We start from the raw sequence: 72,089 nt of genomic DNA on the forward strand, positions 1-72,089 counted from the left end.
TATATAGTTATATATATACATAAGTTTTGGTTTCTATGCATATATATAGTTATATATATACATACATGTGTTTTTGAGTTTTCATGTTTATAAATATGAAATCACATGTTTCATATTTATTATTGTGTTTTAGAAAACATTGCATAGAATATGCAATTTTGTGAAAATATTGTTTTCTTAGTTTTTGGACTTAACAATAATCATATACATATTTTATTAAGTCTACAAAATCATTGTGCAAAGTTTCAAAACATGGTTTAGCCAAAATATCAAAATTCACATGTTTACATTTTCGTGTTTTGGACTATTTTTGCAAAATGATGATTTTTCACAAATGGGAAATGCAATTTGGAAAATTTTTTTTGTAACATGTTCATTTACATGTTCGCGGTCGACCGCCGCTTGTCCAGAGCAGTAGTTTGGTTTTTTTGTTGCTCGCGGTCAACCGCAGCGGTCGACCGCCGCACTGTCAACTCAGTTTCAACGGCTATTTTTAGAGCCGTTGCAGAATGGTTTTTTGGTCTTTTTCTTGTCTTTCTCTTACCTTTGGGGTTTCATATAAATACCCCCCTTACCTCAGTTTTATAAGACAAGCAAGAAATGTTTTAAAGAATTTTAATCAAGGGTTTAAGTTGGTTTAAGTGTGTTTATAAGCTTTTAAGCATTTGAGTGTTTTCGGTTCGGTGAATCAGTTTTACAAGAGCTTGAGGAGATTATCAATTGTATTTTGGGCATTCAATCCATCTCCATCTCTTGTTATCAATTGAGAAGTTTTCTAAACTCAAACTCTAGCTTTACATTTATATACTTGTTTGATTATCATTGTTCTTAAGCTAGATTTTATATTTGAGTTTAGTTGATTTGATTTTATTTACTCATTGTTACACCCACCCACTTTGAGCTTATTGTATTTGCATACATAGTATATTAGGGTTGTTGAGAGTTGTAACATTGAGTGTGGGCTTTTATTGTGTTCTCATCCATATTAGAGAACAATTTATATTTGTTACATTGTGAGATTGTTAGGTTTTCGGTGAGCTAGAAACCGAGTGTGTTGTGAAGTTTTCGGTGAACTAGAAAACCGATTGTGAGGAGTGACGTTGATCGGTGAGCGTTGAAAACCGATACTGTAAGGTGTAAACGTTATTCGGGAGTGGGGAGCGGAGACATAGGACGGAAGGTCCGAACTCCGTGATCATATTGCTTGTTTGAGTTTGTCTTTGGCGTATTTGTTTTTGCATTTATCTTATATCGCCATTTGTGCATTGCTCATTTATTTTATCCACTATCTTATTTAGATTTTTGTTTCCCCTTGTGTTAGTTTATATATATCCTTGCATATATATTTTATCATATAGGATATATCTCATTTTGTGTTAGTTTATATATATCCTTGCATATATATTTTATCATATAGGATATATCTCATTGTTCATATTGTTTATCCTAGCTCATATATCTTGTGGTATTTCATACTTGCTAGGATAACTTGTTAATTAATTTTAATTGGCATAAAATCAGATTAGATTAGCATAAGACCCTAATCACCCCCCCCCTCTAGGGTCTAACAATTGATATCAGAGCTTGGTGCTCTTTTATTTAAGGTCTAATCGCCTTAAGTTAAAGATCCAAGTTAGCTTATTGTGCTAATCTAATTTTGAGCTTCATTTGCATCTTGCTTGCATATTTTTACAAATTATGGATATGAATGATGCATCTTGTTTTGGCTATGATTCTAGTATTGCTCCTAAATTCAATGTTTTCCCTTATGCTCAATGGTGCTTTAGATTCAAAATATTTGTTCAATCTAAAAATATCGATTTATGGGAAATCAATGATTGTGCTTATATTGTGCCCACATTGGAGAAATCTAAGTGGAGCAAACATGATAAAAAGATGTTTATTATGAACAAGCTTATGTTAGAATTTTTATTAAATGCATTTAATTCATTTATGTCTAACAAGCTTGATTCTTTTGATAGCGCTCATACATTATGGAAATTCATAGAAGCGCATCAAGGAGACTTGGAGATGATTCGACAAGCTTTGTAGGATCCCGCTTCAAGTTCTAAAGGAGCTTCATGCACACGAGTACTAGGCGATAGCCCTAGTGAGGTTTGCGAGTTCGAATCTATTAATGATTTACCTAATGATGAACTTCCTTGTGCTAGTGAAAAATTATTGCATGCCTTTAACAAATTACAAAATGATTTCATTAATTTACAAAGCAAGCATGAAAATTTGAAATCCGATCATGAGTCTTTAACTTCTAAGTTTGATATTATTTCTAATGAAAATATGATCCTTAAAAAAAACAATGAAAAATTAAAATCGGATCATGATTCTTCACTTTCAAACTTTGCCAAGTTAACTCATGAAAAAGATAATGCCATGTTAGAAGTAAAGAACATACAAAATGATACTGCTTCTTTTATAAATAACTATTTATGTTCTACTTCTAAAAGTGCATATGTGCCTAAAAATAAAGACTTGAATCTTATGAAAAAATGCATTTCATCTTTAGATTCAACTTTGAAAAAATGCTTTGATAATCATAAGAAGCTTATGGATATGTATGCCAAGTCTAAATCATCATCTACTTATCATGCACACATATATAGCAAAGTTTATAAGTGTTCAATTTGCGACCGTAAAGGCCATCTAGCTAAATTTTGCTATGATGCACACAAACATAAAAATGTCAATGCTCCTTGTGCATCTCATGTAGCTTCTTCATCACATGTACACACACATGCACCCATTGTTCATCATAAGCATGCTCATGTGTATAGATGTGATCATTGTGGTCGTTTTGGTCATTTGGCCGAATATTGTTTTAATTTGAAAAAGAAATCTCATTTGCCAAATGCTTCTAGTAGACCACATGCTTTTAAATGTGATGTTTGTGGTAGGTTTGGACATCTTGCTAAATTTTGTTTTGATATACAAAAAGCTTCTAAGTTGTAATATGTTCCAAATAGACCATTGTTTAAGAATGTTTCTCATTTGCAAAATAATTTTAAAAGAAAATCTTTATTTGCAAATGATTCCCGTGCACGAGCTAATGGTTCACAAAAACAAATGAATCTCTTTCATTGCACGTATTGCAATCGGAAGGGTCATTTGAACGATTATTGCTTTGACCGTGTTAGTGCACCATATATGCCTAAGAGGGTTCATAACCTTAGGGCTTTGAGCTTTAATGATAGGGGTCATGTCCCTAAATCTTTTGGTACCAAGAGTTCTTGGTTACCAAAACAAATTTAATTTTTAAACCAAGAATTTTAGTGCTCTTAATTTTTTCTTTTCTTGGTTTTGAAAATTATGTCTTAAAATCTTTTGGTTATGAAAACAAATTTTCTTTGATCAAATTTTTTTTGTTTTCATGATTATTAGTTTTGATTTTTGATGAGAGGTTTGTGTTTATATAACCCTCCGGATTTATTGGGTGTTTTTTCCCAAATCTTATTTACCAGATGCTAAAATATTTATATGGGTTGATACTAGCTCAATAGCTAGATATAATTGCCTCTCTTGAGTTTTGAAAATCAATGATGATTTTGTTTTATGTTCTTATATGATTTACTTGCGATTTATGATTTCATTGGTTGATTTGTTTTCATTTGAAAACTTTTTACATGATTCTCATGTCTTCCTTCTTGTGATTTCATAAATCTTTTTTATACATGGTTTTTATGTTTTTTCATATGAGACAATATGTTCATCTTGACATATTTATATATGTTCTCATTATCGCTTGAATGTGAGTGATTTTTAGCATATTTTTTAAGCTTGCTCACATGTTTGCCATGATCTTTTATTGCTTATATTCTATATGATTTTTTGATTGGGGGAGCAATCCCTATACATATTTGATACTCACCTATGCTTATTGATAGGGGGAGCTTTCGCTCTCTTCATTCTTTTGTCCCCTTTTTGATGTTGTCAAAGGGGGAGAAATATTGTGAGTATATTCTCTCTTGTTTATATGCATGCATGTGAATTTTAAATTATATATTCATTTCTTTCATGCATATATCTCTTTTTGTAAATTATTTATCATCATCAAAAAGGGGAAGATTGTTGGCCTTCTTGTTTTGATGATGTTTAACAAATAATTTACCGCTAATGTTGTTTGTCTAGTATTTGTGTTTTCTTATTTATTATAGACAAACAACGTAGTTGGAGAATGGATGGAATAGAGCTTCAATGATCATATCAAATGGAGGTTGGCGGAAATGTGGAGTGAAGCAATTCTATTCAAAGTTAAAGATCAAGTTCAAGCTTCATCCGCGAGATTACCAAGTCAAGCTTATTGAAGATCAAGATCATAGCTTGTGTAATTAATTTAGGTTTTATATTATGTGTGTTAAGTACGTTAAGCTCAATATCTATACACACACATTTATTGGTTTCTTTATATACATATATGTGTTTTTGAGTTTTCATGTTTATAAATATGAAATCACATGTTTCATATTTACTATTGTGTTTTGGTATTTATTGCATAGAATATGCAATTTTGTGAAAATATTATTTTCTTAGTTTTTGGACTTAACAATAATCATATACATATTTTATTAAGTCTATATAATCATTGTGCAAAGTTTCAAAACATGGTTTAGCCTAAATGTCAAAATTCACATGTTTACATTTTTGTGTTTTGGACTATTTTTACAAAATGATTATTTTTCACAAATGGGAAATACAATTTGGAAAATTCTTTTTGTAACATGTTCATTTACATGTTTATATACATTTCCCAAAGTTTCATCATTTTTGGACTTTATTTCTTATTTTTAATATATTTTCCAAAAGTCTCAAATCTGCTTTCAAAACTATTTTTCTGTAGTATCAGATCGCGGTCGACCGCCACGATCGACCGCCATGAGTTCAGAAACTCAGGTTAGGTTTTTATGGCTCCCCCCCCCCCCCCCCCCCCCCCCGTAGCAAGTCCAGAGACTTTCGCGGTCGACCGTCGCTTGTCCAGAGCCATGTCCAGAGCAATAGTTTGGTTTTTTTTGTTGCTCACGGTCGACCGCAGCGGTCGATCGCCGCACTGTCAACTCAGTTTCAACGGCTATTTTTAGAGCCGTTGCAGAATGGTTTTTTGATCTTTTTCTTGTCTTTCTCTTACCTTTGGGGTTTCATATAAATACCCCCCTTACCTCAGTTTTATAAGACAAGCAAGAAATGTTTTAAAGAGTTTTAATCAAGGGTTAAGTTGGTTTAAATGTGTTTATAAGCTTTTAAGCATTTGAGTGTTTTTGGTTTGGTGAATCAGTTTTACAAGAGCTTGAGGAGATTATCAATTGTATTTTGGGCATTCAATCCATCTCCATCTCTTGTTATCAATTGAGAAGTTTTCTAAACTCAAACTCTAGCTTTACATTTATATACTTGTTTGATTATCATCGTTCTTAAGCTAGATTTTATATTTGAGTTTAGTTGATTTGATTTTATCTCATTGTTACAAACACCCAATTGAGCTTATTGTATTTGCATACATAGTATATTAGGGTTGTGAGAGATTGTGACATTGAGTTATGCTTAATTGAGTTCTCTTCTATTGTAAAGAATAAATTTATATTTGTTACATAGTGTGTTGTTGTGAAGTTTTCGGTGAACTAGAAAACCGAATGTGAGGAGTGAACGTTGATCGATGAGCGTTGAAAACCGACACTGTTAGGTGTAAACGTTATTCGGGTGAACGTAGAAAACCCGGTTGTGATAGTGGATTTCTCCCTGGGAGTGGGGGAGTGGAGACGTAGGACGGAAGGTCCGAACTCCGTGATCATATTGCTTGTTTGAGTTTGTCTTTGGCGTATTTGTTTTTGCATTTATCTTATATCGTCATTTGTGCATTGCTCATTTATTTCATCCACTATCTTATTTAGATTTTTGTTTCCCCTTGTGTTAGTTTATATATATCCTTGCCTATATATTATATCATATAGGATATATCTCATTGTTCATATTGTTTATCCTAGCTCATATATCTTGTGGTATTTCATACTTACTAGGATAACTTGTTAATTAATTTTAATTGGCTCCTAGCTCATATATCTTGTGGTATTTCATACTTACTAGGATAACTTGTTAATTAATTTTAATTGGCATAAAATCAGATTAGATTAGCATAAGCCCCTAATCCCCCCCCCCCCTCTAGGGTCTAACAGAAGATACGAAAATGCCCTTCCCTTTGTCAGACACTGATGTTATAGCATGAACTTGAAAAGACTCCGGTGATTTAACAACTGGCGCAGTCACCTGTTCTGACCATTAAGATTCAAGAACAATGTCACCTTGAGCTTTCAAAGCATTAAGATGCTTGCCAATTACATCCACACCTAATTGACCCACACCAATAGGGGTGATATCTAAAATAACCTCTATAGTGAAGGAATCAATCTGAGAGGTATAAGCAAACCACTGATTTTGGAATACAGTCTGCCGCTTTTACTTTGACAAGAATGCGAACATCTTGACCATTTATCTTTTCTTTTATATTTTTGCACCCCCTGACCCACTCTCCAAAAGAGTTAATAATCTTCTCAAGAATATCCAAAGACCAGAAATGAAAAGGAAGATTTTTAATTTTGATCCACTGATAGAAAGCAGAATCACCTATTTTCATACCAACGTTTTCAGACCATGGCACAAACCAACCCTTAAACTTCTCAAAATCATGCAATTTCACATCTGAAGCTTTTTATAATTGGAAAATAGATGGAAATTCCACCAGAAATCTGTTGTCCTAGACAGGGATAACCTTACCAGACCATAGCTGTCAATTAAAAACCCATGATAACTTAACTTTAATCAAATCAAGTGTAGGGGACCCCTCTGTGATTGTAAGGATGGCAAAAGATGCAAGAACCTTAGCATTGTTGCAAAGAGTAGAAGAATGAGAAAGGTCATACTTCTTTTGCAAAGGACGAAGATGGGATCTGCAATTCTTGGTAATATGTCCCTCTTCATGGCATTTGAAACAAATATACACACCTTTTGGACAAAATCTGGAAGAATGTCGATCATCTCCACAGTTGAAGCGCCTCCTTGGTTGCTTAGGATCCATATAGAATGCAGGATAAGGATGACGAAGCAGATTGTCATCCATAGTGCGACCTTTTCTTCTACGGGTAACAGTTGTCCACCCTTGTTCTGAAGGACCAGAAAACCCTAGATGTTTTGCGGAGGAAAAACATGGCCTTTTTTTGCTGGATGATGTTTGTCGAAGAGAGAGTTGAAAGGGCGTGGAAAATGTGTATTTGGACGTGGCTTATGCATCGAACCTTGATTGTCGAAGAGAGAGTTGAAAGGGCGTGGAAAATGTGTATTTGGACGTGGCTTATGCATCGAACCTTGAGCAGATGTGTTGGAACTAGGGAGAGGCTGATCTTTGAACAACTTGGAAATAACATAGCCTTTCTCGATATCATGAATAACATGGCGGCGAGGTGAAGAGGCAAGAACGCCAGCAAAAGATGGATGACGTACCTGAGCTGCATCGAACTTTGTAGCTGCTAAACCCTCCTTCATGGACGCCCTCTGTGCCTCCTGCCCCAACTGCGGCGGTCCTGTTTCTCTCGGAGATATGTCTTTTGATGAGTATCATCTTAGACTTGAAAATGCTAGGAAGTACTGAGAGAAGAGATATGTAATACTAATTAAACATTTTCTCAATAATTCATCCATTTAATTCCAATGCTTGTTCTTCTTAATTAATAAGTTTTTTAGTGCATGAAAACTAGGAAGTACGGTAAAGAATAAAGATCATAGTTTATTTGTGATATGTCCTTGCAATTTGTGGATGGTTTGTCGTTCGCAAAAACATGAACTGCGCTATATGCAAGAATATATATTTTTCTCATATATTTAGCTTTAAATTGAGATTTGTACGGGAGTTACCAGTTTGAGTAATTTTAGACGAATGCTAATTAGCTTAAAAAGTTTTGTACTGATTTGGTACCATAATAGTCAAATATGTGAGATCCTTGTGAATTAAAAACATCCTTATTGTTATTCTAATAGCAGTACAAAATGTATAGTCTAATAATTTTATGCTCTAACAAATCCTACAAGTTGAGCATATATCCTTTTAATAGGCTGAAGTACTTATTCTATTTTTAGCAGTAATACATTTGTCCACTAAAATTTGATTTCAGCATGTGTTCAGTGAGAAACGAATATGGATTGCTCTGGTATCATCTCAAATCCCTTCTGCTGCAATGGACCTTTAAAGTTACAATAACGTTTGATAATTATAATTCTCTACTCTATTGGTTTTAACTCTCTTATCACAGATCGTCAGAATATCAGGTATTGCTGCAAAGTATGTCGAAAAGACCATAGTATCATCATTAGATCTCAGAGTTAGCGAATTCAACATCCTACCCACGATACAATCTGAGATCGACAAGTCAATGGTGATCGAGCTCGCGATGGTTGCAATGGAGGAGCTCATTAGTATGGCTCAACTTGGTGAGCCATTATGGACTCAAGGTTTGAATAATGCTACTGAGATATTAAATGAGGAGGAGTATGCACGGAGTTTCCCGAAAGGTGTCGGGCCAAAACAGTAATAATTCTAAGTGTTTGAGGGTTCTATTAGTAAAAAGAGCCTTTATAAATATCCAAAACCCTATTCCTTTGATTCCCGTCAACCTCCTCTTCTTTTTCCTATCCCTGTTCCGCCGCACAAAAAAAAAAGAAAGAAAGGTAAATCAGCGAGAGAAGAAAGAACGAGAGAACTAATTACTTGTTTTCCATCGGCATTGTCGAGCGCTCTTCTCCTAAGATCATGACTATGTCTTAGGCTTCTAAAGGTAATAGTGCAGCACTTGTTTCTTTTAACACCTATAGAATTTATATCATCTTAAATGATAAATTATTTAACATTGATGGTTGTAGGTCCTAGTTGATTTTGGAGATGATTAGGTTAAAAAAATATTGGATTTTGATGCATAGAAATGAAAGTTGATGTTTTCATTTTGAAGTGTGATCGAGGACGACATGAACACTATTAGATCAAATTTTAGGTATAGGAATATATAAGATTAGAACCATGGATCACATAGTCTCTTTAGTTTTGTTGTCTTAAAGGTAAAAGACTTAGTCTGGGTAGTTTAAGGTATGACTAGTGTATGCATTTCATGAAAAATATTATTTGATTACTTATGCTTGTGATGAATATGTTATGAGTTGATTTAATAAATATTAATACGATGAATATTTTGTACTAAACATATTTATTTTTGGTAATGTTAGATTGAGATGGCTCATGGCAAGAGAGGTTCTAGTGTTGCAGCGAGGCGCTCTTCTCCTAGACTTGAGACTAATGCAGGGGTTACGCTTCCTTCAAGTATACCCTAATCGAGTAGGCGTCCCCAGACTAGGGTTGGTGAAAATGATGATGCAGGTTGACAAAACATTGAGACCCCTAATGTTACAAATAAGGCTCCTGATGGGAATGTCAGGGGAAGATCAGGACCCGGAACTCGTGGGGGTATGGCTACCCGTATTGCTAGGACTACGAGAGGGATTACTGGAGCCCAGTGGGGTGTTGAAGGACTCGCCAGTTTTATTGAAATGCAGAGTGGTTTCATGGAGAGGCAAATGGAGATCCTTGAAAAGCAGTCAGAGGCAACTGAGAAGCTGAATGCAGAGTGGTTTCATGGAGAGGCAAATGGAGATCCTTGAAAAGCAGTCAGAGGCAACTGAGAAGCTGAGTGAAGCACCAAAAGAAGACTAAACCTATTAGCAGTGACTTTGAAAAGTTTAAGAAGATGTCTCCACCATCTTTTCAGGGAGGTTCTGATCCAACGTTGGCACAGGAATGGCTGAAGAAAATGGAGAAGTACTTCAGAGATTTGGGATGTTCAGAGGAACAAAAAGTTATTTATGCTACATTTATGCTAGAGGGAGAGGCAGAGATATGGTGGGAAACTAAGGAGGCTAGTTTATCACTTGAGGGGGAGGATGTTCCTTGGAGCAGATTTGTTAAATTATTTAGGGAGAAATATTTTCCCTTGTATGTTCGATCTCGCAAGAAGAGGGAGCTTATGGAATTGCAGCAGGATGACATGACAGTGGAAGAATATGAAGCTAAGTTTAATGAGTTATCTTGATATGCACCTGAGCTAGTTGCAGAAGAATTTGATAAGATAGAGATGTTTGAGAATGGACTGAGGCCAGAAATTCATCAAAAGGTTATAATAGTTATGTAAAAGACTTTTGAGGTGGCAGTGGAGTGAGCAAAAAGGGCTGAAAAAGCAAGTAAAGGAGAAAAGATTGCAGATGAACCAAACAAAAGCTAGGACCAGAAGAAGCGGAACAGGGATGAGAATAATCAGAAAGATAAGTTAGCTTTTAAGCCTTTTAAGAAGCCAGCATTTCGAGGATCAGGAGTTCCAGTACAGAGATCGGGCTAATTTGTGCAGAGAACAGGTCCTCCTATTCAGAGGCATGATGGACAATGTTATAGATGTGGTAATAATCACAAAGGCCGTTATTGTCCTTTATTTTGAGGCTGCTATGAGTGTGGCAGGCAGGGACATATTGCGAAGGACTGTCCAATAAAGAAGGGACCCAAGACTGATGATCAGAAAGTGAAGTCTATACCTGGTGATGGTCAGAAATCTAAGGCACAAGGGAGAGTATTTGCTTTGACGAAGCAGGATGCTCTCGCATCTAACTCTGTTGTTACAAGTGCACTCGTTATTTCCTCTCACCTCGCACATGTGTTGTTTGATTCTGGTTCTTCTCATTCATTTATATCTTATAGCTTTGCTAGTAAGTTGGATAGAACTCCAGAATTCTTAGAATATGAACTATCAGTTTCCACCCCATCCGGCGATTGTATGATTACTAATCACATCTTTAAGGGATGCGAGGTCGTAGTGGGAGATCGAACCATGCCTACGAATCTTGTGTTACTTGACATTCATGATTTTGATGTTATTTTTGGTATGGATTGGCTCTCTACTTATCATGCATGCAGACTTCTAAGAAAAGGTTGTCGTGGTTATCTTGCTAGTGTAGTTTGTACCGATAAGAAGGAAGTCATTTTGGATGAAATTCCAATTGTTCGAGAATACCCTGATGTTTTTCCTGAAGACTTGCCACGGCTACCACCTGACAGGGAGATTGAGTTCGCTATTGATTTAATTCCAGGAACAGGGCTGATCTCAAAAGCACCTTATCGCATGGCACCAGTAGAGATGAGGGAGTTGAAGACTCAATTGCAGGAGTTTTTAGATAAGGGCTTCCTCAGGCCGAGTGTATCTCCTTGGGGTGCTCCAGTACTTTTTGTGAAGAAGAAAGATCGGAGTATGAGACTTTGTATAGATTACCGAGAATTGAATAGGGTGACTATGAAGAACAAATATCCTTTGCCTCGGATTGATGATTTATTTGATCAGTTAAAGGGCTCCCAAGTGTTCTCAAAGATTAACCTTCGGTCTGGTTATCACCAGCTCAAGATTAAGCCTGAAGATGTATCGAAAACTGCATTTAGAACAAGATATGGACACTATGAATTCTTGGTGGTGCCATTTGGATTAACAAATGCTCCAGCTGCTTTTATGGACTTGATGAATAGGGTGTCAGGTCTTATCTTGACCAGTTTGTAGTTGTTTTTATTGATGACATTTTGGTCTACTCTAGAAACCGGGAGGAACATGAAGAACACTTAAGAACTATTTTGCAATTACTTTTGGAACACAAATTATATGCAAATTTGAAGAAGTGTGAATTCTGGTTGAAGAGTGTCTCATTTTTGGGGCATGTTATTTCTAAAGAAGGGGTGTCAGTTGATCCTTCAAAGATAGAGGCAATTATTGATTGGAAGAGACCTAGCACCATGACCAAGATACGAAGCTTCCTGGGATTGGCTAGTTACTATAGAAGATTTATTGAGGGATTTTCCCGTATCGCAGCACCTTTGACTCGATTGACTCAGAAAGGGGTCAAGTTTCACTGGACAGAGAAGTGTGAACAGAACTACCAGGAGTTGAAGGATTAATTAGTGTCTGCACCTATACTCACGATTCCTTCTAGATCAGGTGGATTTGTGATATACAGTGATGCTTCTCATATTGGCCTTGGTTGTGTTCTTATGCAGAATGGGAAAGTAGTAGCATATGCATCCAGACAACTTAAACCTTATGAAAAGAACTACCCAACAAATGATTTAGAGTTACCTGCTGTTATCTTTGCATTGAAGATTTGGCGGCACTATTTGTACGGGGAGACTTGTGACATCTACACAGATTATAAGAGCCTTAAATACATCTTCACACTTAAGGAGTTAAATATGAGACAAAGGCGATGGTTGGAGTTAATGAAGGATTATGATCTTAAAATTCATTATCATCCCGGCAAGACGAATGTGGTAGCTGATGCTTTCAGTAGGAAGTCTAATGCTAGTATTGCCACTTTGATCACAAGTCAGAAGCATATGCTGGAGGACTTGAGGAGACTTGATATTGATATTCGACCCACTTTGATCACAAGTCAGAAGCATATGCTGGAGGACTTGAGGAGACTTGATATTGATATTCGACTTCAAGGATCTGGAGTGATGTTTGCTCATCTTAAAATTCAGCCTGCTTTGATTGACAGGCTTGTGGCTGCACAAGATGTTTGCTCATCTTAAAATTCAGCCTGCTTTGATTGACAGGCTTGTGGCTGCACAAAGTGATGATCCGGTTCTTGTAAAAATTAAAACAGATGTGGAACAGGGACTTCAACATGATTTTGTAGTTCATGATGGAGCTTTGAGATTTAAAAACCGCTTATGTGTACATAATAATCCGGAGTTAAAGAAAGAAGTCCTAGAGGAGGCGCACTGTTCGGCGTTTACAATTCATCCTGGATCAACGAAGATGTATAGAGATTTGCAAGAAATATTTTGGTGGAATGACATGAAGCGGAATATTGCAGAGTTTGTGTCCAGGTGTTTGGTGTGCTAACAAGTCAAGATTGAACATCAGAAGCCTGGCGGACTACTTCAGCCTCTTCCAATTCCCGTGTGGAAGTGGGAGGAGGTAACAATGGATTTTGTGACTGGTTTTCCTAGGAGTCAGAGTGGTAATGACACTATATGGGTGATTGTTGATCGGCTTACTAAATCGGCTCATTTCTTGCCTTGTAAAATTACTCATTCTCTTGAGAAGCTTGCCGAATTATATGTTAAGGAGATTGTGAGATTGTATGGGATACCAGTGACTATTATATCAGATAGAGAATCGAGATTTTGTTCTAGATTTTGGCAAGGTCTGAATAATGCCTTGGGAACACAATTGGGTTTTAGCACATCTTATCATCCGCAGACGGACGGGCAATCGGAGAGGACTATTCATACATTGAAGGATATGCTTTGTGCTTGTGTTTTGGATTTGAAGGGTAGATGGGAAAAATATTTACCTTTGGTGGAGTTTGCATATAACAATAGCTATCACTCCAGTATTGATATGTCCCCTTATGAAGCATTGTATGGTAGGAGATGTAGATCACCTATTTGTTAGGATCAAGTAGGAGAAAGAAGGTTGCTCGGTCCTAAGATAGTGCAGATTACTACTGAGAAGATTCAACAGATACGTGAGAGGCTTCGTATAGCTCAAAGCAGGCAAAAGATCTATGCCAATAATAGAAGAAGAAAGTTGGAGTTTGAAGTCGGCGGTCATATTTTTCTTAGAGTATCACCTACTAAGGGAGTGATGAGATTTGGAAGAAAGGGCAAGTTGAGTCTGAGATATATTGGACCTTTTGAGATTTTGGAGAGGGTTGGAGCTGTAGCATACAAAATTGCATTGCCTCCAGAGTTGGCTAAAATTCATAATGTTTTCCATGTATCAATTCTGAGGAAGTGTGTACTTGATCCGAGTGACGCATTGAATTATGAGCCTCTTGGGATCAGGAAAGATTTGATATATTCAGAGTATCCAGTTAGAATTTTGGACCGGAAGATGCAAGCCTTGAGGTCAAGAATTGTTAACCTAGTGAAGGTTTTATGGAAAAATCATTCAACTGAAGAAGCTATCTAGGAGCACGAAGATGAGATGAAGGACAAATATCCTAATTTATTTGAAGACTCAGGTATGTCCAAGTTTTAAGGACAAAACTTCTGTTAAGAGGGGTTTTTGTTTGAGGGTTCTATTAGTAAAAAGAGCCTTTATAAATATCCAAAACCCTATTCCTTTGATTCCCATTAGCCTCCTCTTCTTTTTCCTGTCCCTGTTCCGCCGCACAAAAATAAGAAAGAAAGGTAAATCAGCGAGAGAAGAAAGAACGAGAGAACTAATTACTTGTTTTCCATCGGCGTTGTCGAGCGCTCTTCTCCTAAGATCATGACTATGTCTTAGGTTTCTATAGGTAATAGTGCAACACTTGTTTCTTTTAACACCTATAGAATTTATATCATCTTAAATGATAAATTATTTAACATTGATGGTTGTATGCAGGTAACTTATAGAATATATAATATTAATTATTTGGATTTTAGATGGAAGCTACTGGTTCTTTTGTCTTTTTGTAGCAAGCAAAAACAGAAAATAGTTTGTTTGGATTTTAGATGGAAGCTACTGGTTCTTTTGTCTTTTTGTAGCAAGCAAAAACAGAAAATAGTTTGCTAAATTTTAGTAATATATTATGATCTTTTGAATAGGCTTAGTATGTTTAATGTATTTTAATAGGAGGATCGTATTGAAGGCTATTTGAATTTAATCTTTAGGAAATTCTAGAGGCACTATCGAAACGTCGAGAATTGGATTGGATTGTCTATCAAAATAAGGTAAGTGGTGAATTTATGCATTGTGTGCTGTGTATTTTTTATATAATTATATCAAGTATACTTGGATTTGTTCCTGACGGATTATATCCTTCGTATGATTACTTATATATAATTTGTTGATTGGTTTGATTTTGTGATGCTCATGGATATTTTGGTATAAGCCTATGCTTATTTTCTTTATCAATTGTTATGTCTTTTCATATAGTGGTAGGTTGAGATGCATATGTGTTTGATTTATTTCACTATTGGTTGGCCTTTGGCATTTTTGTATAATGTGATTAGCTTTACGAACTTTGTTTATTGTTAAAGCATATGCATCTCAAGTCAATATACCGATTTATGTCAGATATAAGCAAGTTATTAAAACAGGGCTCAATGTGCCTCTATAAGGTTTCTATTTTAGCGCTAAGAGCCCAAGTTTGGGTCTCATCGTCCCTACCACGGGCTTTATAATAGTGGGGTTTGCCAAGTCAACTGGAGTATCGAAGTGTTGACCACATTGAGACGTGACCTGCTTATTTCCATTGCATGTATATATTTTAAATGTGTTGCATTATAGATTTTACTATTTTAGTATTTCGCATTATCAAGTCAATTTATTTTAGTTTTGCAAAACCAGTGTTTAATGTATAAATTTATCCACTTGTTGAGTTGTGAACTCATTGTGTTGTTTTTATTCTTTTTAGAGAAACGAGATTAGGTGGATTTGAGGATTTGCCAAATTCATAAAACGGAGCAAGGAATAAAATTTCAGGATTGTTATTATCTTTTAGGTGAAGGTTAAATAAAGTCTTGATGTTTAGTCGATGAATTGAGAGTCGTGTAATTACGAGATTTCTTTCCTTTAGGTCGAGTTTTATTTTAACTTGAGGAATATTTGTTCATATCAAGTTAATTGGATTAATGTTGATTTTTGGGATTATAGAGAATATTAACTTGAGGAATATTTGTTCATATCAAGTTAATTGGATTAATGTTGATTTTTGGGATTATAGAGAATATTTATTGTTGGTTTTAGTTCAATGAAGAGGTTAATTGGATTAATGTTGATTTTTGGGATTATAGAGAATATTTATTGTTGGTTTTAGTTCAATGAAGACATTATTTTGATGGTTTTTTAATAAATGCATATTTTGGAGGATTCATCACAGGTTTAGTCCGGCTCCAATGTTCTTTTTAGGTTTGGAATTTGGGGTCGTGACAAAAACAGTTAGGGCTGAAGTCAGAGGCCTCGAGAGAGACGGCAGTGGTGACCATGGATCATGCTAATCTTGTGGAAATACTTATGGATGTGGTAAGTACATATGAGATTCTCTTTACTTCTTAAAATCATGACAGTCTAGTAATATTTGGACAGTATTATATAAACTAAAAGTATTTTCTATGGTATCTGTAGAATCAATGGTCCACAATTTTCTCAGGCATAGTTTCAAGGGCTATTACTCTGGAAATTCTATCAACTGGAGTAGCAGGGAACTGTGATGGAGCACTGCAAATGGTAATTACATCTTGATTTGTTCTTCTTATTTTCTCTAAGAGTCTTTTGTTTACTAACTTTTTAGTAAATAGTTTTTCTGTGCAAAAAAGATTGGTATTTAATTATGTTGAACGTATTATAATTTGATGTTCCCATACCATATCAGTACTCTTCTATCAATGGTAATCCTCAGATTATGACCAGTTCTGTGGTAGCTGTCGAAGTCGTTTATCAATCCTTAGCTACCTGACAATAATTTCACAGTTATTGCTTTTTCTTTTGATATTGAAATACTTAAAGCTATAGAGCAGCTCCAACCGTGATGGATAACTGCAAAGTAGAGTCGGACTTACCTCTAACCGAGTGGCAATTTTTGCAGCTGAGCTGCAAAAATGGAATTGAGGCTATAAATTTAGAGATTTCTCTCCAAATTCGCAGCCAACTCTATATTACTATTCCCCAAAAAAAAGTGAATCTTACCCCTCAATCTCTTTAACAACATTGAATTATTCCAATTGTGTCCTATTATTTTTTTGTTACTTACTTAAAATCTTTATATATATATTAATATATTAAATTTTTTAATATAAATAATATCATTAGAAATGTCTCGTCGATACCTTCAAAATGAGACTAATATCGAAGTATAAAATTGCAAAAGAAGTAATTAGAAATGATAATACATTAAAAATTAAACGAAAATAAAATACATTAACTTAAAATTTCGAGGAACTTTAATAAAAAAAAAAGTTACATCACTTCATTGCCGTGTCTCTCCCACAAATGTTCAATTAATACATTTCGAAGTGCGAAGTTTGTCTTTGAATTTCTTATGTCGGGCTAGGAATTGTCGGAACACATCGTTCATCCCTATGTCTTCAACATTTGAAATTGATGGTGGAGTAGAAACGACAATATCTTCTTGCTCATCACATTCATCCTCAATAATCATGTTGTGCATTATTATGCAAGTGGTCATGATATCATGCAAAGTTCGTTTATCCCAAAACCGTGCAGGGCCCTTGATTATAACAAATCTTGACTGGAGAACACCAAACGCTTGCTCCACATCTTTTCGACAAGCTTCTTACATCATTGCAAAATATTATTTCTTTTTATCTTCGGATTTGGAAATGGTTTGAACAAGGGTTGGCCATTTCGGGTATATGCCATCAGCTAAATAATAACCGACATCATAATTCTTTCCTTGAATTGTATAATGAGCAGGAGGAGTAATATCTTATGTTAGGTTGTCAAACAAATTAGATGCTTGTAATACATTAATATCGTTATTAGAACCTGGTAAGCTAAAGAATGCATGTCATATCCATAGGTCATACGATGCTACTTCCTCAAGAATAATGGTTGGGCCTCTGTGACATCCTGAGTATTATCCCGCCCATGCTATTAGACAGTTTTTTCATTCCCAATGCATACAGTCTAGACTTCCCAACAGTCTTGGGAAACCTCACTCTTCGTCTTTTTTTAACAGTCTTGCAACATCGTTGGTATTAGGGGATCTAAGATATTCATCTCCATACACTTCTACAATTGCTCTGCAAAATTTCTTCAAACATTCAATTACAGTTGACTCACCAATCCTTACATATTCGTCAGTACTATCTGCCAGTGCACCATATGCCAACATGCGAAATGCTGCAGTTACTTTTTGTAAAGTAGATAGTACAAGCCGGTCGACACAATCCACCTTCTGTACGAAATAGTTATTGTGCTCTCATACATCGTCGACGATACGAAGGAAAAGACTCCTTTGCATTCGAAATCTTCTACGGAATAAATTTACACCGTATGTGGGATTATCAGAAAAATAGTCATTGTAGAGTCGAGAATTACCTTCTTCCCTCCCACGGTTGATTACCAAATGACCAGGAGAGCCGATACGTTTTGGCCTCTCTTCCTCTTTAGAGAAATAAGTCATTATTTCATTGTTAGAGGCATATAGACGAGCTAAGATTTCATCCTCCTCCTCCCATTGTTTCATATCCTCCTCCCATTGTTCAACGTAATGAGAAAATGTTTCGTCATCAGAAGAAGAAGAAGAAGAAGGTAGGTGTGATGGTCCAGCTCCATACATTGTTGAAGAGGGGATTTGGAGAAATGAATTATAGATTGGTGATGAGTTGTTAATAGGTGTATGTTGTGTTATTATATAATGTTTCTACCCACATTGGATTCTTTCCCGCATCGTTTTCTACCCACATTGGATTCTCCCACTAGCATTAGTTTTCTACCCACATTGGATTCTTCCACCCGCATCGTTTTCTACCCATATTGGATTCTCCAACTAGCATTGGTTTTCTACCCATATTAGATTCTCCCACCCGCATCATTTTCTACCCACATTACATCCTCCCACTAGCATTGGTTTTCTACCCACATTGGATTCTCTCACCCGCATCGTTTTCTACCCACATTGGATTCTCCCACCAGCATTGGATTCTCCATAATTTTTTCACTATAAATACCATCGTTTTCTACCCACATTGGATTCTCCCACCAGCATTGGATTCTCCATAATTTTTTCACTATAAATACTAGCGGATCCCTCATTCCTCCATCACAACTCTTCTCATTCCTCTTCCATAGCTCTTCTCAACAACTCTTCATCCTTCTCTTATGGCATCAAGTCGCGGAAAATCATTCTTATAAGAAGAAGATCAAATTTTATGCGCTACATGGCTTGAAATATCTCAGGATCTAGTTTTAGGTTCCAATCAAAAGAAAGACAAGCTATGGGAGTGAACTTCAGCTCTATTTCGCGAAAGGATTTCCAACGTTTGCACCGAACATAGGAGTCCGAAGTCTCTTTTATGCCAAATACAATTAATTATGAAAGCCATCAGTAAATTTCGAGGATGCATTCGACAAGTCGAGCGCCTCAATCCAAGCGGTGCTTCTGAACTTGATATCGTAAGTATATGAATTACATGTTTCTTGGTTATTAAATTATTTTTCACCTTTTCTGATAATTATTTCTTCTTTTGTGGTAGAATAAACATGCTAGGATCATATTTGCAGAAGATCCAGAAGAGAAAAGAGGATTTCTATTTGATCATGTTTGGCCGATTTTGAAGGATGCAGAGAAGTGGGCAAATATAAGTGTCATGTCTTCTGCATCTTCCAAAACTTCAAAGTCTCGCTTATCTCAAGGATCTGATTCAAGCTCTCCTATCATCGACTTAAATGAAGACAATCAGGAATATACCACTAATGACGATGACCATTCGCCAATCGACATTTCAACTAGTCGACCTATTAGAAGGAAGAAAGAGAAGTTGAAAAGATGGAAAGAAATTGATAGGAACATTGACTTTGAAGCTTTTGCTAAAGGAAACCAAGAGATCTTAAAAGTTTTAAAAAAAGGTAAAGAACAACGAGAAAATGAAAGATTGACAATGAACCAGGCTATGATGTTAAAGGCTGAAAATGATAAGAAAAAGTTAGAACTTCAGCAAGAACGACAATAGAAAGAAATTATGCTAGTTGATCTGGAAGCTATTACCGATCCAACAAAACACGAATATTTTCGAATTAAACAACAACAGATTTTAAATAGAAATATAACTAGGGGTTCCTCATCTGATATTCCTAATCCTGAATACAGCTACGTAGGAAGTTAATACGGAATACCTGACTACAGAGGAGGTGGATACGGAGGAGTTGACTTTCCAGACTTTTAGTATTTTTATGTATTATGTTTTTCCTATTTGTCATGTAATTTTCAATTCATGTTTTTGCTTTCTATGTAATAGTCGTGGATTTAGTAATATGAATGTCTGTTTAATTTAATCAGATTGCCTATTTTATATTAATACATTTAATAATATTATTAATAATATTATTTATATTATATAACTTTTATTTTTTTATTTTTTAAATATTCAAAATGAGAGTAATATTAAATAATATTAATTGAAATATAAAATTCCAAGAACCAAGTAATTAAAAATAAAAATATATTATAATTTAAAGACAATTATCTATTTCTTATTATCAATTCATTAAAGAAAATTAATTTTATTTAAATATATGATTACATTATATATTTTTAAAATAAGTAAAAGAATTAAAACATTGAGAGAAATTAAAATGGAGTTGGAATTAGAGGAGTGTGGTTGGAGTTACATAACTCTATTTTAGCGTATTCTAAAGAATATGCCAAAGTTTGGGATGCAAAATAGAGCCCCACGTTGGAGCTGCTCTAATACCTCTATTTCATGAATTTGCAGATGTTAGCAGAATTCCAGGATCCATCCCCTCTTGTTCCTACTGTAGAGAGTTCGTTCGTTATATACTGCAAACAACAGGGCGATGGCACTTGGGGAGTCGTAGATGTGTCCTTGGATAGCCTGCGCCCTAGCCCCGCCTTGTCAAGTCGAAGAAGACCATCTAGTTGTCTCATCCAAGAAATGCCTAATGGTTATTCTAAGATAAATCAATCACATAAACGTCAATATTGTCAGATTATTATAACTTATCGATTAGTAGAATAGCAATTTATATATAATCTTCATTGTAATAGTTGGCCATGTGCTTATGGCGATCAATTGACTCCCAATTGGATGCCGTGTTAGATCTAATATTTGAGATCTAAACCATAAAGCCATGATTAATTGAAAGAGATTAACAAGAATCAAAAAGTACGGAAGCATATACCTGAATCCATTGAGGAAAATCTGTTTAGGGTTTTGATGATCTTCTAACCTTAGGGTTTCTCCCTTATGGATCTCTTTAGATGGGGATAAGAGAATAAGAGTGGCTAACCCTAGATTAGGGACCATAACACCATATATATAGGTGTTGTACATTTATAATTTGGTCCTATATCAAATTACAATTATAACCTGGTATCTGCACATATAACCTCATGATTTATTTAAATACCCATTAACCCAAATTAATTGATCACTTTAGTGGGTTATCTTGAAGGATAGCAATACACACAGATTAATCATATGTGCTCACAAATAGATTTAATTAGATTTAAATCCAACAATCTCTCACTTGGGCACCATATGACTCCTTAACGTGTGTATAACCTTATGAGCTCAAAATTGCTATCACTAAAAAGGTATTTCTGAACAATCTTGTCCATTGACTATATCAATATTAGATCAAAGCGGCCTTCGTCATATTTATCGTGACTCGACCCATCAATGGTCATATATACCAATACAATCAAACGACATAGATCAATCATGGATGTGCAGCATAAAAATTACATACAATGTGATCAGTACATGTCTATTTTTAACTGGTCCTACTTTAGTGAGGTCAAAACCAAACATAATATAACATAGTATCTTAACTGAATACTTTATTCTGATCAGACAATACAACCAAACACAAAGCACCAAAAAATTACAAACTCCTACTAAATCATGATATCCTCGAATATCACCACACCCATATGAACGATGTGCTCATGAAAGACCTTAGATGGTAATCCTTTAGTAAGAGGATCAGCTATCATGGAGTTTGTCCCAATGTGCTCTATGGATATCTGTCCACTCTGTACCATTTCTTTCACAACCAGGAACTTAATGTCAATATGTTTTGACTTAGTTGAGCTCCTGTTATTATTGGAATACATTACTACAGATTTATTGTCACAATATAACCTTAGTGGTCTTTCCACATTTTCCAAAATGTGCAGTCTAGTGACAAAATTTTGTAACCATATTCCATGATTTGATGCCTCATAGTAAGCTACAAATTCCGCTGTCATAGTGGAGGAAGCTACAAGTGTTTGTTTGACACTTTTTCATGATATAGCTCCTCCTGCTAACATATAAATGTAGCCTGATGTAGACTTCCTGCTATTTTGGCATCCAGCAAAATCAGAATCAGAGTACCCAATGACATCTAGCTGTTTTGATTTTCTGTATGTGAGCATATAATCTTTTGTTTTCTGAAGATACCTCATAACCCTTTTGACTTCTATCCAATGATCCATACCAGGGTTGCTTAAGTATTTGCCTAACATCCCAACAATGTACGCAATATCCGAACGCGTACATACCTGAGCATACATTAGACTTCCTACAGCCGAAGCATAAGGAATCTTCTGCATTTCCTAAATTTTAAGGTTGTCTTTAGGGCACTGATTGAGACTAAACTTGTCTCCTTTAGCCACAAGGGTATCTCCTGATCTGCAGTCTTGCATGCCAAACCTTTTAAGTACCTTATCGATGTAGCTCTTTTGTGATAATCCAAGAATACTCCGAGAGCGATCTCGATGTATTTGGATTCCTAATATAAAAGAGGCGTCCCCAAGATCTTTCATCTCAAAATTCTTTGATAGAAATCTCTTGGTTTCGTGCAACATGTCTATATCATTAGTAGCAAGCAATATGTCATCGACTTGCAGAACCAGAAAAATATACTTACTCACACTGAACTTATGATATACACAGTCATCAACAATGTTCATCTCAAAACCGAACGAGATAATTATTTGTTGAAACTTATAATACCATTGACGAGGAGCTTGCTTGAGTCCATAGATGGATTTCCTTAATTTGCAAACCATATTCTTTAGGTCTCCTGACACAAAGTTTTCTGGTTGTACCATATAAATCATCTCATCAATGTCACCATTGAGAAATGTAGTCTTAACATCCATCTGATGTAACTCAAGATCATAATGAGTAACAAGTGTCATGATCGTTCTGAAAGAGTCTTTCGATGAAACCGGAGAGAAAGTCTCTGTATAATCAATGCCTTCCTTTTGAGTAAAGCTTTTAGCTACAAGACGTGCCTTATACCTCTCCACATTACCGTTTGCATCCCGCTTGGTTTTAAAAATCCATTTACAACCAATTGGTTTTGCACCTTCTGGCAATGGGACAAGTTCCCAAACCTTATTGTCTTACATAAACTTGTACTCTTCATTCATGGCATCAATCCACTGTTGAGAGTTAGAACTTTTCATGGTCTGAGAGAAGTTGATTGGATCATCTTCCAATATTCTATTACTTTCCTTATGTTCTTGGAAAAATACAATATAGTCATCCAAAATAGCATTTCTCCTTTCTCTCGTGGATCTCCTTAATGGCACTGGTTCTTGAGTTTGTTCTTCTGAAACAGGGAGTTGTTCAACATTGTTATTTTGAGGTTCCGGATTTACTTCTTGAGCAACAACAGGTATAGTAACCTGAATATTGTCAAAAGTAACTGTATGGATTGGATCTGAAGCTAATTCCTCCTTAAAAGCAATGTCTCTAACCTTATTTCTCCCCCCAAACTCAACATCCTCAAAGAATGTTGCTGTTCTCGTCTCAAAAATATTCCTTAGTGTGGGATCATAGAACTTATAGCCCCTAGAGAGTTCAGAGTACCCAATAAAGTAGCTACTAATTATTTTGGAGTCCAATTTCTTTTCATTTGGCCTATAAGGCCTTACCTTAGCTGGACATCCCCAAATATGTAAGTGCTTTAAACTGGGTTTTCGACCAGTCCAAAGCTCATAAGGTGTTTTAACAACTGTTTTACTTGGTATTCTGTTCAGAATGTAAGCTGCTGTCTTTAGTGCTTCTCCCCAGAGTGACTCTGGTAATGAAGAATGAGCAATCATACTTCTTACCATATCCTTAAGAGTCATGTTTCATCTTTCAGCTACACCATTCATGCTAGGTGAACCCGACATTGTGTACTGTAGGACGATACTGCATCCCTCTAGGTATCTAGCAAATGGTCCTGGACGTTGTTCACCAGAACCATCATATCTATCGTAGTACTCACCACCATGATCAGATCTAACGGTTTTAATTCTTTTGTTGAGTTGATTCTTAACTTCAGCTTTATAGGTTTTGAACATGTCCAGAGACTCAGATTTTTTATGAATGAGATATAGGTATCCATAACATGAGTAATCGTCTATGAATGATATAAAATATTATTGACCATTCCAAGATGCCGTAGTAAATGGTCCACAAATATCTGTATGTATCAATTCTACGACATCTGAAGATCTTTTGGCACCTAATCTCTTAACATTGGTCTATTTTCCCTTGATACATTCAACACATATGTCGAAGTCCGAAAAATCAAGGGAATCCAAAATACCATCAGACACAAGACACTCAACTCTACCTTTTGAGATATGACCCAAGCGCTTATGCCATAATGTCGCCGAGTTGTCCTTATTTAATTTACGCTTAGTACCACGTGATTCCACATGTTAGGATTCATTATAAGAATCAATTGTATCGAGCAAATATAGGTTATCATAAGTACTCAAGTAACCAGTTCCCATAATATTTGAATTAAATAAGTACTCAAGTAACCAGTTCCCATAATATTTGAATTAAAAGATAAACTGAATTGATTGTTTCCAAATAAACAAGAATAACCTGATTTGTCCAATTTTGAATTAAAAGATAAACTGAATTGATTGTTTCCAAATAAACAAGAATAACCTGATTTGTCCAATACATAAACTGAAATCAAATTCCATCTAAAAGACGGTACTACAAAAGTATCTTTTAAGTCCAAATAAGAACCAATTCCTTATAGCAACCTAAAATGCCCAAATACTTCCACATCTACCGATTAACCGTCGCCTACAAAGATGTGTCTTTCAACATCACTTGGCTTTCGGTAGCTCAGACAACCCTGCATAGAAACACTTATGTGAGTAGTAGCACCAGAGTCTAACCACCAAGTGTTTCTAGGTACTGAAGCTAAATTAACCTCAGAATAGACCAAAGTAAGGAACGTACCCTTATTAGCACGCCAGGCGTGATATTTGGTACAATCCTTCTTTACGTGTCCAGGCTTGTTACAAAAGAAACAACACTGATTATCCTTATGTTGTTTCTTCTGAATTGGACCCTTAGCAGCTTCATTATCATTCTTTCTTTTTTTTGCCCTTATCCTTAGAGGCATAGGCCAAATGAGTAATTTCAGTCTTATCTTGCTTCAACCTGTCTTCTTCTTGCACACAGTATGAAATGAGCTCATTTAGAGTCCATTTCTCCTTTTGGTAGTTATAACTGACCTTAAACTGATTGAATTGTGCAGGAAGAGACAATAGAACCAGATGCACGAATAACTCATCACAAAGATCGAGTTTAAGTGCCTTAAGCTTTAAAGTAGTATGAGACATTTCCATAATGTACTCCCTGATATTTCCTTTGCCCTTATACTTCATCGAAATCAAGTGAGCTAAAAGCGTGCTTGTTTCTACCTTATTGTTTTTCGCAAAACTCTTCTCAATTTCAGCAAGAAAATCTTTAGCCTTAGTAATCCTTTCGGATTCTATGCCCCTGAAGGCTTCCGAAACGCCGCGCTTAATGATCATAAGACTCATGCGATTTGAACGCTCCTACTTCTCATACTCCTTCTTTGCATTAGGAGCGCTATCCGCATTGAGAGTTTGGGGTTGTTCAGTTCTTAATACATGGTCTAGATCCATGCAGCCAAGAACAATTAATATGTTCTCTTTCCAAACCTTAAAATTTCTCCCATTAAGTATGGGAATTGAGTTGATGTTAGCGGAAATTGTTGTAGCAGATGCATTAGCTGAAATAAACAAAAGATACTCACATTATTAACTGTTATCAATAAAATTCAAATAATGACAAATCCCATCTCAAGATATCTGGCACAACATTAATATCAAGTCTTTAGACAGTAATATTAACTTGTAAGTGATACATTGTTGCAATGATCAAACATTAACAATAACTCATGTTAAATAATGAAACTATCTTTGGATCAATTCATTATTCACATGTAAACCTTATAATTGTCACATGTTTATCATCACAGATGTGTATGCAGTCTAAATAAATATTAACCTTCCTTTGGGCCGATTAAATATTTACACGAAAGCATACACACAAACATCTGACATCCCTCATGAACAATCTACACAAGAGAGGTTACTTTGGTAACATCTTGTTTCAGGTAATCATTTGGAATGAGAGACAACTTTAATACCTTAGTATCATAATATTTGAATTAAATAATTGATTAACTACCAAATTAAATTTAAATTAAATTAAATTAATTTAAATTTCCATAGCTTCAATAGGGCCTCATTGCTTAATTAGTTAAATTAAGCATACTAAAATTAGGCCCAAAACCAAATAGAGTTAAGTGGGTTGTGCCCTAACTCAAATCGTTACAGCCTTCTTCTTTCACCCGACGGAAAAGAAGAATAATAGAACAAACGCGAGGTTCGTTTGAGAACGAACGCGAGGTTTGTTTGGATTGAGCACAAGACTCGCCTGAGGATGAACGCGGGGTTCGACTTAAGAACGAACATGAGGTTTGACTTGAGAACGAACACGAGGTTCAACTTGAGAACGAACGCGAGGTTCGTTTGAAAATGAACGCGAAGTTCGATCTGAGGATGAACGCGAGGTTCGACTTGAATTGAGCATGAGGCTCACCTGAGAACGAACGCGAGGTTCAACTTGAATTGAGCGCGAGGCTCACCTGAGAACGAACGCGAAGTTCGTTTGAAGCTTTCAAGCCTCGCCAAAAATTTGAGGTAACCACCTCCTTAATTCCCGCACGTTTTCACGCACGAACCCTTAGGGTTTCATTCTGAAACCGTCACCGCCATTGCTCCTGCACCCAAGGTCGAAACCCTAGGGTTTCCTGACGACGCCATCGCCGTCGGAGTCGAAAGCGAGGCCGCTAGCAATACTTCACCGGTGAGGATCACGGGACTGACGACCAAACAAAATAGATCCAAAAATTCCTCGATTTTATTTCAAAACCAGATCCAGAATCGAAAGATAACTTCTTGATCTAGATCCCAAAAAAAACGAAGGAAAAACCAACAAAAAATAAAAAAATTTACTGTTCACAAATTTTTTTACTGTTCACCCGAATAAATAAAAAACGTTACTGTTTATCCGTGAACAGATCTGAATAAAACACAAATTAAGATCAAAGAACCCTAGTTTTAATCTTAATCTCTTAGAACAAATCAACGGTGGCTCTAATACCACTTGTTAGATCTAATATTTGAGATCTAAACCATAAAGCCATGATTAATTGAAAGAGATTAACAAGAAATAAAAAGTGCGGAAGCATATACCCGAATCCATTGAGGAAAACCTGATTAGGGTTTTGATGATCTTCTAACCTTAGGATTTCTCGCTTATGGATCTCTTTAGATGGGAATAAGAGAATAAGAGTGGCTAACCCTAGATTAGGGACCATAACCCCATATATATATGTGTTGTATATTTGTAATTTGGCCCCTTATCAAATTACAATTACAACCTAGTATCTGCACATATAACCCCATGATTTATTTAAATACCCATTAACCCAAATTAATTGATCACTTTAGTGGGTTATCCTGAATGATAGCAATACACACAGATTAATCATATGTGCCCACAAATAATCACTTTAGTGGGTTATCCTGAATGATAGCAATACACACAGATTAATCATATGTGCCCACAAATAGATGTAATTAGATTTAAATCCAACATGCCGAGGATATGTTCTTTTTATCTTATATTGTTAGCCTTATGCTAATAACAATAACAATACTAGGATTCTATAAAGGACTGTAATACATAGCAACGATTTGTTTCTTTTATGTTAAAGTGGATGACAGTGATCATCTGTAACAACATCAATAACAGTAATCTGTAGATGAGCATAGCAATGATTTGTTTTTTTTATGCGTGCATTTTTATCTTACTGGTAGTTGGTTGTGTTGATATATGGTGATTGAATCCCTGTTTTGATTGAGGATATTTTTGTAGTTATTCATGTTATCAGTTTTGTGCTTCGAGGATATGTGTTGCTATTCATGTTATTGGCCCTGCGATAAAAATAACCACTTAAGAGGCAACAAATGAATGAAACAAATACTTAGTTTTGAATGTATTTGAATTTGTAGGTGACTTGGGTGGAACATGCGGAAGGAGATGATAGATCTGTGAGTGGGGTCCACCTTCACGTGAAGAGATAGAACCTTGTCCTTCACGTGAAGTGGTAGCAGTTGGTTCTGTTAACGCGTTTTCTCCCCTAACGCGCTATCCAACTATGCGAATATCCAGCGAACAAAAGCCGAGCCCACCCGATTGCTTGCTGCTTATAAATACACATTGGTTTCTAGGGTTTTGTTAGGGGTGTGCTAAGTGCAAGGCAGGGACTTCTGTACAAAGGCGGCTGTACAAGGAGCAGTGCAAGGTAGGGACTTCTGTCTAAAGAGGGGCTGCGTGCAAGTGCTAGGAGATGACTTTTAGGTAAAAGAGGGCTTCGTTGCTGCATAGGGCAAACGCGGAAGAAAGTTTGACTGTTGTCTTTGGGTTTTTGCGGCTGTTCTTTGGGATTTGGCTGCTGTCCTTTTGTGATAGATTTAAGAGATTGTATGAGGATTTAGATTGTGTGATTATAAACCCTAGTTGTATTATCTCCCTCTAACAGTAGATCTCCCCCCTCCTTGCCCCTTTGGACATAGGCAATTTGCCGAACCACGTTAAATTTATGTTCTTGCCGTGATTTGTAATAGCTTGTAGGTTCCCTCGATAGGTAAGTCCTAGAACTGATGAGAGAAAGAGCTGATATCTTACTTTGATGATATATTTTACTTTCGGTTCTTGTTTTCTTTGAGAAATAAGAATTTTGGTTGAGATCTACTCACTTGTTATGCTGTCGAAGTGCTGACAAAATTTTCGCTGCGCACAACAAATGGTATCAGAGCTCCGGATTGGACTTGGGAGCTTGTTCGAAGGATTTGTTAGCCCTTATGTTTTGATGATGTTTTACAACCACCATTAATGGTACTAATGGCTTATTGAGTGCAAATGTAGTAAATTCATTTATCAAGCTTATTAGTGCCATTCATGGAGGATTGGATGGAATATACGCTACAACGATGATATCCAAAGGAGGAGGAGGCATAGTGATGAAGCAATGTTATTTCAAGAACAACAAATTCATATAAAAGCTTCATCCAAACTCAAGCTATATCAAGACTCAAGAATTGTATTCTATGTGAGGATATTAGCTAGTTTTTATTCTCTCTCTAGTATTAGAATGTAGGCAAAGAGTTATTGATTTCACTTGAAGCTATTGAGACTCACACACACGTTTTCATACTTATGATTTTAAGCGTTTTTCACAAAATACTATTTTTCACAAGTATGAGGACCTATCTGCAAAATTCCTTTTTCAAACAGTTTGTTTTAGTATTAAAAACATTTTACAAAGTTTCATAATTTTCAGAGGTCAAATAAATATTTTCTAAATATTTTTGTTTGAGTCAAAATACTTTCTGGAATGTATCAGAATGCGGTCGACCGCACCGGTCGACCGCACTTAGGATCATTCGTCACTGGGCTACAGAGAGTTTGTCGGTCGACCGGTGCGGTTGACCGAAAACTCGATTTTTCTATCAATCGACCGCACCGGTCGACCGATGAAGTCTATGTTTGTTTTGTTGTTTTCAGACCTGCTCGCGGTCGACCGGATTTTTCGTCAGTCGACCGAATTCATTCGTTCGGTTGACCGAATGTTTTGTCGGTCGACCGAAAATCTATTCGGTCAACCGAGACTTTTTTCAACGGTCGTTTGCCTTGATTACTGTGCTATCACTTAACTGTGTTTGGCGCAGTCTGTGGCATAGTCTGAATAGGAGATTATTTTCTTAATTGGGAAGATTGGGCTATGATTTTAAAATGATTAATCTCTCCTATTTAAACCCATACTCCTTCATCTTCTTTGCTGCCCTAATTTCTGCAAAAACCAGAGAGACGCTGTCTTCCTGAAAAAATTTTCAAAATCTGTTCTCTGTGTTTTCTCTGTGTTTTTTGTGTGTGTTCACTTCCCAGATTCAGTATTCTTTCTCTTTGCCATAGGGACTTGTAAAGAGAGAGTCTTGCACCATTTCTATTACTTTGTGAGTGTGATCTTGTGTAGATCAACTGTGAGGGAGTGTGATCTGTTGAGATCAACTGTGTAGTGAGAGATCATGATATGGAAGAAAAGGTTTGGAAGAAGATGAATGGTAGGGTGTGTGGAGTTATTTGGTCATGCTTGACGCCGGATCTTATTTATGATGTGATGAACAAGAGTCGGCGAAGAAGATGTGGGAAACACTCAATGAAAAGTATCTTACTAAGAGTATTGAGAATCAGCTTCACTTGAAGAAGATGTTTCACCAGTTCAAGATGAAGAAGAAAGTTTCCATCAGGGAGCATGTTAACAACTTCACGAAGCTACTTTCAGACATGGCCAATGTGGATATCATGGTTGGGGATGAAGACAAGGCGATGCTACTTTTGTATTCGTTGCCCGAGGATGATTATGGTACCTTTGTTCTCACTATGATTTATAGAAGAACTACTGTTAGTTACAAGGAGGTGACCTCAGCGTTGGTGAATTATGAGTAGAGGAAGAGTGTTGATGAGTCATCCGAGAAGGTATCTAGAGATGCATTAGTAGTTCAAGGCCGTGGTTCAAACCAAAGAAGGAGGTCGTAGTCTAGAGGTGTACATCGTGAGATTCATAGGAATCAGTGTGCTTTTTGTAAAGAGGATGAACATTGGAAAGATGAATGCCCAAAGTTAGATCAAGCCGAGAAGAATAAGGGGAAAGCTGTACAAGCTTCAGAGGTGAATGTTGTCAAGACTAGTGGTAACAATTCATATTCGGATTCTTCAGGCTATTCGTTATCCACACTACCATCAGTTTGTGATGCCGATTCTACGGAGTGGATATTAGATTCGGGTGCTTCTTACCACGTTTGCCCTAGAAGGGATTGGTTCTCCAGCTTTCAGGAGTTGGAAAGAAAGGATATTATGCTCATGGGTAATGGAAATGCATGCTCTATTGGTGGTATTGGTACTGTTCGGATTAGGATGAGTGATGGGATGATGCGAGAGTTGGATGATGTGAGGTTCGTTCCGCAATTAAAGATGAACATCATTTTACTTGGAGCTTTGGAGGTAGCAGGTGGATGATGTGAGGTTCGTTCCGCAATTAAAGATGAACATCATTTTACTTGGAGCTTTGGAGGTAGCAGGCTATAAGGTGACCTTGATGGATGCACGCTTGAAGGTCACATTGGGGTCCATGATTGTGATGAAGGGCGTCAGAAGGAGCAATTTGTATTATTTTCTCGGAAGCATGGTGATTGATAGGGAGCTGACGAATTCATCAGATTCGGCTAAACTGTGGCGTTGTTTGATGCTGGGTTATTTGATTGGTAATATCGTGCATAGGTTGTTGAGGAGTGCTTTGACCTACAGTTTGAAGTCCTGTGAACCCATTGGTATGAGCAAGAAGACCAATGTCGAGTTTGACACTTCTATCCATCATTCGAGGGGTCTTCTGAGGAGTGTTCATTCAGGCATGTGGGGGCCTTCCAAGGGAGCATTATTGGGAGGTAATAGGTATGTGGTTTTCACAGTTGGGGATTATTCTAGGCATTGGTGGGTTGCAACCAAGTCTCGTTGGTGTGAAGTCCTAGAAGCCCACAACAGATGGAGGAAGTGTGTTGGTAGAAAGGTAACCTGATGTTCTATTTATGGTAGGGGTTCTTTCTTGCGTTTGTGCTGAGCTCACGGCAATAGGAGACACTTCATTGGTATGGAAACTTTGAGGCGACGTGATGAGATGGCAGATTTGGAGAGCTGTTCATTTCTGGAGGAGGATTGGTAATTGATGTCGAGCATTGGCATTGGTGTGAGGGCTACGACATGTTTGGGCCATCTTATGCATAGGTTGTCGACTGCTACATGTAGAGATTTTGGATCTGGTGGAGTTGCTTCAGATTTTGGGATGCGTCGTATGTTTGGCTACCCAGCACTTAGTCACATCATGGATGTGAGATTGGATTTGACAGCACATTTGGAATTCAGAGGCGCGTTTGATTATCAGGAATTGGTTTCTAACTTTGTTCTGAGCGGGTATGTCACGTTTGACTCTCGGCAGATGAAGAGTGGTGATCAGATCATTAGGACATCGCAACGGGTGGAGAGTGATGTTACTCCATGTTAGGTGGAGATTACTCCACATGCTCCAGATCATACTATATCGTTTGGGATTCTAGCTGATGTGACACAGATTGGGGATCATGTTGATTTGGATGCAGATTGTAGACACCGAAAAAATGCCAAGGAATAAAGCAAGGTTGAACCTCGCTACAAGCATAACGAGGCTCCTCATCATAATGAACCTCATCTCAGCCAACGAAGCCCATCATGATGATGAACGTCATTGAAGACGAAGTCCATCCGCAGACGAACCTCGTTAAACGACACTTCACTCTCTAAAGACGAACTTCGTCATTGAAGATGAAGTTCGTGCAGAAATAAAGTCCGTCATTGAAGATGAGGTTTGTCCAGAAACGAAGTTCGTCATTGAAGATGAAGTTCGTCGTTGTCATTATTGATGAACCTCGTACATAGCCGAACCTCGTCTGTCATAATTTTCAGAGGCTACATTTAAGGAGGCATTATTGATGAACCTCGTACATAGCCGAACCTCGTCTGTCATAATTTTCAGAGGCTACATTTAAGGAGGGTTAATGACCAATAACTCACTCATTTAGGGAGAGTTAATGACTACTAACTCACTCATTTAAGGAGAGTTAATGACCTCATTTAAATGGGAGTTAATAACCACTAACTCTCTCATTATAATGTGAGTTAAAGCCCATTAACTCACTCCATAATGGCTTTAAGCCTATAAATAGGCATGATCAACATGAAAAGGGGGGAGATTGAGAGGCTAGTAAAAAAAGCCTATCACTTCTCCACTCTCATGGATCTTCATAGATCATCGGCTAATCATTTGGTCTTAGAACGTCGAAGCTCATAATGAGCATGACGAGGATTATTACAATGACGGACCTCGTCTCAAACAACAAAGCTTGTTATTGGAAACAAGATATGAAGCTCGTCATTGGAAATGAGGTTTGAATCATCATTGGAAATGAGACTTGACATCAAAGACGAAGCTCGTCATTGGAAACGAGGTTCGAAGCTCGTTATTGGATACGAGGTTCGGAGTTCATCATAGGAGGTGAAATTTGTCACTGAAAACAAAGCTTGTCATCAGATTTAAAGCTCGTCAGTAAAGACGAAGCTCATTATTAAAGAAGCTCGCGAGGCTCGCCACGTAGCGAGGCTCGACATCAAAGACGAGGCTCACCACGCAGCGAGGCTCAACATCAAAGACGAGGCTCGCCGTGCAGTGAGGCTCGACATCAAGGACGAGGTTCGCCAACACAGTGAAGTTCGTCACCCACATTAAATCAGGCTGTAACAGCCACGAAGACCCAGTAAGCCACATGAGCTAAATTCAAGGAGTCAGTTACGCCCACGACTCCACAATTGTAGCACGTCGGTTACGTGCTAAAGCTCTATAAATAGTCGCGAGCAGCTATGAAGAGAGGGGTTGGTTAATTGAGTCTTTTAATCATAAAAAATCAGAGCTTTTGCATGTAAATCCAAAGTTCGAATTTTGATTCCAGCCAGCTAACGAAGGTCAGAAGCTCATGTGATCTTGGTCTGATCGTCAACGGGAGGCAAGCTCGACTCAAGCATCGGGGGAAGCATCCTTTTGCCACCTAGAACCCACCTTAAACAAAAGATAAGCTGAATTAAATTTCACTTCCTATGTAATCGAGAGATTGTGAGTGATTGTAAGGGTTTCGTACCAAGTGATCGAACCCATTTCTTAAAACAAGAGAATTAATCAATCCTTAAATTTTTTGACCCTACAGACGATGGCAACCACAGTGGGAGCAGCTATTCTCTCTGACGAGATGGTGGTGGCACAATCAGACAAGATTATAGTGGGAACGGACGTCGAAACTCTGATCATCGAATTTGACTAGTCCAAATATGAGGATTTTCTTTCCTCGGGTAAGTCTAGTCCTACAAAGGCATGTAAGTGTCGTCGAGTCTTGTATGAGACTTCAGCCCAAGTGGCTTCTAATGATTCAACTCGAGTTAGTCTCGAGGAAAAGTCCAAGCCCCTCAAAGAGGAGGCTCTAGAAACTAGCCGTTAGGCTAAGAAATGGGTTGTCAAGTAACCTAGCCGAACTTCGGCTTCTACTAGCCAAATTATGGCTTTTGAAAACAAACCTCGTCCAGCTTCGGCTGAGGCAAAGGTTTCTACTGGTTCATTGTCGAGATGCGCTCGACAACGTCAGCGTAAGAACTAAGCTCGCCGCAAGGCTTGAGCTTTGGTCTCGCTAGACGGTTTTTATTATCGACCGAAGGTTAATAAACCTATGGTCAACAAGTCTGACGAGGATCAGGTGAATAAGGAACGTCCAAATAACGGACCTCACCCTCGTACCCGAGTAAGCTCAGATCACGAACCTCATCCTCAGAGAGAGGTTCAACAAATTCAACAAACGGTTCATACTGAGGCTCGTCAAGAAAACGAACCTCAAGTTTGGAACCTACCGAGAAGGCGAACTCGCCAAACCCGTCCTATCAACGAACCTCATCGTGCAAATGATGGAGTTTGTCAACTTACCCAAGGTCGTCAACCTCTATCATTTAGAGGGTCTTGCTCGGGTAAAGCCAAGATGACAGAGTCCGCTGGGGGTTGTCTTGCTGATGACCTTCGGGATTATCTCACACGTAAACGTAGCATGAGTCAGATGCAATCCCATTGCTGTTGTGAGAAACTTCTTTCTACAGTACTTTCACGATGCCCATGTGGGGAGTTGACGCATAAATCTTCAGTCTTCGAATGGTTGACTGAGTCGTCGACGATCTCTTCATCAAGAAGAAGGCGCTTTCGCCCAAAAAAGCAAGCATCTAAGAATCACCACATTGAAGTGACGATTAATATGGTCAGCAAGGGCAAGAGCAAAGCTTCAGCTTATTCTTCTGAATCTTCTGATCCTGAATACTCTCCAGGATAGGGCAAAATGCTTGTTGAAGAACAGGGAGTGTATCAACACACTCGTACTCGTACTGGTGTGGTGATCTTATTTGATTATCGTCGATTAGTGGGCATCACAGATGAGGTTGAGGAAGAGCCTAAAAACTCAGCTATTACAACCTCTCAGCCTTCCAACACCGATCAAAGTGAACAAGCAAGTGCTCACATGGTCGGAAGTGAGGAGGACCTAGCGAGACAGGTGGAAGAGTAACAATCAACCATCCTCCAACAACAGGAGTTTATCAGACGCTTGGAGGATATGATGGCCAAACTCCTTAAGGAGAAGAAGACGAAGAAGAAAGCTACCGTCAAATCCTCAGGATCAAGGCACCAACGACCTTCACCTAGTGCTCAGGAATCTAGCCATCGAAATCAAGATGGCGATAATGCAAAAGATGAGGAAGAAAATATTTTTGATATTCATTCTGAATCATCCGAAGCTGAGTCCAACCCGCGTAAGAATGACCGAGATCATAAGCTGGACGATTTCTAGAAGCAGCTTGAGGCTTTAAAGCTTCAGAGAAACTTCAGAGAACTGGGGGTCGTCAGGCCATACCCTGCCGAATGGGACGCCGTTCCCTATCCTCCAAAGTTTAAGCCACTCAGCCTCCTGCAGTTCGATGACAAGGGTTCTCCAACCCAACACATCTATTATTTCTAGGTGCAGACTGGACACATAGTGGGGAATGATCCCATTATGACTCGACTTTTCATTAGCACCCTTAAGGGGGTCGCTTTTGAATGGTTTCACCAACTGGAGCCTGAATCCATCACTTGCTGGAAGGACATGGAAAGACTCTTTTTGACCAGATTCTTTGACGATAACACAGTAGTATCTATGGCAACTCTAGTAGTTGAAAAGCAGAAGAAGACAGAATCTGTGAGTAACTTTGTCAAGAGATTTAGAAATCGGTAGCTGCATTGCCGTGACCAAGTCTCTAAAAGTATGTTGATCAAGATGTGTCACAATAATCTCTCGATCTATATTTTATCCAAGATTAGAGCAGTGAAGATCCGAACTTGGAAAGAGCTTGTTCACCAAGGAGAACAGGTCAAAAGCATACTCAAAAGGCTAAATGCTGAAGAGCTATGTGATTTTTAAGGGGGTGATGACCAAGACGACCTCACCCCTCTGACTTATGTAAAAGGGAAAGATGCTTTAGTGGTGAAAACCACTTCTTCCCCTAAATCTTCGTCGAAGCAGAAGGGCAAATCTTCGAATAGTCACTTTCAGCAGAAGTACGACTTCCAAGATGCGCAAGTCGTCCCGATACTCAAATCCTTGATCAAGGAGAAAAAGATCAAGCTCCCAGAATCAATACAACCTGAGGAGATGTCGAGAACGGATGATCCCAACTATTATGCGTACCACAGGATGGTCCATCTTCCCACCTCCAAATGCTACACCCTGAAGGATAAGAACCAAGCCTTATTAGATGCAGGAGTCTTTATCCTTCAATCCTAATTTATAGCTATCGCTTGAGTGAGGGTAGTCATGGTTTCTCTACAAAACCATGGACTACCTTAAGGTTTCTCTTTGATGAAATCATGAGCATCTGGCCTTATCAAAAAACTATCATGTTAATGATTATCCCTGATAGTTAGCTTCCTCCAAATTCCCTCGCCAATCCTCTTCATTAGGATGGCGAGACCACAAAACTATCATGTTAATGATTACCTCTGATAGTCACTTCCTCTAAATTCCCTTGTCAATCCTCTTCAATAGGATGGCGGGACCACAAAACTATCACGTTAATGATTACCTCTGATAGTCATTTCCTCCAAATTCCCTCGCCAATCCTCTTCAATAGGATGTCGGGACCATAAAACTATCACGTTAATGATTACCTCTGATAGTCAATGTTCTTTTAAAAAATATATCTTTCTAACATTGGTCTACCAAGTGATGTGCCTTTGTTCTCATCATCGTCGTCATACTTCCAAGTCACTGAACAACATGATCTTCCTAACGTTGTTATTTCCCCAAATGACATTCGTTTTCTAACATTGACCTACCAAATGATGTGCCTTTGTTTTCTTCATTGTCATTATAATCCTATGTCACTGAATGACATGATCTTCCTAACATCATCGTTTTCCCAAATGACGTTTGTTTTTCAACATTGGCCTACCAAGTGATGTGCCTTTGTTCTCATCATTGTCATTACTCTTAAGTCACTGAACGACATGATTATCCTAACATCGTCATTTCCCCAAATGACATTTGTTTTCCAACATTGGCCTACCAAGTGATGTACCTTTGTTCTCATCATCGTCGTCATACTTCCAAGTCACTGAACGACATGATCTTCCTAACGTCGTTATTTCCCCAAAGGACATTCGTTTTCAACATTGGCCTACCAAGTGATGTGCCTTGTTCTCATCATCGTCGTCATACTTCCAAGTCACTGAATAACATGATCTTCCTAACGTCGTCGTTTCCCCAAATAACGTTCGTTTTCCAACATTAGCCTACCAAGTGATGTGCCTTTGTTTTCTTCATTGTCGTTATACTTCCAAGTCACTGAACAACATGATCTTCCTAACATCGTCATTTCCCCAAATGATGTTTGTTTTTCAACATTGGCCTACCAAGTGATGTTCCTTTGTTCTCATCATTATCGTCATACTTTTAAGTCACTGAACGACATGATCATCCCAACATTGTTATTTTTACAAATGACATTCGCTTTCCTACAACAAGCCTACCATATGATGAGCTTGAGCTTTATTATCATGCATCTAATCTAAGGCCTTAAAAAGGGCTAAGGATAAAGGAAAATCTTAGCATTGAGCCTAAGAGAAATTCCTCGACAACTTACCATGCTAAGGACAAAAGCATGGCTAGTCTAACTCAAACGGCAGTTGGTAAAGACACATCAAGTCCGTTGCTAGTTGAGAGTTTGCTAAAAATCTTAAGTCCTGATCGTCAATCCCATATGGGTCTGATGAAACACACACCGAATGACAAGACTCAATGAATAGTCGAACTTCATCTTAAAGTATTAAGGTTTGTCCAGAAATGATAAACTTTACCTACAACCACAAGATTCACCCCGAAGCATCAAAGCTCGCCAAGAGGCCAAACGCATCGTGCAGACCAAGCTCGTCATAGTCGAGAATGTTCAAAGTATTTCAGACACCATACAACCTAATTTGTGTCTGAAAACTTTGAAGAGGGTTTTGTAGACACCAAAAAAATACCAAGTAATAAAGCAAGGTTGAACCTCTCTACAAGCATGACGAGGCTCGTTATCATAATGAACCTTATCTCAGCCAACGAAGCCCATCATGATGATGAACGTCATTGAAGACGAAGTCCATCCGCAGACGAATCTCGTCAAACAACACTTCACTCTCAAAAGACGAACTTCATCATTGAAGATGAAGTTCGTGTAGAAATGAAGTTCGTCATTGAAGATGAGGTTCGTCCAGAAACGAAGTTCGTCATTGAAGATGAAGTTCGCTGTTGCCATTATTGATGAGCCTTGTACATAGCCGAACCTCGTCTGTCATAATTTTCAGAGGCTACATTAAAGAAGGGTTAATGACCAATAACTCACTCATTTAGGGAGAGTTAATGACTACTAACTCACCCATTTAAGGAGAGTTAATGACCTTATTTAAATGAGAGTTAATTGTTAGCCCTTATGTTTTGATGATGTTCTTACAACCACCATTATCGGTACTAATGGCTTATTGAGTGTAAATGTAGTAAACTCATTTGTCAAGCTCGTTAGTGCCATTAATGGAGGATGGATGGAATATATGCTACAACGAAGATATCCAAAGGAGGAGGAGGCCAAGAGATGAAGCAACGTTATTTCAAGAACGACAAATTCGATCAAAAGCTTCATCCGATTCAAGCTATATCAAAGCTCAAGTATATTGCTCTCTATATGAGGATATTAGCTTTCTTTTGTTTTTCTCTCTAGTGCTAGAATGTAGGCAAAGAGTTACTGAGTTTACTTGAAGCTATTGGGAATCACACACACGTTTTTAGACTTGTGCTTTTAAGCGTTTTTTTCACAAAATACTATTTTTCACAAGTATGAGTACCTATCTGCAAAATTCTTTTTCCAAACAGTTTGTTTTTAGTATTAAAAACATTTTACAAAGTTTCAGAATTTTCAGAGGTCAAATAAATATTTTGCAAATATTTCAAGTTGGTCAAAAATCAGATTTCAGAAAATATCAGAAATCGGTCGACCGGTCCGGTCGACCGATCCGATGACCTTTCTTCAGTATGTTTCCAGAGTGTCGTCGGTCGACCGGTACGGTCGACCGAATTTTCAATCTTTAATCGGTCGACCGTGCCGGTCAACCGATGAGTCTCTGAGTGTTTTACCAAATTTCCTTAGCTTCTCGCGGTCGACCGAATTTTTCGGTCAGTCGACCGAAGGCATTTTTCGGTCGACCGAAATTTCCTTCGGTCAACCGATTTTTGCCTCTGGTCAGCCGCGACTTTTTTAAACGGTCATTTACATCGTTTACTATGCTTTCACTTGTTAGTGTTTGGCACAGTCTGTGATGAGGGTCTGAAGAAGAGATTATTATCTCATTTGGGAAGATTTATTTTTGTTTTAAAATGATTTAAACTTTTCTATATAAACCCCCCAGACCTCTTCTTCTTCCTAGCCCTAACGTTTGAAAAACCAGAGAGCTTTTTCTGTTTCCTGAGTAAATTTTCAAAACTCTGTTTTTCTCTCTGTTTCAAGTGTGATTCACCTCCCAGCTTCAGTATACCTTCTCTTTGCTATAAGGGCTGTGTAAAGAGAGGTTATTGCATTTCTGTCTTCTGCTGTGTGAGTGAGATCTGTGGAGATCTACTGTGAGGGAGTGTGATCTGTGAGATCAAACTGTGTAGTGAGAGAGATCTGTGGAGATCGCTGTGTAGACGAAGTTCCGGCTTCCAAACCGGGTGTGTAGTGGATTTCTCCTCGAGAGTGGAGAGAGGGGACGTAGGCCAGAGGGCCGAACCTCGTTAACACATCGCGCGTCAAGGATAACGAACTCCTAACCTTATCTCTCTTACTTTTATCGCATTTCTGTTTTGTGGTTTGCTTGTGCTGATTTTTAATTGCATATTAGAGCCTCTTGACCCTAATCACCCCCCTCTAGGGTGCAACATTAATGACCACTAACTCCCTTATTATAAGGTAAGTTAAAGCCCATTAACTCACTCCATAATGGCCCAAAGCCTATAAATAGGCATGATCAACATGAGAAGGGAGGAGATTGAGAGGCTAGTAAAAAAAGCCTATCTACCCTCCACTCTCATGGATCTTCATAGATCATCCACTAATCATTTGGCCTTAGAACATTGAAGCTCATAACGAGCATGACAAGGGTCATTACAATGACGGACCTCGTCTCAAACAACAAAGCTTGTCGTTGGAAACAAGATATGAAGCTCGTCATTGGAAACGAGGTTCGAATCTCATCATTAGAAATGAGACTTGACATCAAAGATGAAGCTCATCATTGGAAACGAGGTTCGAAGCTCATCATTGGATACGAGGTTCGGAGTTCATCATCGGAGGTGAAGTTCTCATTGGAAACGAGGTTCGAAGCTCATCATTGGATACGAGGTTCGGAGTTCATCATCGGAGGTGAAGTTCGTCAATGAAAACAAAGCTTGTCATCAATCATCGGAGGTGAAGTTCGTCAATGAAAACAAAGCTTGTCATCAGATTTAAAGCTCGTCAGTAAAGACGAAGCTCATTATTAAAGAAGCTAGCGAGGCTCGCCACGCAGCGAGGCTCGACATCAAAGACGAGCTTCGCCATGTAGTGAGGCTCGACATCAAGGATGAGGTTCACCAACGCAGTGAAGTTCGTCACCCATATTAAATCAGGCTGTAACAGCCATGAAGACCTAGTCAGCCACGTGAGCTAAATTCAAGGAGTCAGTTACGCCCACGACTCCACGATTGTAGCACGTCGGTTACGTGCTAAAGCTCTATAAATAGCCGCGAGCAGCTATGAAGAGAGGGGTTGGTTAATTGAGACTTTTAATCATCAGAAATCAGAGCTTTTGCCTGTAAATCCAGAGTTCAAATTTTGATTCCAGCCGGCTAACGAAGGTCAGAAGCTCTTGTGATCTTGGTCTGATCGTCAACAGGAGGCAAGCTCGACTCAAGCATCAGGGGAAGCATCCTTTTGCCACCTAGAACCCACCTTAAACAAAAGAGAAGCTGAATTAATCTTCTCTTTCTCTGTAATGGAGAGATTGTGAGTGATTGTAAAGGTTTCGTACCAAGTGATCGAACCCATTTCTTAAAACAAGAGAATCAATCAATCCTTAAATTTTTTGACCCTACACAGATAATAGGTTGATTGATTTGAGTGCAGGTGATTGATGTAGTCTGGATATGGGCATTGGTTCATCTCAAATAGAGGTGTTTGGATTGTTTCAGTTTGGGGCCATTAGAGGTGCTATCAGTCACAGACTTGATCGTCATGTTAGAGAAGGGTTACGAACTTTTCTATTAGATTGAGGTCGTTCGCTGCCATTTGGATGAACTACGTGAGTCTTGATTCCTTGGGCAAGAGGATACGTAGGTAGTCATTTTATGATGCAGCCGGTTTGGTGAGTTGATACCGACATTTGGAGAGTGTTCGAATTCTCGTTTAGGTCTTGACTTGTTGTGGATTGAGTCCGTTGTCATGAATTGTTTCACGTCATCCTAGACGCAACAAGTGAGACATTTGTTTTGGTTGGTGTCAGCTCAGTTTTAGAAAAACTTTGCCGAGGTGAAGAATTGTGAGTGGGGTCCACCTTCACGTGAAGAGATAGAACTTTGTCCTTCACGTGAAGAGATAGCAGTTAGTTCTGTTAACGCGTTTTCTCCCATAACACGTTATCCAACCACGCGAATATCCAGCGAACAAAAGGAGGCTTCGCGTATGGGTGCTGAGTCGCGTGTGGGTGCTGAGTCACGTGTGGGTGCTGAGTCCAGCGGACAAAAGCCGAGCCCACCCTATTGCTTGCTGTTTATAAATACACATTGGTTTCTAGGGTTTTGTTAGGGGTGTGCGAAGTGCAAGGCAGGGACTTCTATGCAAAGGTCGCTGTACAAGGAGCAGTGCAAGGTAGGGACTTCTATGCAAAGAGGGGTTGCATGCAAGTGCTAGGAGCCAACATTTTGGTAAAATAGGGCTTCGTTGCTGCAGAGGGCAAACGCAAAAGAAAGTTTGGCTATTGTCCTTTGGGTTTTGGCGGCTGTTCTTTAGGATTTGGCTGCTGTCCTTTTGTGAGAGGTTTAATAGATTGTGTGATTGTAAACCCTAGTTGTATTATCTCTCTCTAATAGTAGATCTCCCCCCCCCCCTTGCCCCGTGGACATAGGTAATTTTCCAAACCACGTTAAATTTGTGTTCTTACCGTGATTTGTAATAGCTTGTAGGTTCCCACGACAGGTCAGTCCTAGAACTGATGAGAGGAAGAGCTGATATCTTACTTTGTTGAGATATTTTGCTTTCAGTTCTTGTTTCCTTTGAGAAATAAGAATTCTGGTTAAGATCTACTCACTTGTTGTGCTGCCGAAGTGCTGCCGAAATTTCCCCTGCGCACAACAAGATCTGTGCACAACATATACAAGCCCCTAATCAACTCAAGCTTAGCTTTTGGTGCCAAAAGATGGGTTTCAACTCTAGATTGACAATGTGAATGATTTACAAGTGTGATGGATATCAATATCCCCACAGGAGATAGTATCGGTAACTAATTCGATTTAAATTAGTACATAGATTTCACTAAATTCTAATTACTTGGGTTCATTGGTTGTAGTGATACAAACAGATGAAGGAAGAAAGACATTTTGAAATTAACCAAGAGGATGGTTATAAGCTTTTTTGGTGGTGTGAGTGCCTCAACAGCTCATCATGGACTGCATTGTCGGGAAGTGGGGCTGAAGATGTGAGGGTGATGACTAGAAAGAGCATCGACGATCCTGGTAGGCCCCCTGGTATTATTTTAAATGCAATGACCTCATTTCGTGCTGTGAGCTCTCGTAGCGAGGTATTTATATTCAACACATTTACATTCATGTTAAGCGAGAATTCGGCACAAATATGTTGCCAAGTCGAAATTGTGAATTATAAACATATAGAATGGAGTTGTAAACGTATATGTGTATGGATGCATTAACAGTGGGATATTCTCTCAAATGGTGGTGTGGTCGAGGAGGTGGCTCATATAGCTAATGGTGGTGATCACGGCAACTACGTTTCTCTCCTCCGTGTTAATGTAAGTCATCACTCAATCATTAAGTTCAATTTGTTCTACCGTATGTGAGTGTGCCTGATATGCGGTGGTGGATCTAAGATTTTATTCCAATGGTGTCCCCATATAACTTATTAGTTCATAGCAAGTAAAGAAAATCTTGTCATGATTATATTTAGAATCTATACGATGATTTACAATTTTATCCTTTAGATGTGCATGGATCATCTTTAAGACCATTTGTAGTTTTTCAGTTATACACTCAAACCGTACATGTCAGCCTTTTTCTGTAATAACTATACTTCTTTTTAAACCTAATGATACAGTTTCGTTTTCTTTCTTTTTTTCAAATGTGTCACTTTTAATTTTCAATTAATGATACGAACGCATTAGGGATTGTACAAGCAATTTTTGCTGATAGTTCTTGTTAAAATATACTTAAGAGTACATGCAAAAGTTCAACAATTGAATTCTGTACACATTATCTCTTCAAAATTTCCACTGTTGTCTTGCAAAATTGAGTTAACAATGCTACCATATATGCTAAAAAGATGTACATATGAATTTTGTTCCAGAGTCCAAACTCAAATCAGAGCAACATAATAATCCTCCAAGAGACCTCAACATCCTCCTATGTAATCTATGCCCCTGTCGATGTAGTCGCCATAAACGCAGTCCTCAATGGTGGCGACCCTGACTACGTGGCACTACTTCCCTCATGATTTTCCATCCTTCCCGATGGTGGGCCCACAGGTGGTGATGGGACTGCAGGAGAGGTGGGGTCTGGTGGTTCCCTTTTAACGGTCACCTTCCAGATTTTGGTTGACTCGGTGCCTACTGCAAAGTTGTCGTTGGGTTCAGTTGTCACAGTCAATAATCTGATTGCTTGCACGTACGGTAGAGAGAATTAAGACTGCAGTAGCTAGTGAGGGTGCACAATGACAATTACTTGAGTAGCAAGTGAAAAGCTGATATAAGTTACCTTAAAAAGGTTAATTAATACTCATACGATCTAGAATTTGTTAAAATATAAAAATATAACACCCTAACTCTCACCAAAACTTTTAGAGTTTTGGTGTAGTGGTTAGGGGCTTTCGCATGATATCAGAGCAACCAACGTTCAAATCTCACCGCCCCAAAATTTATAATAGAATTATAAAAAATTGACACCATTTAATTAGTCTAGTTTTTCTACCGCTTATAATATGACTAGTGCTGTGAATCTCACTATTAGTCTATCACTTCTAGCTTATTTACTGAGACGGGGCAATCCACTTTCCCCATAATTTTGTCTCACCACTCATATTCTCAGGAGGTCTATTTGTTAGAAACCCATTTTCTCTTATTTTGAGGGTAAAAAGGGTAAAAATTAAGATAAAAATCATTTGAGTCTATTTGATGTTGGATAGCAGTATTCCTAATCTATTAGGATTCCTAATCTATTTTAGTAACATGAGTTTATTAGGATTCCTAATCTATTTTGGTAATATGAGGTTATTAGGATTCCTAATATGTTTTATTTTTGGTTTTAAGATTTCTAGTCTGTTTTGGTTTTAGTTTTTCTATATATATGGAGATTAGAATCAGTCATAAAAAGAGACGAGAGTTGTAATCAGAGATTAGAGAGACTTTTGAGCATTGTGAGAGGGAGATATTGTGAGCAAGTTGAGAGTTTTGGTTGAGGGTTAGTTTGTGAGTTTTGTGAGATTATAAACCTTTGTACTCTCCTTGATTTAGTGGAATCTCCTCATCCTCTCCCGGTGGATGTAGACTATTTACCAAACCACGTAAAATTGATTGTCTCGCTATTTGTATGATTTGTAATAGCTTATTTAGGTTCCCTCGACAGGTCAGTCCTAGAACTGATGAGAGTAAGAGGTGATATCTCACTTGGTTAAGATATTTTGCTTAAGGTTCTTGTTTCCTTTATGAAATAGGAATTCCTATTGCGACCTGACTCTCTGTTACGCTGCCGAAGTGCTGCTAAAATTTTCACTGTGCGCAACAAGTGGTATAAGAGCCCAGATTTCAGATCTAGGGTTTTGGAATTAGGTGGAGGAATATTCTTGTGTGAAGCTTGGTTCTTGGAGTTCTAGGCTTCGGTGGAGGTAGCATTAGGAGTTACCGTTGGAGATTTTACTTTCCTCGTGTGGACAAGAGATCTATTTAGAATCCGATCTAGGGTTCAGTTGGGTTATTCTTAATTTCTAACAAAGTTTGATTCTTTCTTTACAACTTGGAGTTAGTTTGCAATGGGAGAAGAAGGTGAAAGCAGCAAGTCGATGGCGAGTACAGTTCAAGTTGATTTTCAGAACACCAAAATTAGTGTGGTGAAGTATGACGGTAAAATCAACTTTGGTTTATGGATGAACGACGTATAGGATGCGCTCAATGCTCAGAACTTGGAGGAGACCATCATGATCCACGAGAGACCACCAAAATATAAAGAGGCGATATGAGAAAAGATGAATAGGAATGCTTGTGACGTGATCAAGTCATGTTCGTAACAGGAGATGAAATATGATGTGATTAGGGTGACATCTACAATAAAGATGTGGGAAATTCTCAACAACAAGTATCTTACGAAGAGTGTTGAGACTAGATTGCATTTACTGTAAAGATTATTCAGATTTCAGATGTCCAGAGGCACCTCGCTTGCAGCTCATGTGAACAACTATACGAAGTTGTTGTCGGACTTGGCAAATGTTGATGAGAAGATACCGGATGAGTAAAAGGCTATTATCTTATTAGGCTCCTTATCGGATGAGGAGTATGATACCTTTGTGCTCACTTTGTTGAACGTGAGATCTTCTATCAGCTATAGTGAAGTTGCTAATGCATTGATGAATTATGATTTGAGGAGGAAGGACAAGGAGACTTCCCGTGCTAGTACTTCAGGCGAGGCCTTATCGACGAGAGGTAGAAGCCCATATCCGAAAAGTGGTAATAGAGAAAGGTCAAAGTTAAGAGGTCGTCATCAACTTGGAAAGAACCAATGTGGATTCTGCAAGGAGCAAGGACATTAGAAAAGAGATTGTCCAAAGATCAAAGAGAAGGAGAATAGCAAGAAAAAGGTCCTGAAGGCCAATAAGGTGAATGTTGCGAAAGACGATGATTCCGATGATTCGAGTTTTTCTCAACTGATTACTCCCGAGGGGAATAACTTGGATGCATCAGATTGGATGCTTGATTCTAGTGCTATCTATCATGTGACCCCTAGGCGAGATTGATTTGCATCTTTTGAGAAGCTCGATGGGGGGTGTTGTTGTCATGAAAAATGATCAATCATGTGGTATTTGTGGGATAGGTACCGTACGGATTCGGATGCACGATGGAGTAGTTTGTGAATTGAAGGAGGTGAGCTTTGTTCCTCAACTGAAGAAGAATCTTATCTCTATTGGATCTTTGGAGGCAAAAGGATTCAAGGTGACCTTTGTAGACGCTATAGCAAAGGTTACTAAAGGATCTTTGGTAGTGATGAAGGGAGTCCGCAATCGAAATTTGTATTATCTGAAAGGGAGCATCGAGATTGGCCAGGTTGTTTCAGCTATTTCAGAGGCGGACATGAGCAGGCTTTGGTATTATAGGTGAGGGCACACAGGAGAGAAGTCACTGCAGGCTTTGTGCAAGCAGGGGCTATTGAAGGAAGTCAAGAGTGGTAAAGTGGAATTCTGTGAGCACTGTGTTCTTGGCAAGAAGATGAAGGTGAAGTTCGGGATGGCCATTCATAGGACGAGGGGCATCCTGGACTACGTGCACACAGATGTTTGGGGATGGCCATTCATAGGACGAGGGGCATCCTGGACTACGTGCACACAGATGTTTGGGGTCCCACCAAGACGGCATCACTTGGTGGTCGACATTGGTTCGTGTGCACACAGATGTTTGGGGTCCCACCAAGACGGCATCACTTGGTGGTCGACATTGGTTCGTCACGTTTATTGATGACTATTCTAGGCGTTGTTAGGTGTACACCATAAAGCATAAGAATGAAGTCCTAAATTTGTTTGTGGAGTGAAAGGAGAAATTAGAACCGCAGACTGGGAGAAAGATCAAGACGTGCGATCCGATAACGGCGGTGAGTACACTTCAGACCCCTTTCAGTAGCTATGTCGAGACGAGGGCATAGAGAGGTACTTCATAATTAGTTATACACTACAACAGAATAGGGTGGTAGAGAGGCTGAATCGGTCTTTACTGGAGAAGGTCCGATGCTTATTGGCGCATAGTAGTTTGGAGAAGATCTTTTGGGCTGAGGCACTTTCATATGCGAGCCACATCATTAATAGGCTGCTTTCAAATGCGATTGAGGGAAAAACCCTTATGGAGATGTGGTCAGGATAGACAGCACATGACTATGACCAGCTCAAGGTGTTTGGTTATCGTGCATATTATTATGTTAGAACTGATAAGTTGGAACCTCAAGCTAGGAAGGCCATATTTATAGGATTCAAGCATGGTGTCAAGGGATATAAGCTTTGGGATCCAATTGATAAGAAGATTGTGCTGAGTAGGGATGTCACATTACATTCGATGAAACTTCTATCTTGAAGCTTCCCAGCTCTCATCAGGTAGAGAGCGACCCGACAGAGGAGATATCGCAGGTGGTGGAGATAGATGTAACTCCATATTGTGCAGATGGTACAGTATCCATTAGAGTGCTGACTGAGGTGACGTCGGGTGAGCACGATGGTGACACGGAGGATACGGATACTAATGTGTAGGATCAGGGACCGACGGCTCAGGTTGAGGATTCTATTATGGTTCGGAGGCAGATGAGAGACATACAGATGACAACACGGTATGCCAACATAGTTGCGTATGCACTTCCGATGGAGAGTATTGATGAGATGATGCTTACTATATTCAGAGAGGCCAAGCAGAGTTCGAAAGCTGATTCGTGGCAGGTAGCTATGCAGGAGGAGATGTAGTCTCTTCACAAGAATGATACGTGGGAGCTTGTTGAGCTTCCAAAGGTGCGGAAGGCAATTGGTTCCAAGTGGGTATACACGAAGAAGGAGGGCATTGACGGCACTCCATTGAGGTTCAAAGCTAGGTTGGTTGTGAAAGGCTGTGCACAGGAGGAAGGAATTGACTATAATGAGGTTTTCTCCGGTGGTGAAACACTCTTTGATTCAGATTTTGCTAGCTTTGGTACCACAGTATGGTTTGGAGTTAGATCAGTTGGATGCGAAGACAGCATTTCTTCATGGTGATCTTGATAAAGAAATATATATGACTCAACCATTTGGATTCCGAGCTATAGAGAAGGAAAAATTAGTTTGCAGATTGAAGAAATCGTTATACAGTTTGAAGCAGTCCCCTCGATAGTGGTATAGGCAATTCGATGGTTTTATGATTGGTCATTCGTACACTCGGAGCCAGTTTGATCCTTACATATATTTTTGCAAGTTGAAAGAAGGTGCGTACATTTATTTATTACTTTATATTAATGACATGTTGCTTGCCTCTATTTTCAGATCTGCTATAGATGAGTTGAAGGCACAACTTTCAAAGGAGTTTGAGATGAAGGATTTAGGTGAAGCGAAGCGCATTTTAGGGATGAAGATCGGTAGAGATAAGAAGAAGAGCAGAATTTGTTTGACACAGGTGGCTTATTTGAAGAAGGTACTACAACGATTTTATATTAGCATGGATACAAAGCCAGTTAGTGTACCATTGGAAGCCCATTTGAAGCTTTCAATTGACCCTTCACCGAAGTCAGTTGATGATCGAGAGTTGATGTTGAAGACTACATATGCGAGCACGGTTGGGAGCTTGATGTACACGATGGTATGTACGAGACCAGACTTGTCATAGGCAGTGAGCATGGTTTTAAGATACATGCACGATCCAGGAGTGGGTCATTGGGACGCCGTGAGATGGATTTTAAGGTACATTCGAGGTACGCTCAATGTTAGTTTAGTTTATGAGCGGGACACTACAGGTGGGCAGTTGTGCATTGGCTATGTTAATTCGGATTATACTAGAGATTTGGATAAGTGTCGGTCTACGACGGGGTATGTGTTCACTTTGACCCATGCATCGGTGTGTTGGAGATGCACCTTACAGTCGACAGTGGCTTTGTCCATAATAGAGGCAGAGTATATGACAATTACGGAGGCTATGAAGGAGGCTATTTGGCTTCGAGGACTTGTGGATAAACTTGGTATATCACAGCGGTCCATCACTATTTATTATGATAGCATGAGTGTTATCTATTTGGCGAAGAATCAGGTTTTTCTTACAAGGATGAAGCACATTGATGTTCGTTATCACTTCATTCGGGATGTTCTTGAAGATGGCGATGTGGAGATTATTAAAGTCCACACGATGGATAATTCGGCGGATATGCTCACAAAGATGGTTCCGAGCAACAAGTTTGATTATTATCGAAACTTGTTGCATATTCTTGATTGTTGAGGACGTTGGCGGCTATTTGGATAAACTATGGGCGACTTGATCACTTGGGAGAGGGGGTACGTAGGCAACCACATTGGTGCAGCCGAATTTGGTTAGACGACGCATTAGTGCTCATGTTGGTGTCAGCTCGGTTTTGGGAATACTTCACCAAGGTGGAGAATTGTTGGATAGCAGTATTCCTAATCTATTAGGATTCCTAAGTTTTGGGAATACTTCACCAAGGTGGAGAATTGTTGGATAGCAGTATTCCTAATCTATTAGGATTCCTAATCTATTTTGGTAACATGAGGTTATTAGGATTCCTAATCTATTTTGGTAACATGAGGTTTTTAGGATTCCTAATTTGTTTTGTTTTTGGTTTTAACATTCCTAGTTTGTTTTGGTTTTAGTTTTTCTATATATAGAGAGAGATTAGAATCAATCATAAAAAGAGAGGAGAGTTGTAATCAGAGATCAGAGAGACTTTTGAGCATTATGAGAGGGAGATATTGTGAGCAAGTTGAGAGTTTTGGTTGAGGGTTAGTTTGTGAGTTTTGTGAGATTGTAACCATTTGTACTCTCCTTGAGTTTGTGAAATCTCCTCATCCTCTCCCTGTGGACGTAGGCTATTTGTCGAACCATGTAAAATTGGTTGTCTCGCTATTTGTGTGATTTGTAATAGCTTATTTAGGTTCCCGACATGTCAGTCCTAGAACTGATGAGAGGAAGAGGTGATATCTCACTTGGTTGAGATATTTTGCTTTAAGGTTCTTGTTTCCTTTGTGAAACAGGAACTCCTATTGTGACCTGACTCTCTTGTTGTGTTGCTGAAGTGCTGCCGAAATTTTCGTTGCAGGCAACAAGTGGTATCAGAGCCCAGATTTTAGATCTAGGGTTTTGGAATTAGGTGGAGGAAGATTCTTGTGTGAAGCTTGGTTCTTAGAGTTCTAGGCTTCGGTAGAGATAGCATTAGGAGTTGCTGTTAGAGATTTTACTTTCCTCGTGTGGACAGAAGATTTATTTGGAATTCAATCTAGGGTTCAGTTGGGTGATTCTTAATTTCTATTAAAGTTTGATTATTTCTCTATAACTTGGAGTTAGTTTGCAATGGGAGAAGAAGGTGAAAGCAGCAAGTTGATGGTGAGTACAGTTCAAGTTGGTTTTCAAAAAACCAAAATTAGTGTGGTGAAGTATGATGGTAAAATCAACTTTGGTTTGTGGATGAGCGACGTACAGGATGCGCTCAATGCTCAGAACTTGGAGGAGGTAAAATCAACTTTGGTTTGTGGATGAGCGACGTACAGGATGCGCTCAATGCTCAGAACTTGGAGGAGATCATCATGGTCCACGAGAGACCACCAAAATATGAAGAGGCGATATGGGAAAAGATGAATAAGAATGCTTGTGGGATGATCATATCCTGTTTAGAACAGGATCTGAAGTATGATGTGATTGGGGTGACGTTTGGAATGAAGATGTGGAAAATTTTCAACAACAAGTATCTTACGAAAAGTGTTGAGAACAGATTACATTTGCTGTGAAGATTATTCAGATTTCAGATGTCCAGAGGCACCTCACTTTCGGCTCATGTGAACAACTATACGAAGTTGTTGTCGGACTTGGTGAATGTTGATGAGAAGATATCGGATGAGTAAAAGGCTATAATCTTATTGGGCTCCTTACCGGATGAGGAGTATGACACATTTGTGCTCACTTTGTTGAATGTGAGAACTTCTATCAGCTATAGTGAAGTTACTAATGCATTGACAAATTATGATTTGAGGAGGAAGGACAAGGAGACTTTCCATACTAGTACTTCAGGCGAGGCCTTGTCGACGAGAGGTAGAAGCCCATATCTGAAAGGTGGTAATAGAGGAAGGTCAAAGTCAAGAGGTCATCATCAGCTTGGAAAGAACCAATGTGCATTCTGTAAGGAGTAGAGACATTGGAAAAGAGATTGTCCAAAGACCAAAGAGAAGGAGAATAGCAAGAAAAAGGGCCCGAAGGCCAATAAGGTGAACATTACGAAAGGCGATGATTCTGATGATTCGAGCTTTCCTCTACTGATTACTCCGAAGGTGAACCACTTGGATGCATCAGATTGGATGCTTGATTCTGATGCTACCTATCATGTGACCCCTAGGCGAGATTGGTTTGTATCTTTTGAGAAGCTTGATAGTGGTGTTGTTGTCATGGGACATGATCAATCTTGTAGCATTTGTGGGATAGGTACCATGCGGATTCGAATGCACGATGGAGTAGTTCGTGAATTGAAGGAGGTGAGATTTGTTCCTCAGCTGAAGAAGAATCTTATCTCTATTGGAGCTTTGGAGGCAAAAAGATTCAAGGTGGCCTTTAAAGACACTATAGCAAAGGTTACTAAGGGATCTTTGGTGGTGATGAAGGGAATCCACAGTCGAAATTTGTATTATCTGAAGGGGGGCAACGAGATTGACCAGGTTGCTTCGGCTATTTCAGAGGTGGACATGAGCAGGCTTTGGCATTACAGGTTAGGACACACAGGAGAGAAGTCACTGTAGGTTTTGTACAAGCAGGGGCTATTGAAGAAAGCCATGAGTGGTAAAGTGGAATTCTGTGAGCACTGTGTTCTTGGCAAGAAGATGAATTTGAAGTTCGGGATGGCCATTCATAGGACGAGGGGCATCCTAGACTACGTGCACACAGATGTTTGGGGTCCCACCAAGACGGCATCACTTGGTGGTCGATATTGATTCGTCATGTTTGTTGATGACTATTCTAGGCGTTGTTGGGTGTACACCATAAAGCATAAGAATGAAGTCCTAGATTTGTTTGTGGAATGGAAAAAGAAATTAGAACTGCAGACTGGGAGAAAGATCAAGACGTTACGATTCGACAACGGCGGTGAGTACACTTCAGACCCTTTTTAGCAGCTATGTCGAGACGAGGGCATAGAGAGGCACTTCATAGTTAGTCATACGCTGTAGCAGAATGGGTGGCAGAGAGGATGAATTGGTCTTTACTGGAGAAGGTCCGTTGCTTATTGGCGCATAGTGGTTAGGAGAAGATCTTTTGGGCTGAGCACTTTCATATGCGAGCCACCTCATTAATAGGCTGCCTTCATATACGATTGAGGGAAAAACCCCTATGTAGATGTGGTCAGGAGAGACAACACATGATTATGACCAACTCAAGGTATTTGGTTACCCTGCATATTATTATGTTAGAACTGATAAGTTGGAACCTCGAGCTAGAAAAGCCATATTTGTAGGATTTAAGCGTGGTGTCAAGGGATACAAGCTTTGGGATCCAATTGATGAGAAGATTGTGCTGAGTAGGGACGTCACATTACATTCGATGAAGCTTCTATCTTGAAGCTTCCCAGCTCTCATCAGGTGGAGAACGACCCGACATAGGAGATATCACAGGTGGTGGAGATCGATGCAACTCCATATTGTCTAGATGGTATAATATCCATTAGAGTGCCGACTAAGATGACGCCGGGCGAGTACGACGGTGACACGGAGGATACAGGTACTAATGTGTAGGATTAGGGACTGACGGCTCAGGTTCAGGATTCTATTACGGTTCGGGACAGAGGAGAGACATTCGGATGCCAACACGGTATGCCGACACAGTTGCGTATGCACTTCCAGTGAAGAGTGTCGATGAGATGGTGCCTACTATATTCAGAGAGGCTGAGCAGAGTTCGGAAGCTGATTCGTGACAGGTAGATATGAAGGAGGAGATGTAGTCTCTTCACAAGAATGATACGTGGGAGCTTGTTGAGCTTCCAAAGGTGCGGAAGGCAATTGGTTACAAGTGGGTATACACGAAGAAGGAGGGCATTGACGGCACTCCATTGAGATTCAAAGCTAGGTTGGTTGCCAAGGGCTATGCACAGGAGGAAGGAATTGACTATAATGAGGTTTTCTCTCCGGTGGTGAAACACTCTTCGATTCGGATTTTGCTAGCTTTGGTGGCTATAATGAGGTTTTCTCTCCGGTGGTGAAACACTCTTCGATTCGGATTTTGCTAGCTTTGGTGGCACAATATGGTTTGGAGTTAGGTGAAACACTCTTCGATTCGGATTTTGCTAGCTTTGGTGGCACAATATGGTTTGGAGTTAGATCAGTTAGATGTGAAGACAGCATTTCTTCATGGTGATCTTGATGAAAAAATATATATGACTCAACTATTAGGATTCCGAGCTGCAGGGAAGGAAAAATTAGTTTGTAGATTGAAGAAATTGTTATACGGTTTGAAGCAGTCCCCTCAATAGTGGTATAGGCAATTCGATGGTTTTATGATTGGTCATTCGTACACTCAGAGCCAGTTTGATCATTGCATATATTTTTGCAAGTTGAAAGAAGGTGCATACATTTATTTATTACTTTATGTCAATGACATGTTGCTTGCCTCTATTTTCAGATCTGCTATAGATGAGTTGAAGGCACAGGTTTCAAAGGAGTTTGAGATGAAGGATTTAGGTGATGCGAAGCACATTTTAGGGGTGGAGATTGGTAGAGACAAGAAGAAGGGCAGAATTTGTTTGACACAGGTGGGTTATTTGAAGAAGGTACTACAACGATTTTATGTTAGCATGGATACAAAGTCAGTTAGTGTATCATTGAAAGCCCATTTGAAGCTTTCAGCTGACCTTTTACCGAAGTCAGTTGTTGATCGAGAGTTGATGTTGAAGACTCCATATGCGAGCATGGTTGGGAGCTTGATGTACGCGATGGTATGTACAAGACCAAACTTGTCATAGGCGGTGAGCATGGTTTCGAGATACATGCACGATCCGAGAGTGGGTCATTAGGACGCCATGAGATGGATTTTGAGGTACATTCGAGGTACGCTCAATGTTAGTTTAGTTTATGAGCGGGACAATACAGGTGGGCAGTTGTGCATTGGCTATGTTGATTCGGATTATGCTAGAGATTTGGATAAGCGTCAGTCTACGACGGGGTATGTTTTCACTTTGACCCGTGTGCCGGTGTGTTAGAGATGCACCTTACAGTCGACGGTGGCTTTGTCTACGATGGAGGTAGAGTATATGATGATTACGGAGGCTGTGAAGGAGGCTATTTGGCTTCGAGGACTTTTAGATGAACTTTGTATATCGCAACGGTCCGTCACTATTTATTGTGATAACATGAGTGCTATCTATTTGGTGAAGAATTAGGTTTTTCATGCGAGGACGAAGCACATTAACGTTCGTTATCACTTTGTTCAGGATGTTCTTGAAGATGGCGCTGTGGAGATTGTGAAAGTCCACACGAAGGATAATCCGGCGGATATGCTCACAAAGGTGGTTCCGAGTAACAAGTTTGATCATTATCGATACTTATTGCACATTCGTGATTGTTGAGGCCGTTGGCGACCATTTGGATGAACTACGGGCGGCTTGATCCCTTGGGAGAGTGGGTACGTAGGCAACCACATTGGTGCAGCCGAATTTGGTAAGACGACGCATTGGTGTCATGTTGGTGTCGGCTCAGTTTTGGGAATACTTCGTCAAGGTGAAGAATTATTAGATAGTAGTATTCCTAATCTATTAGGATTCCTAATCTATTTTGGTAACATGAGGTTATTAAGATTCCTAATTTGTTTTGTTTTTGGTTTTAACATTTCTAGTCTGTTTTGGTTTTAGTTTTTCTATATATATATGGAGATTAGAATCAATCATAAAAAGAGAGGAGAGTTGTAATAAGATATTAGAGAGACTTTTGAGCATTGTGAGAGGGAGATATTGTGGGCATGTTGAGAGTTTTGGTTGAGGGTTAGTTTGTGAGTTTTGTGAGATTGTAACACTTTGTACTCTCCTTGATTTAGTGGAATCTCCTCATCTTATCCCCGTGAACATAGGCTATTTGCGGAACAACGTAAAATTGGTTGTTTCGCTATTTGTGTGATTTGTAATAGCTTATTTAGGTTCCCTGACAGGTCAGTCCTAGAACTGATGAGAGGAAGAGCTGATATCTCACTTGGTTGAGATATTTTGCTTAAGGAGAGGAAGAGCTGATATCTCACTTGGTTGAGATATTTTGCTTAAGATTCTTGTTTCCTTTGTGAAACAGGAATTCCTATTGCAATATCTCACTTGGTTGAGATATTTTGCTTAAGATTCTTGTTTCCTTTGTGAAACAGGAATTCCTATTGCAACCTGAATCTTTTGTTGTGCTGCCGAAGTGCTGCCGAAATTTTCGCTGCGTGCAACATTTGCAACAATAGAACTACAAGGATTTATAATCGATTAATACATTTTCCTTTACTTTTGGTAATAACTCTATGTTCCTGTCCTTAACATTGGTCTCACGTTCCAGGATTTCTACATGTTATATTACATTCTATTTGCAGCACCCAATTTCTTGGTTGGGAAGGATCCGTACTCTTTTATATATTAGTACACTAAAATATTCTCTAACAAATATATGCTTTTGTGTCCATCTGCAGGAGGAAAGGATTGAGAGCTGGAAGATCATTTTTGTGTTATGTGGGAAGTCAAGAACGTACCTTTGATTCTCTTTGCCCTGTGTTTATTTTTTATTTTCGGAAAAAAAAGAGAAAAAAATTCCAAACTTACAAGCACTCCACAACGCCCAAAGTTGACACAATGTCCATTTCGTTGGAAAGTTGACACAATGTCATAAATGTGTCCAAAAAATAATAAAAAAGTAAAAACCTTGTAGAAAGTGGTGAGGTGGATAACCACTTTCCATTGTGTCATAAATACTCTAGTTTACATTATACTATCCAAATAATGTAATACTATTATTTTAGGATTCACAAAGATTCCTAACCAAACAATGTAAACACTCGAATGAAAATTGGTGAGGTGGATAACCACTTTCTATTTTGTGTCATAAATACTCTAGTTTCCTAAAGGCATCCAAACAGCCCCTAAGAGCATTATGTGAAAGACGTGGGGTCCACCATACCCACATGAGGTATCACAACGAGTTTGTTCGCAGGTTCGGAAAAAGCCGGGTGTGGAAAAGGCCCACCCGATCACATCATCCTATAAAATACTTGTTATTCCTAGGGTTTTGTTGGTGCAAGCGATCAAGAAAAAAACAGCGACGTGCAAAGGTTGGCGTGCAAGATCAGGGGACGTGAGCAAAGAGGGTTTCGCTACAGACGTTCCTTTTTTATCTTGGGCGGTGTGCATGCAGTGCAAGGCAGTGAAAAAGGACGTGCAGAGGAGACAACGGCGGCTATCTCTCCTAGGGATTCGTGGGGGAGTTTTGTTCATTCGTCTTTTAGGATTTTTAGCATCCCCTTTTGTGAGAGGTTTGAGAGATTGTGTGAGGGTTTAGATTGTGTGATTATAAACCCTAGTTGTATTCTCTCCCTCTAATAGTAGATCTCCCCCTCCTTGCCTCGTGGACGTAGGCAATTTGCCGAACCACATAAAATAGTTTGTCTTGTTGTGATTTATAATAGCTTGTAGTTCCCTCGACAAGTCAGTCCTAGAACTGATGAGAGGAAGAGCTGATATCACACTTTGTTGAGATATTTTTCTTTCGGATCTTGTTTTCTTTGTGAAATAGGAATTTCGTTGTGATCTAATATCTTGTTGTGCACCTTACGCACCGGAGGTGCGGCCGAAATTTCTGTTGCACACAGCAAGTGGTATCAGAGCTTTAGGTTTGGCTTGAGGCTTGTTCGAAGGATTCGGTGAAGGATTGCTAATTGAAGAGTTAGATCGACAACATGGAAGAAGCAAGCACATCAGGTTCGTCTCTTACGAAGGCGATACACAGTCAGAGCATCAATAACACGAAGATTGATGTTTCGAAGTTCGACGACAAGATTAATTTCAGATTGTGGAGGTGTCAGGTGATGGACGCCTTGGATGCATAGAATTTGGAGGAGACTCTTGAGTTACAAGAGAAACCCGCTGATATGGAGGATAAGGTTTGGAAGAAGATGAATAGTAGGGCTTGTGGAGTTATTAGGTCGTGCTTGACGTCAGATCTTATCTATGACGTGATGAACAAGACGTCGGTGAAGAGGATGTGAGAAACACTCAATGAGAAGTATCTTACAAATAGCATTGAGAATCGGTTTTACTTGAAGAAGAGGTTTTACCAGTTCAAGATGAAGAGGGGAGTTTCCATCAGGGAGCATGTCAACAAAAGAGGTTTTACCAGTTCAAGATGAAGAGGGGAGTTTCCATCAGGGAGCATGTCAACAATTTCACTAAGTTACTTTCAGATATGGTCAAGATGAAGAGGGGAGTTTCCATCAGGGAGCATGTCAACAATTTCACTAAGTTACTTTCAGATATGGACAATGTGGACATCATGGTTGAGGATGAAGACAAGGTGATGTTACTTTTGTGTTCGTTGCCCGAGGATGATTACGGTACATTCGTTCTCACTATGATCAATTGAAGAACTACTGTTAGCTATAAGGAGGTGACCTTATCTTTGGTGAATTATGAGTTAAGGAAGAGTGATGGTGAACCCTCCGAGAAGGTATCGGGAGATGCATTAGCAGTTCGAGGCTGTGATCCAAACCGCCGCCAGTTCAACCACTCAAAATTGAAGAATAGAGGTGGCTATAAGAGTATTGGTAGGAATCAATGTCACTTTTGTAAAGAAGATGGACATTGGAAGATCAACTGCCCAAAGTTGAAGGACAAAGCCGAGAAGAATAAAGGAAAAGTTGTACAATGTTTAGAAGTGAATGTTGCAAAAGCTATTGATGAACATTCAGAGTCAGATTCTTCGGGCTATTCGTGTCCTGCACTACTGTCGGTTTGCTATGCCGACTCCACGGAGTGGATGTTGGATTCAGAGCCACATATCACATATACCCTAGGAGGGATTGGTTCTCTAGCTTTGAGGAGCTGGAAAGAGGGGATGTCGTAGTTATGGAAAATGACCACGTATGCCCTATTGGTGGTATTGGTTCATTCCAGATTAGGATGCATGACGGTATGGTGAAGGAATTGAAAGAAGTGAGGTTCGTACCGCAGTTGACGAAGAACATAATTTCTCTTGGTACTTTGGAGGCAGCTTGTTATCGGGTGATCTTAAAGGATGCTATAGCGAAGGTCATGAAGGGTTCTATGGTGGTGATGCGAGGAGTCAGGGAAAACTTCCTATACTACTTGAAGGGCAAGACAGTTACAGGGGTCTAGCAGCTTCTATCACTACAGAGGATGACACTACCATATTATGGCACATAAGACTAGGACACACGAGAGATAAGTCCCTGCAGTCATTAGCGAAACAGGGGCTATTAAAAGGTGCTAAGACCTGCAAAATAGAGCTATGTGAGCATGTACTTGGGAAGAAGACTAGAGCGAAGTTTGGCACCGCTATTCACAACACCTAAGGTACATTGGATTATATTCACACAAATATTTAGAGTTCTTTCAAGAACACATCACTTGGTAGGGCCAACTATTTTATCACTTTCATTGATGACTATTCTAGAAGGAATTGGGTATACCCGATGAAGCATAAATATCAGGTTCTAGATATTTATGTGGAGTGGAAGAAGAAAGTGGAGCTGCAGACAGGTATAAAGGTAAAGACTCTACGTTCAGATAATGGTGGAGAGTATAAGAGTGATCCGTTTCTGCAGTTTTGTCAGGATCACGGCATTAGGCGACACTTCACAGTTCGAGAGACACCGTAACAGAACGGGGTGGCTGAGAGATTGAACTGTACCTTGCTAGAGAATGTATGATGTATGATGACGCAGAGTGGATTGCTTAGATCCTTTTAGGCCGAGGCGTTGGTTTATGCGAGCCATTTCGTGAATAGGTTGTCATGCACTGTGATACAAGGGAAGACTCCGATGGAGCGTTGGTCTGGTTCGGTGGCTAGTGACTATGAGTCACTTCGGATATTTGGGTATCCTGCTTATTACCATGTCAGTAATGGTAAATTAAATCCGAGAGTGAGGAAAGCAGTCTTTATTGGATTTAGAGAAGGTATTAACGGCTTCAATTATGGGATCCACAGGATAAGAAGATAGTTATTAGCAGGGATATCACATTTGATGAGGCGTACCTGATGAGGCATTAAGTACCTCAGCAAGTGGAGGGAGACCAAATGGTTGGGATATCACAGCAGGTGTAGGATGGTGTGACTCCACCCACTCCAGATAACATTGTATCCATTGAGGCTCCTACAGAGGTGACACTAGGAGAAGATGGGATGACAGCCGGGCATTTAGAGGATACAGTGGATGTTGGGACTCAGGAATATAGTCATGTTCAGGAGTCCATTGTAGCTAATAGACCAAGAAGAAACATTCGTCGACCATCTAGATATGACGATGTCATGGTTGTATATGCTTTGTCAGCAAAAGTCGTTGATTTGGTTCCTTCTACATTCAAGGAAGCAGAGTCAAGCTCTGATTCGATTAGCTGGAGGGAAGCCATGGAGGAGGAGATGTTGTCTCTTCATAAGAACGACACTTGGAAACTTGCAAAGCTACCGAAGGGTAAGAAGGCTATTAGATGCAAGTGGGTGTATGCAAAGAAAGAGGGATCTTCTATTAAGAAAATTAGATTCAAAGCCAGATTGGTTACCAAGGGATATGCATAGCTAGAGGGCGTTGATTACAACGAGGTATTTTCACCTGTTGTGAAGCATTCGTCGATTCGTATTTTATTGGTATTGGTGGCCCAGCTGGATTTGGATTTGGTCCAGATGGATGTGAAAACAGCCTTTGTACATTGAGATTTAGAAGAAGAGATCTACATGATACAACCTATGGGGTATAAAGCTGCAGAAAAGGAGGAATTAGTGTGCAAGCTGAAGAAGTCTCTTTACGGATTGAAGCAATCACCGTGACAATAGTACAAGGACGGCTTTATGATTGGCCGAGGGTACACGAGGAGCCCATATGACCCGTGTGTTTACATGCACAAGCTACAAAATGGTGAGTATATTTATTTGTTGTTATATATTGACGATATGATCATAGCTTCCAGGAATACTTCAGCTATTATAAAGTTGAAAAAGGAGTTGTCATCCAAATTTGAGATGAAGGACCTTGGAGAAGCAAAGAAGATATTGGGTATGGAGATTGAGAGAGACAGGGTGAAGGGGAGGTTTAAGTTGACATAGAGGAGTTACTTGCAGAAGATGCTGAAGAAATTCAGTTATGATGGCAATGCCAATGCGGTGAGTACTCCATTAGCTTCCGACTTTAAGCTATCAGCTAAGATGTCACTTGTTTCAGTTGAGGACCGTGAATACATGTCCAAAGTTCTATATGCCAATGTTGTGGGTAGCTTGATGTATGCGATGGTGTGTACATGTCACGCCCCGCTTCCCAAAATACTCGGGAATCAGAACGTGAACAATGTCAGCCTTCTTGTTTTGATGATGTTTAACAAACAATTTACTTCTAATGTTGTTTATCTAGTGTTTATGTTTTCGTATTTATTCTAGGCAAACAACGAGTTGGAGGATGGATGGAATAGAGCTTCAATGATCATATCCAATGGAGGTTGGCGGAATAGTGGAGTGAAGTAATGTACATTCAAGTTAAAGATACAAGTTCAAGCTTCTTCCGCAAGTGTACCAAGTCAAGCTTATTGAAGATCAAGATCAAGCTTGGGTAATTTAGTTTAGGTTTATATATTATGTGTTTTGGTACTCTAAGCTGAATCATATACACACATACACGTATTTGGTTATATATATATATATATATATATATAACTCTAACCATTGTTTTTATATATTGTTGTTTTGTATATATGGGTTGGAGGTTAGATGGATTGCGCCATAACGATCATATCAAATGGAGGATGACGGATATAGTGGTTGAAGTAATGCAACGCAAGTTCAATATCCAAGTTCAAGCTTCATCCGCAAGTGTACCAAGTCAAGCTTATTGAAGATCAAGATTGCTTGGGTATATTAGTTTAGATTTATATTATGTGTGTTCAATACTTTAAGCTCAATCATATACACACATACACGTATTTGGTTTTATATATAGTCATATATCTATATATAAGTTTTGATTTTCAAGTTTAAATATGAAACAAATACATATTTATATATATACATGTTTGTTTTCATATGGTTAAGTTGTTTTGGTTTAGTTATGTAGATATGAAACAATATATATCTTCATATACACTTTTGTTTGCTTTATATTCTATTGTATTTAGAAAAATATTATGTTTATGGATTAAAGATTTGTTCACACTATTTTCATATCTCGTATAATGTCTACAAATCCATTCTAAAGTGTTTCCAAGTTGCACACTATTTTCATATCTCGTATAATGTCTACAAATCCATTCTAAAGTGTTTCCAAGTTGTTTGAACTCATTTTTGGAAAAATCAAAAGTGTTTCCAAGTTGTTTGAACTCATTTTTGGAAAAATCAAGTTTTTTTGTTCATGTACGTGCATGTGTACGTGCATGTTTTTACAAAACTGATACGTTTTCACAATTGGGAAATGCGATTTGAAAATTTTCTTAGTTTAAATGTTTATCTTTATATATACAAAAATTTTCCCAAGTTTTACTAATTTTGGAGTTTTTTTATTGTTTTCAATTGAATTTACAAAATCGAATTTTCAGCAGTTTTTTTAAAAACTGTAAATCTGTGTTCAAACATTTATTTCTCTCAACTGGGAATTTATATTTCAGATATTCTTTCTCTAACATGTTTATATACATGTCTAGCACCTTACCTAAAAATTTCATGATTTTTGGAGTTAATTTACTATTTTTAATTGATTTTACAAAGTCAGACACGTAAATTCCAACATCTGTCAAAATCTGGAAAAGTACGGTCGACCACTACGGTCGACCGTCAGCAATCCAGAGAACAGTTTTATAATTTTTCTTCTCGCGGTCGACCGCCACGGTCGATCGCCGATGTTACCGTTAGACAGTAACGGTAACTTGCTGAATTTTGTCTTTTAGTGGTTTTTGGGGGTTGTTTTCTTCTACCCTATATATACCCCATTGCATTTATCATTTGACACACCAAGAGAATGTTTTAAAAGAGTTTAACAAGGGTTTAAACTTGTTTAGTGTTTATTTAAAAGAGTGTTTAAGAAGCTTTAAGCAATTGAGAATTTTGGGTTTGTGAAATCAATTTCACAAGAGCTTGAGGAGATCCTATTGGTGCTTGAGCATCCAACCATCCTCCTTCAATCTCTTGATCTATTGAGAAGTTTTCTAAACTCTATTTTCTAGCTTTATATCTATTTGCTTGTTTATCATTTTATTAAAGCTAGTTTTGTATTGAGTTTAGATTTGATTTACCTCTTTGTTACATACACCCACATTAAGCTTATTGTATTTTCATACATATTATAATTGGGTTGGTGAGAGTTGTAACAATTGAGAGTGAGCTTACATTAAGTTCTCATCTATTATAGAGAACAAATCATTTGTTATATTGTGAGATTGTAAAGTTTTCGGTGAGCTAGAAAACCGAGTGTGGGGAGTATAGACGTTGATCGGTGAACGTTGAAAACCGACATTATGAGTGTTTGTGAACGTTGATCGGTGAGCATTGAAAACCGATATTGTGAGGTGTAAACATTATTCGGGTGAGTGTAGAAAACCTGGTTGTGATAGTGGATTTTTCCCTAGGAGTGGGGAGCGGAGACGTAGGACGGAAGATCCGAACTCCGTGATCATATAGTGTATTTGAGTTTGTCATTGGCGCATTTGCTTTTACATTTATCTTATATCGCCAATTGCTTATTACTCTTATATTTTACCCTATCACATTTGTAGTTTGATTATATCACCCATGTGATAGTTTATATATCCTTGCACATATTTTTATCATATAGGATATATCTTATTATTCATATTGCTTATCCTAGCTCACATATCTTGTTGTATTTCATACTTGCTAGGATAACTTATTAATTAGTTTTAATTGGCATAAAATCGGATTAGATTAGCATAAGACCCTAATCACCCCCTCTAGGGTCTAACAAACAAGTCCGCGACATATTAGATTGAGAAGAAATATACACTATTATTTTTTTTTCTTTTTCTTTTCCTCTCAATCTAATACACTAAGCGTCAAATACATAAATCTCAATCACAGATCCCTGATCATAATAGTAAGAATATAAAGACGATCCAGAATAAGAAATAAACATATCATCCATAGTAAATCATCCCAAACATAAGAATATGGGTCAAACATACCCTTATTACAAAAACGGTCTAATTAGGAATAAAAACACATAGTCTATGATAAAAGAAAAATACTGATAAAATAACTGAATCCATCATCAAACTAAGGACAATATTATAAAGAGTTCTAATGTTTATCAGCTACTACAGAAAAAAAACACGTCTAGGCTTCAGTTTGTTTTTCCACTCCATCGGAAGGATATTCCGGCTGGGCATACACTGGCTCGGCTGCATCATCGAACTGAACTTGTTCGTCTTCTAAGTCTGGCGCACACCCGAGAAAACAGGTGTACGTCAGCGTGCATGGCACACGGTAAGATCTCACACGAACAAATAAAACGGTCTAACGACCCATGCTATAGCAATAATAATACTAACAAGAAAGACAATGATACCTGCAACTGGAAATCTAATGGTAACATACATATATGTGAATACAATAACTGGGTCAAATACTAACCAACCTAAAGCTCAGTGGTTCACATCTCACACAGAGTCAACGCTCCTGTAATCGGATAACTGACTGTTCACAAATCACCTACGTGCATCCAATCCCGCTACACATGCGGCCAAGGGACTACACATAAATCGTTTTCTGCTTGGTCCGAACTCAAGCAAAACTCGGGTGACGAAACGATTCCACTGACTAAAGTGATGTACACACTTCACTTTAGCCCTACAAACCAACCCCAGTGGCGACACCAACCACTGGCGCGAGCCTGGAAGATACATCAACAATCTTATCCAATCACCTGAACACTAACTTCCCCATCCCAACTCTTCTCATTTTTCTATGTTAACCGTAAACTCATTAAAAACTTGGGTTCACCGCCTAACCAGTTAACACACTCACACATGTCAATAAGTCTGTTCATAACGCACAAGGCTACTAAATCATGAACTACTAAGGTTCTCAACATGTCAACAGATCATGAAGATAGTATGGCATGTTAAACATGATTTAGCAGGTTTATGAAGCAGAAATGAGAACTTTAATGAACATGAAATGCATAAACAAAATACTATAGCATGAATATAATACATGAGTGGGCTTCATTATTATCTTACCAATGGGATGTCCGAACTTCTCATACAAATTATCCGTACTTACGTATTCTCTAATATAATAATACGGTAAAAAGAAAACTAGAAACCAATGTCGTTTTGCACATGAAATATCGCGCTCTACGACGATCAGTCATACTATCATAATAATAATATTCTTTTTCTAAAATTATTCTTTAAAACTATTTCTCATTATAACTAATTTAAAATAAAAATATTTATGTATATATATATATATATATATATATATATATATATATATATATATATATATATAGCCGTAGCCCTGTACCCGCTCCTGAAAGAGAGCAGCCAGCTCTACTACGACCTCCAGGCGGTAATGTCCATCTTCGTCGACCGCTTCGAGGACCTCCAGCTCCCTGACCGCGTCCGCGTCTTCGACATCTTCACCCGCCTCTCGAAGCAGCTCGACGACCTCGACCACTTCTACTCCTGGGCTAAATCCTCTGGCGTCTTCCGCCCCTCTGATCTCCCCACCGTCGACCGCGTCACACAGCAGAAGCTCGGGCTCATGGACGACTTCATCCGCCAGCGAACCGACCTTGATAAGAACCCCTCGGCCAAGAGCCTGCAACAGCTCACCGACGAGGAGGACGCTCGGCGGAAAGCGACGGAGGATGCCGGAGAGGTACTCAAGGCGTTTCCTGCTCCCGAACCCAAAGAGGAGGAGGAAGCCGTTCAAGAAGAAGAGGAGGAAACGGCGGAAGAGCCTCCTCCGGATCCTTTGGCTATCGTAAAAGTAGTCGAAGAAGGTTGACTTCTTGAATACAAGAGACGACGCTATGACCGTCGACCGCCATGAAATTTGTAACCAATGTTTACCTTAGCATCCAAAGTAAGAGACAGTGAAAATACATATTCTGCTGACAACAAATTACAATGTAAAACAAGATGATGCCTCTTTATTCATGCATCCAATTAATATATGAGAAAATCACATAAGGAAGCTGGTCATCCACATCCAGAGTTGAACTTCGTAGTAGATTTATATAGTGGAGTTCCACAACCAGCACACTCATAGATACCTTCCCCATAGAACTTGTCATACTCAGGGGATACTATTTCTTCCTCGCGTGCATCGCTGACATCAATGTATGGTGGAATTGCTAGACTAAACATCTTATCAGAAAAGAGAGCCTGTTCAAAACAAAAGACATATATCGCAAGTTATTAGGTAGTGATGGAAGCAACTTTGAATGAGGTATTACAATGCCAATTAATGAAAAAAATCTAGAACTGTTCAAAATGCTGGGTAAAGAGAGCTATGATAAGATAATTTAGTACTACTAGCAAATTATTCAAACTATCTACGTTATATATGATAATGGGACGGTTGGTAAGACTATTTTTAACTGTCAAATGTTCAGAGACTTGCCTTCAATATATTTAAATGAAATGCTTCCCAAGGCACATGAGAGGTTGAACATGACCATGATTAATTTTATAAGACACTCTTCTATATAATTTGATTAACCAAATAAATGCCAAAGCTTCATAACACACTCTTCTTTGATAGAATATGCCATATGTTACTTAGCCTATCACTAGTTTCATATACAAATTACAAATACAACTTGCTTATGTCTTCCTATATTAGAATGCAAGTACAGCAAATTGTATCCTTGTGTTACGGATACTAATATACGGATATAGCACTTAACAACTTTAGACTATCGCTGATTCCACGATGATTAGTATATACATATAACAACTAGGCTATAATTTAATATTAACTCTTAATTTCATTCATTCTAGATTCTGCTAAATTTTTTTAGCAATTCCAGACCACCTGGCTGGCTAAATTTTACGGACTACTCTTAAATTACAAAGTAGTAACTAAGTTAGAAGACTTTTTTTTTTTTAAACCAAGGAGATCATGCCTTCATTGGGTATTGAAACGTAACATTTGAATTGCGAAAACCATCCCAAAGTTACAAAAATGACCTCTCGCTAAAGAGTAGGGTGCAAGAATTCCAAAGGCATTAAGCAGAAAAAGCAATGAACAAAGAAAAAGAGATTATATGCAACCAATTAGCTTCCATTTATGGAAGGCTTATATTACCCTTGCAATGCTCATTTATATCCTTTGAAAGTACTTACTGAGATGCAAAACCATAAAAATCATATGCTTCAATTTCAATATCGAAGCATTTGCAAAAACCAGGCATGTATATGAAGTGTACACTAGTGATAGTTAGAATGAAGAGAAGAACTCACAATATTAAGAAGGTATGTCATATATACATCCCGTCGAGCAGCAGCGTATCGAATCCCCCGCCAAGCGCCGTCCTCTGCCCGGAGAGACTGCTGGCCGACTCCACGAGCGCAGTCTCCCAATCCGCTTCGTCCGCAAACACCTCCCAGACGGGCGCCGCTGGACGAGCGACGGTTGTTCCGTCAAACAACGCAAGCGCAAGGTCGTTCTCACGGCGGTCGACGGTCACAGCGTCGTCTCTTGTATTCAAGAAGTCAACCTCTTCTTCTTCTTCGACTACTTTTACGATAGCCAAAGGATCCGGAGGAGGCTCTTCCGTCGTTTCCTCCTCTTCTTCTTGAACGGCTTCCTCCTCCTCTTTGGGTTCGGGAGCAGGCAACGCCTTGAGTACCTCTCCGGCATCCTCCGCCGCTGCCGCCTCAGCTTTCCGCCGAGCGTCCTCCTCGTCGGTGAGCTGTTGCAGGCTCTTGGCCGAGGGGTTCTTATCAAGGTTGGTTCGCTGGCGGATGAAGTCGTCCATGAGCCCAAGCTTCTGCTGTGTGACGCGGTCGACGGTGGGGAGATCAGAGGGGCGGGAGACGCCGGAGGATTTAGCCTAGGAGTAGAAGTGGTCGAGGTCGTCGAGCTGCTTCGAGAGGCGGGTGAAGATGTCGAAGACGCGGACGCGGTCAGGGAGCTGGAGGTCCTCGAAGCGGTCGACGAAGATGGACATTACCGCCTGGAGGTCGTAGTAGAGATATATATATATATATATATATATATATAAATTCCTTTCTACATGAAAAGTAATATTTTCCTATTTTATAAATTTCTCTTAATTAATTTCTTTTTGATGAAATTACGTAATTTCTAATTTAACACCTCACTTGTCATTTCAAAATAAGATTCTAAAATAATTCTTTTTCCTCGAAATAGATTCTTTTTTTAAACATTCTTTAAAATAATTCTGTTACCAAATAAAATTCTTTTAATTTATGATAACTATTTCGAAAATGCTACTCATCATACATCTATAATTCAAATCAACAACATTCACCAACGGCCCACGTAGTTAATTATAATACAATTAATCTACTCATATAGAATATAAATATCGAAACGATAAAAAGGAGAGGCGACATCTTGCCTCAGGTACGTCGTTAACTGTAGCGGGGGTCGTCGGGGTGGTTGCACTTTGTTACGACGGGTTTCGCAGAATCAACGGCTAAAATTACAACTTAGAGTGTTATTACGATATGAGATATTCAAACGAATATAACAAGGTGTAGATAAGGAGCCCAAGTGAAAGAAATATACCATGTGATAGACAACAGGAAGGGCTACGTACCGGCGAAAGAATCGACAGAAATGAAGGTCGGAGATGGCCGAAAAACGCGGGCGAAGTTGGCCTAAAACTGTAGTTTTCTGCAGTACAATTGTTCGCCGTTCAGGTTTGTTCTTCGTTGTTCGGAGCCTTTTGCTACTGTCCGGGCTTTCTGGAGGTGGGAGGAGGTTGTCGGGATCGTTGGGATGTCTCGATGGGTTCCGACGGGGCTGTACGGGGACCCGACTTCCAGGAACCGTGAAAAGGGAAGAGTAATAAATGGCGATCATGTCCTCCTTTTCAAGTCTCCTGAACTCAGACGTCTCTTTCCTTTTATGTGGGTGATAGAAAAAGATGGCTCCTTAGTAATTATCCTCAATTCCAAGGGTATTCGCAAAACTCAATCATATAAATTAGCCTCGAGACTTTCACTCCACCTCGTTAACTCTCCCCTCAAAGACAAAACGCTTCTATTTGAGGGGGAAAAAACAAGGGAAAAAAAAATTACCCCTAGAACGCACAATTTTGTGCTCGGTAAATAACCAAACAAAGTGTTTAATTTGTTTTAGAGAGAGTGAAAAAAAAGAGAGAGAGAGAGAGAGAGAGAGAGAGAGAGAGAGAGGGAGAGAAGAAGAGAGAGAGGAAGAGATATTTATAATTAAAGGGAAATTAGGGTTTTTAAAAATATTTAAAATAAATAATTACTGGTACTTAAAAATTAAACTATTTATAGACTAATTATCTATAAATAAAAATGTACATGTTGTGCTAATACAACAGTTGATACAAAATAATCGAAATATACACATATTGTACAATTTGAACAAGAATAATTAATAAATAAAATATATTTGCTTATATTTAAAAACAAATAATTATGAGTTAATTATATACATAGTAAAACGTACCAGTTATACTAATACAACAGATAATATGTAACAGTAGAAATAATACAACAAATTATACAAATAATACGTAATTGATTATACTACGTATTATATAAAAATATACGTAATAATAATAATAATAATACCACGTACTATTTAGAACGACACGTAATAGTATCGATAACATAACAGATAAATTCCAAGAATTTTTACTGCACTAAATAAATTTATAAATATTTAATTCATTTAAATAAATATAGAACTTAGTCTTTAAATCATAGGAAATTCTAGAAAATTAAGAAAAATACAAATACTCTTTTAAAAATAATAATTGAATATTTTAAAATAGGGAAAAATTATTTTAACTAGTATTAAAAATTCACGGTCCTTAAAGTACAAGACTAGATTTGTCACAGGCCGTGAGAATGGTATCCAGGTACATGCACGACCCCGGAAATGGTCATTGGGAAGCCGTGAAGTGGATTCTACGGTATATCAAAGGTACCGTGGATGTTGATTTGGTATTTCAGAAGAATGAGAAGACAGGGCAGGATTGTATTGGTTACGTGGATTCTGATTATGCAGGGGAACTGGACAAGTGCCGGTCTACTAGTGGATATGTGTTTACATTAGCAGGAGTATTGGTGTGTTGGAGATGCATACTTCAGTCTATAGTGGCTCTCTCCACTACGGAGGTAGAGTATATGGCATTGACTGAAGCTGTGAAGGAGGCTTTGTGGTTGCAGGGATTATTGGATGACTTGGGGATTGTACAGGATACCATCAGGGTATATTATTATAGCATGTCAGCTATCTATTTGGTGAAGAACCAGGTTTATCATGCACGCACGAAGCATATCGATGTCAGATTCCACTTTGTTCGTGACGTTTTGGATGAATGAGACGTCATGTTGGAGAAGATCCACACGAAGGACAACCCTGCAGATATGTTGACCAAATTTATTTCAGGTGTTAAGTTTGATCATTGTTTGAAACTTTTGAACATTCTTCAGTGTTAAGGGCCTTTGGAGGCCATTTTGGTGAACTACGTGAGGCTTGATTCCTTGGGCAAGAGGATACGTAGACAGTCTTTACGATGCGGTCGGTTTGAATTAGTTGATTTTGATGGAGATGAGATTGTTTGGACTCTCGTTCGGGTTCCCGACTTGTTGTGGATTGAGTCCGTTGTTATGAATTAACTTCACGGCATACTGGACACAACAAGTGGGACATTTGGCTGTTTTGGTATCGGCTTAGTTTTGGGAAAAATTCACCGAAGTGGAGAATTATGAAAGACGTAGGGTCCACCATACCCACGTGAGGTATCACAACGAGTTCGTTCGCAGGTTCGTAAAAAGCCAAGTGTGGAAAAGGCTCACCCGATCACATCATCCTATAAAATACTCGTTATTCCTAGGGTTTTGTTGGTGCAAGCGATCAAGAAAAAAAACAGCGACACTAATGTTTGTTTATATGCATGTGAGTTATTATCTTGTATATGTTCATTTACTTCATGCATATACTTCTTTTTGTAAATTGTTTGTCATCATCAAAAAGGGGGAGATTGTTGGCCTTCTTGTTTTGATGATGTTTAACAAACAATTTACCACTAATGTTGTTTGTCTAGTATTTGTGTTTTCTTATTTATTGTAGACAAACAACGTTGTTGGAGGATGGATGGAATAGAGCTTCAACGATCATATCCAAAGGAGGTTGGCGGAATGTCGGTGAAGCCTTGCTATTCAAAGTTCAAGATCCAAGTTAAAGCTTCATCCGCGAGATTACCTAGAAGAGCTTATTGAAGATCAAGATTGCTTGGGTAATGTAGTTTAGGATTTATATTATGTGTGTTATATACTCTAAGCTCAATTATCTATACACACACATTTTATTGGTTTCCTTGTATATATATGTAGTCACATATATATACAACACAAGTTTTAGTTTTCATGTTTATAAATATGAAATTACATGTTTCATATTTATTATTGTGATTTGGTTTATCTACTTAGATATGAAACAAATATATTTTCATATACATACTCATAGGTTTCATTTTCTATTGTATTTGTGAAAATATTATATTCTTAGTTTGTAGACTTCAATATCAGTTTATACATGTTTTACTAAGTCTACAAAAACATTTCACAAAGTTTCAAAAGTTGGTTTATGTCAAAACATCAAAATTCAAGTATCTCATATTTTCATGTTTTGGACTAGTTTGTAAAATGATGATATTTTTCATTTGGGAAGTCCTTTTTCGAAACCAGTCGTTGTAGCATGTTTATTATCATGTCTACAATCATTCCCCAAAGTTTTACATTTTTTGGAATTTATTTGATATTTTTAAACAGGGTTTTAAAATCAGCTCTAAAACCAAATTTTTGTAGAATGTCAGTTTTCGGTCGACCGGTACGGTCGACCGGTCAATTGACCATTCATCAGTATTTTTCCAGAGAATCGTCGGTCGACCGGTCCGGTCGACCGAGAGCTCAAATCGGTCGACCGACAGAATTTCCGGTCGACCGACGATGGTCCAGAACGTTTTCTTCGTGTTTTTGCTCTCATCGGTCGACCGACGGAATTTTCGGTCGACCGACAATGTGACTTGTTTAAGGGTTTGGTTTAAAGCAGTTTTAGCTTTCAC

The 72,089-nt window shown here is 38.6% G+C and overlaps 1 pseudogene; it reads left to right on the forward strand.

Annotated features, from left to right (window-relative positions):
* Positions 2,296-44,351, forward strand: LOC109821620 (annotated as a pseudogene).

Source organism: Asparagus officinalis, chromosome 8 (genome assembly GCF_001876935.1).
Source record: "Asparagus officinalis chromosome 8, Aspof.V1, whole genome shotgun sequence".
Lineage (NCBI taxonomy): Eukaryota > Viridiplantae > Streptophyta > Magnoliopsida > Asparagales > Asparagaceae > Asparagus > Asparagus officinalis.